Source organism: Argiope bruennichi, chromosome 5 (assembly GCF_947563725.1).
Source record: "Argiope bruennichi chromosome 5, qqArgBrue1.1, whole genome shotgun sequence".
Taxonomy (NCBI): Eukaryota; Metazoa; Arthropoda; class Arachnida; order Araneae; family Araneidae; genus Argiope; species Argiope bruennichi.
Genome location: NC_079155.1, coordinates 13,661,601 through 13,733,689, shown reverse-complemented (window position 1 = coordinate 13,733,689; position 72,089 = coordinate 13,661,601). Strand labels below are relative to the sequence as shown.

The 72,089-nt window shown below is 28.4% G+C and overlaps 4 protein-coding genes across 4 annotated transcripts; 3 read left to right on the top strand and 1 right to left on the bottom strand.

Moving 5' to 3' along the window:
* Positions 1 to 2,915: 2,915 nt before the first annotated feature.
* Positions 2,916 to 7,669, top strand: LOC129969013 (cuticle protein 10.9-like). Its single transcript, XM_056083408.1, has 3 exons — positions 2,916 to 3,068; positions 4,501 to 4,554; positions 7,089 to 7,669. The coding sequence occupies exons 1-3, from the start codon at positions 3,063 to 3,065 to the stop codon at positions 7,488 to 7,490; spliced, it is 462 nt and encodes a 153-aa protein (XP_055939383.1). The 5' UTR covers positions 2,916 to 3,062; the 3' UTR covers positions 7,491 to 7,669.
* Positions 7,670 to 26,577: 18,908 nt separating this feature from the next.
* On the top strand, positions 26,578 to 29,279 carry LOC129969388 (cuticle protein 10.9-like). The gene is made up of 3 exons (XM_056083951.1): positions 26,578 to 26,686; positions 27,600 to 27,650; positions 28,756 to 29,279. The coding sequence occupies exons 1-3, from the start codon at positions 26,681 to 26,683 to the stop codon at positions 29,140 to 29,142; spliced, it is 444 nt and encodes a 147-aa protein (XP_055939926.1). The 5' UTR covers positions 26,578 to 26,680; the 3' UTR covers positions 29,143 to 29,279.
* An 11,675-nt stretch (positions 29,280 to 40,954) lies between these two features.
* LOC129969634 (cuticle protein 10.9-like) lies at positions 40,955 to 45,453 on the top strand. The gene is made up of 3 exons (XM_056084285.1): positions 40,955 to 41,091; positions 42,527 to 42,577; positions 44,073 to 45,453. The coding sequence occupies exons 1-3, from the start codon at positions 41,086 to 41,088 to the stop codon at positions 44,472 to 44,474; spliced, it is 459 nt and encodes a 152-aa protein (XP_055940260.1). The 5' UTR covers positions 40,955 to 41,085; the 3' UTR covers positions 44,475 to 45,453.
* Positions 45,454 to 60,047: 14,594 nt separating this feature from the next.
* LOC129969709 (cuticle protein 10.9-like) lies at positions 60,048 to 64,437 on the bottom strand. The gene is made up of 3 exons (XM_056084405.1): positions 64,326 to 64,437; positions 62,814 to 62,864; positions 60,048 to 60,599 (listed from the first exon to the last, which is right to left on the bottom strand). The coding sequence occupies exons 1-3, from the start codon at positions 64,329 to 64,331 to the stop codon at positions 60,198 to 60,200; spliced, it is 459 nt and encodes a 152-aa protein (XP_055940380.1). The 5' UTR covers positions 64,332 to 64,437; the 3' UTR covers positions 60,048 to 60,197.
* Between the last annotated feature and the right edge of the window lie 7,652 nt (positions 64,438 to 72,089).

The window sequence follows — 72,089 nt, the reverse complement described above, 5'->3', positions numbered from 1 at the left end:
GTTTGTATTTTGTTTATGTTAAAAAAATTGAAGGTGAATGCTGTATTATGAATGCTTTTTTTTAATAAATATTGCACCTTTTTTGTTGCAAATAAAAATAAGTTTAATAAGAATAAATTACTAAAGAGACCACTATGCGTTATTATGAGAGATTGCTAAATATATGCGTTATTTTGTGCTTAGAATTAAAAAATGAGTTTTCTTTGTAAAAATTTACTATAGCAATATGGCGATTTTAATTGCAATTTAATATTATTTAAAAATTCATTGACGCAACATTGCTGAAACTCATTGTTAAATGATTCTTAAATTTTAATAATTTAAATTAAATAAATTAAAATTTAATAAGTTTTATAAAGTTGAAAGTTGTTAAATATCATAATATTCAATTTAGCATCTTTCATGTATAAAAGAAATCCTCTTATTTATATTTATATTTTGATTTCCATTGAATATCGCAAATCAAAATATCAATCTCTTCTGTGTGATCCTGTGTAAATTAAATAATAACCATAAAAATATTGTCTTATTATAATATATTTCATGTCAGCATAGGAATGGATTACCAAATTTGCATATATGTATATGCCTAAATGTACTAAATGAAGACAAGCTGTAAATAACTTTTCAGATTAATGCAAAAAGTTAGTAAGGCAAATTGATATGAGCAAACTCTGTTTATTTTTCTTTTATTATTGTAATGTAAAATTACGTTACGGAAATAAATGTAGATAATGTATCAGTAAAATAACGTGTTTGTTGCTTTGTATTGAAACAATTTACCCTTAGAGAAATTATTTTCTTCAAAAAATCAAAAGTATCTAAAATTCTAAATGAGATTTTGCCGAAAATTAAGAATGACGCAAAAATTTAAAAGAGCTACATAATTGGAACTTTTTTTGTTTTTATTATAACGTTAGATATTTATTATTTTTAATATTTGAATTTAAGTAATCATAAATAAAATTTTTATTCTATTCTATCAGCTTCATTTGTATTGCATAGAATAGAAAATGCAATTAATTATATCAGTGCATTTTCTGCTTTCAGATTAAAATCAATTTTACCATAAAAGCTTTGAAACACTTTGAAAGCGTGTAACTTATAAATACATATTTTATCCCAATTTCACTGCTTTTGAATGTCCATTTAAGGTTCATATTTAAATTTCTACTGAAGAGAGAGATAATTACAGAGGCGATTTTCCAACTAGGCCGGCTAGGCAGTAGGTTAGGGCAGCTAGGTTGAAATAGAGCCCCCCAAACAAGTTTATTAAAAAAATTTCTTTTCCTAATTTCCAAAAAATAAGTTTGTAAATTTATTAGTTCTATGAATGATATATTATTGGGATTCTCTGAAGGATAACATATTAGGATTCTAAGAAGAATAAAATATTAGGAATCTATGATGGATAAAATATTAGGATTCTATAAATAGAAAAATGTTAGGATTCTATCTAGAATAAAATATTAGGATTCTATCTAGAATAAAATATTAGGATTCTATGAAGAATAAAATATTAGAAATCTATGAAGGATAAAATATAGAGGATTCAATAAATGATCAAATATTAGGATTCTATGAATGATAAAATATTAGGATCACAAAGAATAATTGGTCAGATTTATTAATTTTATTATTTATTTCACAAAATTATTAACCTAAAATAAACCATTAAAATGCTAAAAAAAGTGTTGAAATTGAAAACTTAATTGACCATTTTATTAAAAAAAGGGACCCTCTAATGTGGACTATCTAAGGCCATAAAATCGCTAAATTCACCTGGTAAATTGGATCATGCAATTGGAATATTAAATATTAGATTATAACTGAAAACCAAATTTTCCATGTATTTTATTAGCATTCAGTATTATCAGAAGTCCTTTTTAATACGACATAGAACTCTAATAAAGTGAGATGAAAATTTGCATGATTTAATTTTCGTCATAAATACTAGTTTAAATGTGCAAGTGTCGGATGCAACTTCTAAAAGGAATGTTAATTCAAGTATCAAATAAAGGAATAAATTGCGTGATAGTTCTTCTCAGCTGAAATAATACAATTTCAATACATGAATAAAATTTAGTTAAATCTTAGTTAGTGATAATCACAGTCTGTTTAAAAGAAAGAGGACAACTTACAGAGAACAATTTTAATTTTTTTTTAGGAATTTTGCTGAAAAGAGTCTTTTTATAGGCTACTTTCATTTTTAAACTTAATTTACAGGGCCATAAATATCTAAAACAAACCGACTTCTCATCAGCACTTTTATCGAACTAAAATCAGCAATCGTTCGAACAAAACTTCCTTTCTTTCAATGGCCCTCTTCGCCAGATGACCCATTTGCATTTACTTAACGATGTAAAACATGTTGGAATATCTATAAATCAGCCCCAATTTTTTTTTTTTTTTTTTTTTTTTTTTTTGTCTATATCTCTTCTCAACTTCCGAAGGAACTTTCATCCAAAATAGTCCAAATGATTTAAAGATGCCATTTCTTTTCCCTTCTTGTTTGTTCTGAAGAATCTAATTCACCCCATCAAACATATTCCACCTACTGCCCATTAAGGATTCACAGAGAAAGTTAGAAATTGTATAAAAAAGAAATCCTTGTGGTGTGCGGTGTCTTGCTGTTCGACGGTTGATAATAATCCATATTGCCTGCCGCGACATGCCATGTAAATGCGAATCTAATTCCCCGCGACGCACATCTGTCATCATCAACAGCACCCGCGACGTGATCGGAAAGTGGTAAACTGACAGCACTGTCTTGAGTTTGGGGAAAAACAGAGCGTTTGGCGCATCAGTGAAAGTTTGTCTTGCGACGACCTTTTGACCTCGCCCCAAAAGGACTAAACAGAGATAGATTTTTGCGGACAAAAGGATTATTTTCATACCTCATTCGTATTCAGTTTTGCTTTTTCGTTGTTGACACAGAGACAGAACATGGGCTGGGTCGAATGGTATATATACTTAGTCAGTGGATGATACAAGCACATTGGGTCGTTTGTAGAGTCTCTTGTAGCAGCCTTAGCTAACCACATTCGCAGAAGTAAACCACCATGAAGGTAATAGTCTTCGGATTTAAGTGGCAGTTTGACTAACTTAAGGAATCCCATATTAGAACCTTATTCTTACCTCTAACTTAGAATATTCATCCTTTGTTCCATCTTAGAGAATTTAACTTTATAGTTTGAACATCATCTTCAATTCAACTGTTATTAAAAGGAGTTAATTAACTGTTTATCGTTTGTTTAATTGTTTGTGTTATTAATTCATTAAAATCAATAATTATTAATATTCGTTTATAATTTTAGATATCATAGACAAAAGCTTTGTGATGCCTTTATGGATGACTTTGTAATACGGAATTTAAAATTTCATTTTACTTTTATTATCTTCCTGATTAATTGTAAATTCAAAGTAGAAGATTGGATATAGTAAATTTTTTCATCCATTTCATTTGTAGCAATACTGAATTATCAATATTTATAGTGATTAATCTATAATATACAGTGTTCAAGTGTCTTTTATTTTGATTCAAAATATCAAACCTGTATGAGGAATAACTGACTCAAAATATTTAGCCAAACGAACTTAAAAATTCCATTCAATGTCTTTTATTTATAAATTAATTATATAACTAAATTTGTTATTTCTTATTTAATTTTTCCATTCTTCGTGCAAATTACCTTTAAATAAGAATTATAGGGTTAATAAAAATTTATTATTTTATACATTCAAGGTTTTTTTAAATATATACACCAAATTCCTTAATTAATTAACATTTTAAAAATTTACATTAGATTCAAAAATTATATGTAAATTAATTATATGTATTTACATTAGCAAAATTATATGTATAGTATTTCTAATACTATATCGTATATTATAGTATTAGAAACGTTTCCAAATTTAAATTAAGGTTTCAATGCGCAAAATAATATACGATACATAATTTGAAGTCACCAACGTTAATAATTGATTATGATTTTCTTAATTATTTCAAATGTTGATGGAGAATTTGATGCGTCATTTTTAAAAGAAGGTGCTTCTCTTGTACAATTTTTTGACAAAATATAAATTAGGGAAACCATTAATTAGGGAATTAATTAGGAAACCTTTAATTAGGGAAACCGAATGTGCTTATGCAATTTAATATTTTGATTATTCTAACTGTAATAATTTTCCCATATAATCTGACGAACAATACTATTCTGTTATGTAAAAATTATAATTTTCTGCAAATAAAAATATTCTAGTATCATTTATTAAGAAGATTAGCCTTAATTGATTGAATGAAGTAATTTTTTAATACTTAAAATAAAATCACAACCATAATTAATTAGAAATTATGCATATGATAGCTTTAAATTTAGAAATAAATAATTTGTGTTGTGGTTATTGTATCATTACTTTAAATTATTTTATCATTAATTAAAAAAAATTTCTTTTGTTACAAATTTGATATTTATAAATATTTTTTATTTATTTTTACAGTGCCTTATCCTTTTGTCTGTTCTTATTGTTGCTATCTCAGCCCAAAGAATAGTGGTAAGTAATTTACTTTAGTTAATTAACCTAAAACCCTATAGAAATATTTAAAATAAATATAAAAAATTATGTAATAATTTTTTTATTTATTTTACTTTTCAGTTTTAATAAAATTAGCATTATTTTTAAAAGAGGTTTTAGAAATTCTCTGAAGGGAATTTATTACCTAAAATTTTCTTATAATGAAAACATTTGATCCTGAAGTTATATACTTAACGCGTTCAATTAACGCACTCCTACTCGATTTTGAAATTCATTCGAGATCTTGCTGGAAAAAACTAACAATATATATTCACAGCACAGCATAAGACAATATGTATTTAGATGAAGTATATAGTTAAACATAAAGATGATTATAACATCATATGAGTTGATCTAGTTGGATATTTTCTAAGAATTAAAAAATGCTAATTTTTTTAATGGAAAAAGACGGAAACTGAAATTAATTTTCCGCTCCTATATTTATTCTTAATATTTTCATATGTGCTATAAAAAGAAATTAATGACATTATTAGTTTTTATACTGCAGTGATTAGCAAGATTTGATCACTTAGTACCAAGAATACTTATTACCATAAATGTCTTTAATATCTTAATAGTAAATAATATTTTGTTAAAGATGTGTTTATAATATAAGGATTTCATTTACAATGAATATTCAAAAAATAAAAATTGCAAAATAAACTAATTCTCCTAGAAATAAGTTTCGCCAATGTTTTTGTAATCTTTTATTAATTATAATTACAACAAATTAAAAGATAGTTTATAAATGAATCATTAAATATTTTGTCAGTATACTTTACTAAAAAGCTTTAGTTTAAAATATTAATTCATTTTAGCACTGAATAATTCATTGTAATATTAATTCTTTCAATAATCTACCTAGTATATTATCTCAGAAGTAATTTTGAATAAATCATTATAGATATTATTAAATGTTAGTTATAATAAGGGCATTTATCTTAAATAAATTAAAATATTTTTTTTAATAAGTGAACGTGTATCTGTAAATTTTCGATGCAATATTTTTTCTATTCTTTCTGTGTTTAAGAAAATAGAATGCCTCCTTTTTTTACAAAATCGTCTTATTATATTATTGAGGTGTTAAGATTTCATAGTAATATTTTATAAATAATCTTTTAAAAAAGTGACTTCCTATGGAAAAAAGAGAAAAAGTGAAAAACTTCCTATGGAATTCAAGCATAATTAAATTCTCATTTCCAAAGAAATTATTTGAAGTATCTGGAAATTTTTTAAGTAAACTGAGAAAAATATTAGATAGAAATTATACGTCTAGCAAATAAGTATAAAAGAAGTATATAATCATAGAATATAAAATCGAATTAAAAATAGTATTCCCCAAATTTCGTAAAATCTAAATAAGTATCCATATAAATATAAGTAATTTAAAAACTGTTAATTTTGCATATTATATCTAAATTCTACTTGGACTTTATTTAATTAGAAGTTATATTCATTTTTTATACATTTGTGATTATTTCAGAGTAAGGAAATATTAACTGAAAGATTTTATTAGGAAATAATGATGGACATTTTGAATGAAGTTACTATTACATAGAACTATTACATAATTGAATTTCTCTGACAAGAATGAGATTATTAAACTTAATAGCAATTAACTGTCATGCTCAAAAATAAATTTGAAGTCGAAATAGCAAATATATATTTTAATGAGATGAAAAGAAGAATAAATATTAGCTATGTACCATTTTCAATTAGTATTTTAAATTTTTTTTCATCTTCAATCCATAATCATTACACCAAAGCAAATAAAAATATTTCTATTTAGTTTTAATACATAATTTAGCAGTTACATGATCCTATTATCTTCTATTTTGATACAAATGATGACGTTACCTTAATAACATAAAGGTATATTTCCCATGATCCTTCTTGAGGGTTATTTTTAGGTTGTATGCTAGTGAGTGTCGTGTATTTTCGTGTTCGTGTTTGTTTTGTCTTTTGAAATGTGGAACTTAGAAAATAATAATTAAATAACTGTTCCTGAAACTCGCCTATTATTTTCATCTACCTCATAATGAGGTTATAAAGAGTCTCATCCCTCTATAATAATATATTGTCTTATATATAATGCGAATTAAGCCTACCTCAACACATCTCAACTATCTTATATTATCAGTTGTGACTGGAAATCACCAGCTCAAGGATTGTATTGATATACTCTAATTTAAAATGTAATCTGCAATATTATTTATAACTAAATTGTCAGTGTCATAATGGACATTATCTATTAGGATAACTAAAATTTTTAATTTCCCTCATTCTTACACTTGTATCTTTTATTAAATCTCAAAAAATTTTATGTGAAATCTAAATGCTCACATATAATTTATTTAAGACGATGGGCGCAGCAAATTGTTGGAGAGAATATAAAACAAATGAGTTCTCAGATCTTAATCCATGGTCCATTTATATTTTCGAATATATGCATAGAATGGTAATAAATTACTAATTTCAAGACACAATAACTGAAATTCTTTTTATCTGCATAGGACCAGGAGGTATATCCTCCCATCCCTTATTCCTTCAGCTATTCTGCTGACACTGAAGACGGTGGGCGCAGTGCCCACGAAGAATCTGGGGATGGTGCAGGAAGAGTCACTGGCTCCTACACTGTCCAGGGAGAGGGTGGATTCGGAAGAGTGGTGGACTACATCGCAGATGAGAACGGATTCCGAGCAACTGTTCGAACCAATGAACCAGGAACCGCCAACCAGAACCCAGCCGATGTGGTCATGGAGTCCACTGCTGACAACACCCCTCTGGCACCCGTCAGGACAGCTCCCATCGCCCCAGTTGCAAGGCCTGTTGTCCCCACTAATTCCAGGCCAGGAGTGAGGTACATCCTCGTCCCCATCACCGACCCCAGAGCACAAGGATACTACAGACGATAGTAAACTTCATCTTGAACCACATTGTTTCCCTCTATAAAATATTCTGATCTGAAATCTCTGTGTGACATGAAGATCTTTGGACTCTCCTTCATGGCACTACTGTTCTTGAACGTCTGGTTCTGCTTTCTTTTATGTTTTGTGAGTGTTTTGCTTTAATAAAAGTTAATCAATTGGTGAAATGTAGATAACTGAATTATTAGTTTCAAGGAATTTGAACGGGCATGATGGAAAATTTATTTTACTTATTTTTTTTCTCATTTAGATGTTTTTGTAATTCAAGAGACAAAATATTCACCAAAATGCAGCAAAATCTCAATGAATTTTTGGACAGTAGTAATTTCAATCGCTATTTCAAAACCAGAAACTCTTTTCACTGAGATGTAAAGAAAACAGATTGTGATTAATCTTGTCGTTTGAAAATATGAAGACATAAATATTGACAGTATTCAATTTTAAGGAAAAAACTTTAAGCATTAATATTTTTAAAATAATACCTAAGCAATTTTAATAAACAATGAACCAAGAAAGGAAAATGTCATTTCAAAAACTTTCAATTGACTAACTGAATTTCAGTGAGGCAATGTTTTTTTGTTTGTTTGTTTGTTTTAAATCAGATTGGGTGATACCACTTGAGCTAGTTGAATGAGTATTAGCATAACAAGATAAATAACATTTAATAAAAATAAGTTTTATGCATATGGATAAAAGTAAAATTTCTTCTGACTTGTTCTACTGTCACAAAAAGTTTACAAGTCGCTTTGTTAAAATTATATCTTAAAAAAATTATACAAAATGTTAAAAAAAAATTAGTTTTTTATTAAAGATTCGTGCAATAAAGCATGAAATACAAATGGATAAATATATATTCAAGAAATTCATCATTTATATAAAAAAAGATAATTTTAGAATTGATTATTTCCTTCTTTAAATGAACTAGTTCGCAAATAAATATGTTAGTGATATGTTTTAACATTTCCAGTGTCATTAGTTCTAGGCCCTGTTTTAGAATAGAATATGTGCATGTAGTTGAAGTAATAAGAAAAAAAAAAGTTGAAACAGCATAACAAATTTGAAATGTCAAGATTAAATTGAAAAGTGAATGAAATTAAATTCTTATTGAATATTTTAAATCGACATTTTATATTATTTATTAACAATTTTAAATAAAATCTAATCAATTATAAAACCTTAAATTACTTACTTAGTACATAAAACAAACACAAGAAATATGTAAAAAAATTGAATCGATTGGAAACATGACTTCTTGAAAACACATTTGCAATTTTAAAAACAAAACAAAAATTGTCTTATATCTAACTCATTGTTGAATTAGATGTGAAAAGAATTCGATAAAATTTTGTTAAATCATTATATCGAATAATGAACAAAAAGAATAGAAATATAAAGGCAATGTAATTTCATAATACTGAATTTCCAGCTGATATGTAAAATATTCGTTATTGTTTGTTTCTTATATCAAATTACGTAAAACAATGTGATCTATTTGTTTTATAAGAGAATCTTGTAAAGGTTTCAAAAAATTCCTTTGAATTTCAAAAACAACGTGCTCATTTCTCATTATTGAGTGAGATAAGAATAGAATTTGATAGATTTCTGTTAAATCATCATGTCCAATGGAAAAGAATGTCGCTGAACAAACAAAATAGAATTATAAATGTATGCATAGCAGTGTAATTTCATAATGTTGAATTTCCAGCTGATATATAAAATATTCGTTATTGGTTGCTTCTTATATCTAATTACGTGAAATAATGTGATCTGTTTGTTTTATAAGAGAATCTTATAAGGGTTTCAAAGAGATCCTTTGAATTTCAAAAAACACTTAACTTAATTTCTTAACGTGCTTTATCTAGATTCATCTACAAGTACTAACTCTGTTTACTAAAAGCTCTCATTAAGTATTTCATAACTATCTTAACTGACATGTCTCTGGAAATGACTTTGATCTTCGCCTTGACTTTGAAAAATTTCTCTGATCTAGCTCTATTTGGGGAAGTAAAAGCAAGTCTCAAAAAGAATAATACTTCCAACTGTTCACTCCAACGTGAATGTCTGCCACTACTAACACAGTTTTCGTGTCTTCTGCATACAGCTAAGAAGATCAGAGAGATAACGCCAAGGTCGATCTGAAAGGAATTTTGTACTCGACTTTCTAGAATTGAAGGCCATTTCATCAAAAAAAAGAAATGTAACATTTTACATGCAAAGCATTTCCCTTCTCAAGAATGGTGCATTTTCTTTGAATTGAGAGCACATCTCAAAACCTTGAACTTATTTTGCTGTTTTTATGCAGATTTAACCGTGAATAATATAAATAAAAATTATACTGCAGAGATGATTCTCTTAATTTATCTTTGCAAAATTCTTATTTTATAAATTACAGAAGATATCATTAGTTTATTTGTTGATATAATTAAGAAAGAGTAATACCAAGTAACTAATATGCCAAATTTGCTAATATTATTTCTATGCATTCAATAGTATTAATATTAGCATTTTATTATATATACTTTGACTTAATATTAGCATTTTTTTATATTCTACTTCATTGACTTACATGGCAAAATAATGCAAAACAGGACATATCTAACAAAGTACAATGGCTGATTGACTTTCTAATCACTGCATTTAGATGGAATTGTTTTAAGTTAATTTTTCTGTACATACATTTAAATTTATCAATAAATGAAAAATTCGTTATCATAAAAATAAATGTAAGGCAGATAATTATGAAATAATTTAATATTGCTGATGTGCAAACGAGCATTCTGTAACACTTTCATAATCACAACAACAAAGATATCATCCTCCCCGATTCGGCACACAGAGCGATCTAAATGACGGTCATAACGGCATCAGAAGATGGAAAATCGATGTCAGAGTCCTAAGAGCCTTTAACAATGATACCCCCACCAGTTGAGTATGATTTGTCATTGGAATGGTGGTAATTCGATCATATGGCATTACTATATCCATCAGCGAAATGAGAATCGGTTCTCATACACGCGCTCATGGTGCCTTCCTGGGGTTAACAATTTCATTTAGAAAAATCTATTGAAATATTTTTGAAGCATTAATAAAGTTTCCTTCGTAAAATATCTTCTATAAAACAATGCACTAAACTATTGATAGTCAATTTTTTTTCAGTCAGTGTTAAAACAGTAATTACATTTGACAAAATTGTTTCAAATAAAAAATTAGAAATTTCTAAAATTAACAATCAGACACTAAAGTTTAAGCTAAGAATCTCTAAAAATTCAATTCAAAGTAATTTTTAAAAAATAACGATCAAATGATATTTAAAAAGCTGTTTCAAATATTTGTATGCATAAAATAATTCTTTCAATTAATTTGGTGACCATCTGTGGTTCTCAATTGAAAATGTATTCTAATTTTTAAGCAAAGAACTGAGGAGGTGGAGAGAATGTGAAAATTTAGTCACCAAAAATTTTTTTAAGAAGTTCATTACAAAAATAATATTTTAAAAGCTATTTTGTTTGAAGCTAAAATAAAAGATTTGACATAATTAAAAAGGTAAGCATAGTAAAAAAAAAGATTTATTTTTAATTTTTGAGAAGGTAGGATTTTAAAATATCTTAGAATGAAGGTAAAAGTGAACACGGAAAATGGCAAGAGGCAATTATATTTGTTAACAAAATTCTATGCACAGCGCTGAAAGATGGAATAAAAAGGATAAAATAATGGAAATATATTAAAATGGAATGCAAAAAGGTAACCAAGAATATTTCGTATAAATAATTCTATATAAATATTTTTAAAACCTTTTTTCATTTTTTGAAGCATTTTGAATGGATATCTTTTTCTGCAATTTTTTAAATATTGTGCGTTGTATTTGAAATTTAAAATGTTCACAATTTATTCGTAGATAAAATATTTAATTTTCTTTCCCTCAATTTTTATAAATAGAATCCCATGCCTTCAACAATTATTCATGGTAAAAAATTTAAAATATTTTGAAATCATTATATTTTTTGTAAAGGGACTATCTAACAATTTAAAATGAAATCGAATGTTTTTAACAATTATTCATAGCAAAGATTTTTTTAATATTTTGAAACCTTTATTTTTTTATAAAAGAGCAATTTAAAATTTTCTAAAATTAAGTCATTTTGACTATTATTAATGTTAAGTAAAAATAATTTTTAGGGGGTTACATTTTCCTCTTCAAATGAATAATCTTATTTCGATATCTTGAAAACTTTCAAAAAGTCGAATGATTAGATAAAAAAAATGGGTGTAACCATTTAAATTTTTTTACATACTAGAAAAATTTGTACTGTCCCAAATTAATCCAAGTATAATCTTCAGAAAATCAGAAACTAAAGCAAACAAGATTTGTTTTTCAAAAAAAAAGAGAAGTTCTCAAACAAATGGAGGAAAGTTAAAAATTTTTTTGCTTGTTGCCAAATATCAAATGTAAGCAGAAAACGGAACTAATTTCTTAAATTTTACAATCACATAATTTTAAATTAGATATGATTATCATGACTGTAGTTTTTTTCTGTCAATAAAAGATAAAAAATATTTCAGAAACATTGAAAGGTTGACTGAAAGACAGTGATTTCTATTTATACATGCGATCTCACACATTTCTATTCACACATGTTTGCAAACGTATAATATGAAAGGATAAATACGACATTTTTGTGTTTGAATAGCTGGCATAGTTATAGATAAAATATATGGCTAAATGAGCAATTTCAGCTACTTTTTTACTTTATATATTTATTAAAAGTTCCGAATTCATCATGAAATATTATCTGCCTGCTTATTTTTGAAAAGTTATCTCATTTTGCTAAAGAATCTAGTAGTTTTTTTCGGTCTTGCTTTTAATTTTAAATGGTTGGAAAGTATATATAACTTGATGCATCCAATAGATGTTTGATTACATTTTTTTTTTTTTTTTACTCTTCAATTTTCAAAAGTATTTTAAAATATTTATTAGGAACATAAAATCATATTACCAATGAAATCTGTTTCTGGAACGTATTAAATAATTTATTATTCAGTTTATCGACAATTCTAGAACGCAAATGCTCTACAGGGGAATTTACTAATAAATGCAAAATGCATCATAATCTCTTCAACAAAATGTGCCCGCTGTTTCCTGAATAATAATTCAAATAACCAATCTCGTTTAAGATTCATTTGTAGTCTCCAAAATGATGCAAAAGATACCCACCATGGCGAGGTATTTTTAAGTGACCTTCCTACAACCAACTCGTCCATCAAAAATTCCTAAAAAGCACCAAATAGGGAGACAAAATCTCTCTCAGAAATATTCATATCTAGGTGAACAAGAATTGCAAAAAAAATCTTTTAAAAATCTTCGTCTGTGTCATCCTATCAGCTAAATCATTCTTCAAGGATATTCTAGCAGCTTTTTTTTAAATGAGGGTGATATATTTTCAACATTTGGAATTTACAAATGAATCTCATAAGTCTCAAAGAACTGGATTTTCCGTTACTTGGGAATGAAATAAAAACCAGCGATGTTCACGTGAAATACGGTTCTTTCAAGGTCTCACAGAAGGATGGGGATTATTTCCAACCCATTCAGTTCAGTATTCTATATTCATAAGCACGTCTTGAATTTTTTTCTAATAATTATTCAGATAACAGTTACAATCTTACGAATAAAACAGGAATTATGCACATTCTTATGGGAAAAATTTCAATCTATCATTCAGAGTTTACACAATATGACATTTCTCAAGTTATAAATATGAGAAGTTTTTGAAATATGTACTGAAATATGCATTTTAAAATTTTAAATTTTATCAGCATTTTCAGTACAGCATTTTCCCGCAATCAATCTATTCATAATTTTTAATGGTTTTCTGGAGTGAAATACAAATGGAAATATATGATTAGTTAATTCTTCTCAAATATGTAGCCAGAAAAACAGTAAAATTTTATTTTAAATGTATAACAAAATATTTACAGAGAATGTAATATTATCGAAGTAAATAAAAATATCAATTACATGATAAAAATATAAATAAAAATTTATTAGAACTAAAAGAAATAAAAAATAACCAAATAAAGTAAGAACAAAAATAATAATGATAGATAAATAACAAATATTGGGCTTAACATATATGCAAAGTTATTTCATTCTAGTAAAGCCTTATTTTAAATCCATGACAAAGCAGAGAATGTAATGTCCTCAAAGCTAATAAAAATATTATTTAATGATAAAAATAAAAACTTTATAAAAACAAAGTGAAATAAAAAATGAACCAAATAAAATAAGAACAAAATAATAATGATAAGTAAATAACAAATATTGAGGAACAACAAATATACAAAGTTAATTTTTTTTATTCTCATAAATATTTCTTACGTTTAAGCAACATCAATTATTTATTTGCAATAGAGTCTGAAAATTTATCTATCAATTTCTGCTGATAAAAATCTTGTACACATTCATCCAATAATTTTAAATACCCTTCCCGAGTTGATGGTAGGTATCAAATCTATATTTCTTTCGGCTAGTTGTCATCTATCAACAAATATAAAATACAATCACAATTGCCCTCCTCTTTTGCTTGAGTCTGATTACATCTCAACATACTGCAATTCTAAAAAGAATATATTTTTTATTTTGCTTTTTTTGATTAACTCCTTCTGTCTCATAATAATGATGGCAAGTTAAATTTTAAATCGGAATTATTGGTGAATGCAGAATTGATAAATGCAGCTATGAAGTATTGCGAAGCCTTCAATCAAAATTGATGTCCTTTGTTTTGGCACAACTTTCAATTTTTAGATTTAACTCATTATTATGATAAATATTTTTTCATGGCTGTATATATATTTTTCAGTTTCATCCACTGGTAGAAATCAATTGCTTTATATCAATGCATATCAACCTATTGTAAAAGTAAAATAAAAAAAAGTTTTCAACTAAAGATCGAGTTGCTGTTGTCCAGTTCTTGAAACATAAAAAGACAAAAAGCTACAGTTTCGTTGACTGCAAACACATTTAAGAGAAATAGAATTATCATATCAAGAATTCGGTAAATGCTTCAGAAAAAAAATCTCAAACTGAATTTTACGCTTATGCTGATCCTTTGGAAAAACAAAACAGCAGACGTTGATGCAAAGATCATAGAAAACTTGAAAAGCTTGAACATATACTTCTTGGTAGAAGAAGCACTATAAGATCAGTAACTTACGATATTGAAGTATCCAAATCTACGTCATTCCTAATTTTGACACCAGTAGGAATGATGTTCCTGGAATTTTTTAACATACTCCCTAACAAATGTGTTATACCAGAAAACGCCTTGCATAACATTCTAGTCCAATAGTTATGGAAGATTACTCCTTGGCTCGAATTTAACATTTTTACTTCATCTATCATGTTATCCTTGGCGATGAAACTCTGGCATGCGTTAATAGTACCCAAAAATCTAATCTGTGCTTTATACACGTTTTACGCAACTAACAGAATAAAAATTTGTTAAAAAGTTATACTTGAAGTCACAAAATCCCATACCAAATTTAATATATTTAACTCATTCAGTTTTTGAGATATCACGTTTATATGTTTCTGAAAGAAAAGACCGACAGACGGTCAATTTCTCATTGGATTTGGCTCAAAAGTTGACAGGTGCCTATATCATAGATGTTAAATGTGTGTATAATTTCGTAATTATCTGGTATATTTGAACAGCAGGACAGAAAGACTTCCTCTGAAAGGATTTTGCACAAAATTTGTTAGAAATCTACAAATATAGTTTAAAGACAGTATCCTAAATTTTATCCGTCTAGCTCAAAGCGTTATTGAGTTATCTTTGTTACAGACAGATAGACATTTTCCAAAAAATGTGTTTTTCGAACTCAGGTAGGTCTAAAACTGGGAGATGCGTCAAAATCTCGAGTTCGAATTTTTCGACAAATTCTATACTTTCTCAATACTACGCTTACGAGGAAGTAAAAAGGAAAATCCTTAAAACTTCATTGCACCATCAAACCATTTTTTACTTACAGCAAGAAAGCAAAGCTGGATAATCACTTGTACCTACCAGTTTAAAACACAATAACAAAATTATTGCAAAATTCAGAAACTATCTGAAAACTCAAAATAAAAATTAAGAATGATATTTTTAATTTATTCCTCAGTTTATTTTTATAATACATGTTACGTTCTTTTGTTTATAATAAATGTTTGTTCTTTTGTTGCAATTATTCTGGGACAAAATAAATACATCAACAGCTGCTATTATTGTAGGTAAGAAGGAGTACAATTTTTACTGACTCTCTTATGGTTGCTCGTTCTCTTTTTGATATATTGTAAATAAAAGTGCCAAATTAAATCAATTATAATACAAATTACGATTTACTTTACGCCAAGTGTTCGCTTACAGGTATCTTAATGAATGCATAACTGAAAAATAAAACAGTTATTTGTTTGGTGCCTGAATATTTTTGCCTCGCATCAACAAACATTCACTTAAATCGACATTATAAAGGAATTTATAAAATTTGATTCAGATTTTTAAAAAATTAAAAAATTCTACAAAATTGAATAAAAATTGTTATTATTTCACAAATTGTTATCATTCGATAAACATTTGATAAACAAAAAATTTCAAAATGATTAAATGAGAATTTTATCCTGGCAACAAACCATTCTGATAATCGAAAAGATCATGCCAATGCAGATTATAATATTTAACATTAATGTATCGATTAATATAGTATATAAACATGTGAAATGATCAAAATTATTTTTGCAAAATAATCTTTGCAGGCGTTCTAAAGAGGTATCGAAGCACAAGTCACTGACAAGTGTAAGTTTCCAAAAAGTGATGCATTACGTCAACAGCAAAGAGAATGTTAATTAGCTTCAAGATCATTTTTGTAAGCTAGGAAAAGCTAGAACCTACATGCTGAATGTTAATTAGCTGAGTATATATATATATATATATATATATATATATATATATATATATAGATAGATAGATAGATAGATAGATAGATAGATAGATAGATAGATATAGATATAGATATAGATATAGATATAGATATAGATATAGATATAGATATAGATATATAGATATATAAATATATAGATATAGATATATATATATATGTCTTTCAGCTAAATTCTCTAATTCATCGGAAGGGGAAAAACATAAAAATTCTCTCGTCTCTTAAAATATTACTTTCAATGAAATGTTTACTGGATTAACCGCTTTGAAATTTTTCTATGTTGAAAAAAAAAACTGAGAATCTTTAAAAAATTCATTTTATTAAAAACATTTATATAATTCAATTGTTTCATAGTCTATTTTTTATGCTTCCTTTTTTAAAAAAAAGATTTTCCAAGGAACTCAAACATTATGCCACCTTTTGACAAACATTTTTTTGATCTACAACTTTTAGTGAAAGACATTATCATTCGCAGACAATCAGATTGTCTGTAATTTGTGTACCCCTTTCTACTAGTAATTTTAATTGCATTTCATAACTAATACTTAACATACTTCATCTTAGGACCAATTAAAATATTCTGAAATTTTCGTAAGTGACAAATGGTTTATCATCATTATTTTGTTTATGGGAAAATGTTAGGATATGATACTCTATCCTATGAAAGAATGTATTACCTACTCAAAATTTTTCTATTCAGTGACTTTAGTTTAATTGCCGTGCTTATTACATCAAGTTTATTAAGTTTAATTTTAATAATATTTATGTTAACTTAAAGTCAGAAAAAGTATATTTGAGGTTTGACTACGATTCAGCACTAATAAATAAGTGCAATAACTAAAAATGAATGCAATATTTTCTAATTAAAATATAAATATGACATATTTTATTGGACGGTGATACAGCACAAGACTTAAAAGAATCCCGCTTTTTTACGACCATATTTGTAAAATTACTTCTTATCGACATAATTTATTAAATTTTTCGCACAGATATGCTATCTTGACACTAACTAGAAACCGCTGAATTTCTACTTGCAAAATCGTTGCTTTTTAGTGAATATATTTTCATAACCATAGACGGTAAAATAAATAAATTCTTTTTAAATATTATAAAAAAGTTTCATGCCGTTATATTACGGATAAGTCGTGAAATGATGAGAAATACAACGAAAAAAAGTATTTCTCATCAACGAAAAAAGTATAAAATTATCATTTCTCATTGAATTACAACATATCGATGCATTGAAAGCAGAAAAGTTATTTAGGTCTAAAAATATATCGATTTCATTTGTTTGTTTCTTTATTTACGGTAATTTATTACAAAATTAAGCTACGAAATTAGAATATATTTGTTAGCAAAGAACACAGAATTACTTTAAGAATACAGAATGTAACAAAGATTAAGAAACTTTAAAAAAATACTTTAACTGTTAAAAACATTAGTAATTGTTTTATATCTGTTCATGGCATTTTAATCCTATATTTTCTCTTACATAGCATTTCCATCATACCTGTATGATACTAGGAAATTTGTATTGTGGCAGAACTCAGATATAAAATCATTTACAAGCAACAGCGTCATTTTCCAACTGGATTCATACAAACGTTTTGCGATGTTTCTGGTTAGCTCTAAGCGTAGATTCTGAGATTTCGAACATGGTTGATCTTTAAACAATTAGACTGATCAATTCCAATAGGTCACCACACCAGAATGCTACAAAACATGTATTCAAATTTATGCAAAATACAATCTAGTGTCTTTTTATCATTAATTTTAAGATTTTTTTTTATTTTTTTTTAAAATTCATTTGTTTATCTATATTGTCCAGTTCTTTTACCGAAATTAATTTTACTCTGAAAATGCAGCTGCAAAAAGAGAAAGAAATCGAGGGAAAAAAGCACGCCGTTTTGTCAGCTCTCGTAATAATCGCTACTTAATACATAGAGGGATAGTTTTTCTTCGTTCTTGCCCCGACTCTCGGCAGCCATAAAAAATCGGAGTGCACCTTACTCTGAAGAGCTTGTGGGTTCTCATATAAAATTTATTGCCATTTTATTTATTTATTTCAGAAAAAGTGAGAGAAGTTCCAGAATTTTTTTGCTTGAACAAATTTTTGCCTTTCTCTCTCTTTTTCATTCACACACACACACACACACACACACACACACACACACACACACACACACACACACACACACACAGATATACACATTCTGTGGGGGGACGTACTATCGTATCGTACCCACTCGCTGTCAGTAAACTGGTAACTGATGTAATTCGATAATGCATTTGGTTTACAACATGTGTGGGAAAGGAGTTCGAAGCCAATAGAGCTTAATAGATCGATGTCCGAGGAATGTAGTTCAAAAACTTCTAAATCCTTATTAGACAAATATTTCAAATTATTTCCAAACTTAGGACAGCCGGTCAGAAAAAAGAATTCCCATTTCAAAATACAAAGTGTTTTAAAGCTGAAAAAGAATTCTACGCCACACTTATACAGTGACTCCTACACTAAACCTACCTTTAAAAAGGCGCATCCTTATTATTGGAATGTAATAGGATAATCTAAACATATTGAATTCTAATTCTACTTCAATTTGAATTTTACTCTGTTCCTCTTGAATCACCTATTAATATAATTTTAAAATATCGTCTGTGTAAAAGGAATTTATTTTGTATAGTTTAAAGACAAGACAACAAATTGTAATTTTTTTTTTTTTTAACTTTTGAGTTGTTTTCATTAGTTGCATGCAGCTGTATTTTGTGTCCGCATCAATCATGAATAAATAATTTTTAAGAAAATAATTCCCCTCTATACTTGCATGCTGCTCAGCGTATCTAGTAAGAAAAAAAATCTTAGTATCAGATTTTTTTTTAAATTTAAGTAAATTATTTTACTTATTCTTATAAAATTATTAAAATTTCACCAATCAATGTTATTTTATTATTTCTTTAAATTTCACAGTTTATTTACTCATTATATAAAATTTATTTAAGTTATTAAATATTATGAATGAATCAATCGTCAATTTTAATTTAAAATGAGATTAGTGAAACTGAGTGAGAATTTAATTTAAGTTTTGTGGCTGTTCCAAATGAGTGAAGTTCCGCTCGTTTCATGATTTTGTATTATTTGACTATAAAAACATGATTTGCTTTAATATATATAAGATAATTTTGTAGAAATATAAATTATCGTTATATCTCTGCAAAATTCTCTTCATTAATTATGAAAAAATAATTAAAATAGATGAGATATAATAATTTTTTTGTTTATTTGTTGAATGCCATAAACACGGTAATGATGAATGAAAAAATATTTTCAATTTCCATGCTAAAATCAAAAAGAAAAAAAAACACTTAAGGCCTTAAAAGAATATAAATAGAAATATTTTGATTTTCAATATTCTACTACAACATATATTGAAAATATGATAGAATAAATGTTATTTATCTAAATATTAATAGAATTTGAATGCAAAAAAAATGTGAAAATATGATATATTTCGAAATTAAACTCGTTAAACTAAACTTCCCCTAATTGTAATGTATATAAGTTTTAGTATTAGAAGTAAATTAAAAGAAAAATATATGAAACTAAATTATCAGTGTAATCAAAATCATAAAATGAATAAAAATTTATTTTTATATATTAAATTTCTGTTCGCAGAATTTAATTAAAATCTATTAGTAAAATAATATAAATAAACAAAAGAAAATGCAAGGTAGGCAAAATCTAATTACACTAATAAGGTACTAATAAATACAAACTGCTGAAATTGATGCATCTAGTAGGTGCTTAATCCCATAATTGTACCGAAAGATAAACAAAATTTGTTCTAAAAAGGCTAAAACATCTTCACAATTCTTTAGGATAGCACTGAAGTGGAATATTTTGATAGTAAAAATAAGAAGTCTTAACATGAACGTTTACACATGCTTAAAGTTTTTTTTTTTTGTACTAATACTTAAAAAATGTTGAATCCAACAGATCTCAGTTTTGAATACAAATGGCTGAAAGTTTACTATTTGTTTTGTTTTTTAATTAGCAGGAATTGTGTTCGTTTCCTAATTACATTACTAAGAGAAAAAAAATTAAAACTGGAAATAATCACTGAGAAAGATATGAGCATATATTAATTTTAAATTCCACTTTTTACGCCGGTCTCATTTCAAAATCAATCAAATGAATGGAGAATTTAAAAATGTTCTGTTTTCGATTGCTCTATTGCACGATTTTTTATTAACTTAAAAAAATATGTTGTACTTAAATCTATCTTTCGATCAGGCAGATAGAAAAAAAATTTAAGATTTGGGTTTGAAAATATTAAATATAGTGTTTGGTGGTGGTATAGGGTATATTGACATCATAATAGGGTTTAAAAATATCAATGTATAGTGTATGGTGGTGTTATGATGATGATAAAATGTAAATGCATGACTATGACTTCCAAATTTTCAATTCAAGGTGTTTATTGCTATGAAACACCATCACCCAAACATGGAATTCCCTAAAATTGGAATATATGTCACAACCACAAAAAAAATTAACCCTTTTGACGTGGCATGCGAAAAAGTTACGTCACATACAACCACAAATAATAAACCAGTACTGTGATTTAAGTCAAATAGCACTCACAAGCAAATCCCGCTCAGGAAAATGTATTGTATTATTAATAAACCACCATTGTTATACCTTTCTTGTCAGTGATAGTAACTGAGAACTTGCATCGTCAAGCAGTTTATCAATTCTGTGCTTGAAGTGTCTTTTAGGGAAGAATACTTTTTTTATAATCAAATGAAATCATTCCACCTTGGAGCTCTTCCGTTTGCTCAATTTTATAGCAAACCACCAGACAGTGATAGTTTCAGGATTGTCATCATTGGCCCATATATCAACTCCTCTCTCATAGGATGTATTTACTCATCAATGGGATGTAGTAAACAGAGTCACACTACCATTGCTATATCTTCCCGATTTTTCATAACAATTCACAGATCCACTTCTTTAAACTCTTCGAAAATTTTTTTTTAAAAAAAGCAAAGTGAAATCTCCTATGACAGTTTAACTCCTAATCGCAGATTAACCTATATACAGTGGTGGCCAAAAGTGTGGACATTTTTTGAAAGTTTCATGTTTTTCAACTTTGCGTGCTTGTAGAATATATTAATTTTCACTTAAATACAAATGTTTATATATCAAATTGAAGGTAATTTATTGTAAAATTTAATAACAAAAACAGTATTACAATATCTGTATTACAAAAAAAAGTTACGCTCATTTTAGTAAGATCTATCTTAGATTTGCATTTTTTTAAAGTGATACTTACACAACCAATACTTAGTAGGATAACCCTTATTTTTTAAGACAGCTTCACAGCGTCTTTTCATCGAAGGAACGAGTGTTTGGAGTTCAACTTTCGTAATCACATGGTGTCAAGAATCAATTATAGATTCAATAAGTTGTCTTTTATTGGAGGGACGTTTTTTTCGTACAAGAATTTTCAAACGTTGCCGCAAATTTTCGATTGGATTGATATTAGGACTGTTTCCTGGCAATGGTAATACATCTATGCCTTTATTTTGAAACCATGCTTTGCATACTTTTGCTGTGTGGCATGGAGCTGAATTCTGCTGAAAAATAAATGGTGATTTGTTGGGGAAGAAATCCCTGATGGAAAGTATCAACTTTGGTTCCAGGACAGTTTCGATGTATTTTTTGGCATTCAGGATGCCATCAATCACTTGAATTCGGCCCACACTATCTGCAGAAATACATGCCCAAATCATGGCATTTGTTGTAGTTTTTACAGTTGCTTCAATGCAATCAGGATGAAGTCCTTCACCTACTCTACGTCTCACATATTTTCTACCATCACTACCAAAGAGCGATATTTTAGTCTCATGGCTCCAGATTACTTGCTTTCATTGATTTTCTGACCATTTAATGTGTTCTTTTCACTTAACTCGTTTTTCGCGTTGCTTTTGATATAATTATGGTTTTTTCCTTGGAATTCTAGCTTGTAGTCTAAATCCTGATAACCTTCTACTTATTGTTCTTGAACTTACTGCAATACCCGCTGCATTCATTTAACATCTAATGGCATCTGATGAAATTTTTCTATCTTGAAGGCATAGCCGTTTAATTTTTCTATCGGCAGTAGCACTTGTGCACTTTTTTCGGCCTGATTTGGCCTTATTTTCCACTGATTTCGTTTTTTCATAACGTAAACAGAACTTTCGTGCACCAGAACAAGTCACTGAACCACCAACTTGTCTTGCAATTTCAGCATAAGAGAGGACAATTTCTCTCAATATGACAATTCGGCTTCTTTTTGTAGATGTCCAATCAGTTCTTCTTGTTGGTGACATTGTTTAAAATTAGTTTAATTAGAAAAAAGGACTTAAAATATTCAAAAACAGCAATACTCTATTTAATTGTACTTGTATGCATCATTCCGCAAAATATTTCCACAACAATAACTATTTTACATACCAAATAACCTAAACTATAATTACAGACATTTGATGGGGTCCTCAGAACAGTGTTTGTGATTGGCTAGTACGCTTTTATTGCAAAACACGTCATTATTCAAAACGATTTGTGTTTGTTTGTTCTACTAAAATGAGCGTAACTTTTTTTGTAATACAGATATTATAATACTGTTATTTTTATTAAATTCTACAATAAATTACCTTCAATTTGATATATAAACATTTGGATTTAAGTGAAAATTAATATATTCTACAAGCACGCAAAGTTGAAAAACATGAAACTTTCAAAAAATGTCCACACTTTTGGCCACCACTGTAGTTACAGGAAATTCAATTTCTTTTCACGAAGCACAGTAAATTGTAATACAAGAGGGATTTAAGCTATTCAAAAAAGAGAGAGAGAGAGAGAGTGTGAGAGTAGGAAATCATAACTCAAAACTGTCAATGCAAAAAAGGACTTTTCCTTTCTCCGGACACACGAAACGTAGTAGAACTTTTTTGAAGGTGAACTGCTCTTTATTACAGGTTACAATTAAAATCATTTTTGTACATAAAACGCTAATGTACATATCACAGAAATCGCTGTTATTATTTATTGTTGAATGGCAACAGTCAAATACAAATAAATCTCTAAATGAATGTTTCAAACTGTTTCACTGGATATTTTTACAGATGTATTTAATTCAGTCCTTTGCTAATTACTGGAACCGCAAAATGTTATTAGAAATGCTTGTAAAGGGCTGGCATTCCTTTTAGACAGAGGAAGCTAGATGCAAAAGAAATGAAGGAATAGGCACTAAACAGAAAGTTTATCAAGCGCTAACAAAATAGACTTAGCCGTCGCCAGATGGGTAATCGTTATGACTAAACTATTCCATATTAATCGTTTATAAAGTAAATAATCTGGGAGAACAAGCTGGTATCCAATAGCGGCTAGCTCGTTAATATAATACTAAAAGAAAAAGAAAGTGGTTGATCCTGAAAGAGAAGAGTTTTTTTTCCAAATAATCATAACTTATTCAAAGGAAGTCTTTTCTCTATGTATGATGTTGCATAAGAGACAAAGTCATTATAAATTGTCAGGAGATATCCAAGCCATTATTGTAGGCATCAAAAAGGGAGAGTGAAAAAGTAAAAGGACATTTGAGAAAATGTGTATTTATTCTAATGATAAAAAAACCTGAAACATACATTATTTTTCTACATAACCACCCAGGACTTCAACACAATTTTCTCAATCCGTCACAATTTTTTTTATTAAGTTGGGGTTAAGTTGGGTTGGAATTTTTCGGTTGTATCTGTAACCAATTTTGCACCACATGAATAACTTCTTCATCAGTTGCAAATCCTCTTCCCATTAGCACTTTCTTTAATGATCCAAACATGCTAAAATCGCTTAGAGCCAGGTATGGACTGTATGGTGGGTGTTCCAACACTTTAACCATAAACTCCTTTATTGTTTCGGCTGTCCGTTGAAGGTCCGTTCGTTGTGGTCAAGCTTTATATTGTAGCAAGACGATACCTTTTGGTGGTTTTCCATTACGTTTGCATCTGATTGCAGATTTCAATTTAATCTAATTTAGTTCAATTTAGTCTAATACCCTCAATGACTTTCAAACTGCCCTCAGTGGTTGACGTCGATGACCTATCCGATCTGTCGTCATCACATAAAGAAGTGCTTCCCCGTTTGAAGCACTCTATACATTCGTAGATCTTGCTAATTCTTTCCGCAAACAAAAAGGGAATTATTGCCCTTATTTCCTCCTTGGGGCAAAGTGACTATGGAGCTGCCATATCTAACGGTCTGCTATAATCCAATGACTAACGCTGGAAAAAGAGCGACACGTTGCATAGAAGAGTTCTTGACTGTACGAATTCAGTGCTGGATACGAGAAGTGTTATAAAACTCTGGAAAGAGAAATTGCAAAAGTCCCTTTATTATTATTTTGTACTTTCCCTCTTATTATTGGAAAATAATTATTAAAATTAATTGGATAATTTTAAGGAGGTTTTAACCATCAAGCCATCATTACTCAATAAGCGGAGTGTCACTATAATGTTTAATATTCCAATGTTCAGCCACGTACACAATGATTGAGTCAACAAAATCGTAATGGTATTGAAAGAGAAATTTTCGTTCTCCTTCTTTCGTTCTTCCTCCTTTGCTCTGATATCTGTATAACATATTTTCATGATAGTAAGTATTTCTATTATGAACAAGATTTAAAAACCGTATTTGATGCATGTTTTGAATCAAAACTGAAAATTCTTCCAAAGAAATATTGAAGAGCTACACGAGTTATGGGAAAATATTTAATGTAAATTAAAGATATTATATTTAACTAGTTTTGCATATCAATTAAATTTTCGATTAGAAAATGTCTATCTTAATTCTTTATAACTACTAGCTTAACACAGTATTTTTAATATGCACTTTACTTATTGAGAATCATACAAAAGCAGTTTTTTGATATTTGATTTTTATCCTAACCACAATGACAAGAAAGCAAATATTTATAAGTTAAATTGAAAGAAAACGACAATATTTACAATAAACTTGAATTCACCTTTTATGAAAGAATAACCTAGTTTTTATTTTGAATTTGATATTTCTGTCTTGTTATGAGTTGTTCGAGTATCATGATATGAAAACTTATGAAAAAATAGAAAAGGAACGAATTTAATAATAGCAAAGAAGAACTACATTTCTGGACAAGCACTTTCAAACAAAAGAATGTGTTGTTTCTGCCATTTCTGAGATTGAAATATAAATTTTATTCTATATTTTTAAAAATGAGGAGCTTCCACTTACTTATTCTAATCACTGTATGATACAATGCATTTCATTATGGTTTTTAATCGCTTCTCCATCATTTTTCACCTATTTTCGAGTACTTATTTCTTATCCAATTAAGGAATAAATATTCGAAATTAATATGCAAATTAAATAAAAATTTCTAACGAATTCTCATCAAAGATATCTGCATATTTAAAAATAATAAAGAACCAATTTAATAGTCAGACATTTTTCACTTCTGAAAATGATATTATGTGAAAAATGGAGTAACTATTAATAATGAAATATTAAACTAATAGATGTGAAAATTATGAAAAAAAAAATGGAGTAACCATCAATGCCTAAAATTAAGAATCTTAAACTTTTTCCTAAAAGTTTAAACAGTATTTTTAAAAAATTTTAATAGTAACTAGACAATTCCGAAAATAAAAATTGAATTATTTAAAAATTATTATAAATTCCTATCCTTCAGGGTGCCTTGTCAAGGTTATTACACATAAAAACCAGTAGCATGCGAAAGTCTGAATTAAAAAAATGTCTAAATTATCTGGAAGGAATATTAGAATTAATGGATATTTCCTTATATTGCAATGAAAAAGTAGTATATTAATACGTGAGAAGTATTCCGTATAGGTTTCATTAATGATAAGAACAAAGAAGAATTAATAGAAAGATACAAGGAGAATTTTTAAAAATACCAGCAGATCTGTCGGGAAGAAAATTTAAAAGAAAAACTCTCGCACCCATCTGTCCTCTCTCGTATCATAAAAAAAGGTTTAATATTCAGAAGAAGTGAAATTTTAAGTGCCTGTCATTTGGCACCCTGGTTCTATAAAAGCAGTAGGGCTTCTGTGAAAATTCACAGTTTCCATTAAGCTGTATTCAGTCAACAATTTCCACTTTCAACATGAAGGTAAACTGTTTTCATATTTTTAAATTTTTAAGGTTTCTACTACTTAAAACTGATTTTCTTCCTTAAAAAAATATTTACTCTTTGAGATAAATTAATAATAAAAAAATAAATAAAAACTGATCGATTCTGGTTACAAAAGCATTTTTAAAAAAGTTTTAAAATTTCTTAACCAAAGACGTTTTCTTTAACTTTGTATTGTTACAAGTTACAATATAAATTTCAATCGAAAAATCTGTAAAATAAAAAATAATTTAAGAGTATTGGCTGATTCAAACCGATGTAAAGACACTGTAAGTGCTAAACATGTCCTAGTTTAATAAAAGGAAACAAAATATTGTAATTAATAATTGCTAACAAAATAAATTTTGATTAAAATATTTACTATAATCTAATTATTCATTGCAATAAACGAAATTTGTATTTTTGAAGGATCATTTGCTGTTTTTAAATTTAAAAAAAAAGTATTTCCTAATTATTTAATATTTAAATATAATTTGCAATTACGTAATGTTAAGAAACTATTAATTTATCAATTACTTCGTCAAATTTATCAAATTTTATTGAAAGATGTGAATTAAAACTAATAGTTTTTAATTACTTTAATTCACATTAAAAAGTAAAAGTTTTGAAAAATGAGCATTATTCATGTATCACATTTTTAAAATATTATGCTTGAATTAAACACTTAATGTACATTAAATTAAATAAGTTTTAAGCAAATAAAATTTGAAATGTATGGCAATACTTCTAAATTTAAATTCGCTTTGCATTTCTACAGAAAATTGATTCTGTAAATAAAAGTTTTGTAAAATCTATTAGTTTTAAAATAAAGGAATTCAATAGAGAAAATATGTCATTAGTTGAATTATTTCTTTATTAATGAATATTATTTAATATTTATTTATTTTTTAAGGCTTTTATTGTTGTCGCTGCTTTAATCGCAGTTGCTGCTTCCCAAGCTGCAGTAAGTATTTCTATATCAATAAATATATTACTTTTAATTCTTCACTAACAATTTAAAGGCTGTGTTAAAATAACCTCTTTTGTGACTTAGAATAAGAAAACTTTATAATATACAAAAATTAAAATATTTGATAAAAACACCTTGAAATTTAATAATATAAATGTTTATTTTTCTTGGGCATTTTACTCTATTTCATAATTTATCCTTATTTTTATTTATTCATTTTAAGAAATTTCAAGAAATCTAAAAAAAATTGCTCTAAATAGAATATTTTAAAAGTATAGTAAATTATTTATTATAACATAAAGTTATGTTTCTTTTAATTTTAGAATAAAAATACATATTCCAGTTGTGTCAAACATTTCTCAGAAAATATCAAATGTATATCAATAAATGTTAATAGATACAAATGATTGTTAAAAATAGCATTATAGTTTTTAAACATTTCTTTTTATAAGAAACATTTTAACATATTTAACTATAAAAAGTCTTTATGTCTTATAATATTACGAAAATCAGGATTCCTTTATCCTTTTCTTTCCTTCAAAATTTTTGAGTGTGATATTCGAGGAAAAATTATAGAAAATTGATAAAAATTATTCAAAATTTGCTAACTATTCATATGGCAATATTTATGATAATAGGAAACGCATTATAGTAACATCTCTCAGTTTAATATTGGTGATATAATTTTTATGATAATACTACTATAAAAACTTCTGAGATAATTTTCATATGTCTTAGTAAAACTATTTTATTATTGAATTTTTTTCTTGAACTCGAGAAAAAATTTTCTTATCTAAATTCTTAACCAAGATGTTTCTTATCTAAATTCTTAACCAAGACGTTTCTTATCTAAATTCTTAACCTTATGAAACAAAAAAGTTTAAAACTTTTTTGTTTCCTAAGGTTTAGACTAAATCTCTTATTTCAACTGAGACGGTTACGGTTACTCAGATGATTGTTCTTAAACTGAAACATTATAACGTCGCTTGTAGCATCACGAAGGTTTAATTTAATTGAATCACTCATAGGTTATTAATTCTGTATCTTTTCTTTAAGAATTATAATTCTTCCTTTACTAAAATTTCTTTTATAATTACAGCAACCTGCTGTACCCATCCCCTACTCCTTTAACTACAACTCCGAAACCGAAGATGGAGGTCGAAGTTCTCACCAAGAATCCAGCGATGGATCTGGCCGAGTCTCCGGATCTTACACCGTCAACAACATCGAAGGCCACACTAGGGTTGTCGAATACATCGCTGATGAGAATGGGTTCAGAGCTGTCGTCAAATCCAACGAGCCTGGAACCACCAACTTGAACCCAGCTGATGTCACCGTTGAATCATCTGCCGCCTCTTCAGGCCCAGTCTTCAACAGTGCCCCTGTACCAGCACCCAAGCCTGTTGCAGCTGCAGTAGAGAGGAAGCCAGGTGTCCGATACGTCTTGGTACCAGTCACTGACCCTAGAGCTACCGGATATTATTAAAGGTTTTAAGGACTATTATATTAAATTAGCGGAAAATAGATTTTATGATAATGGAACCGAAAATGTGACAATCTTCTAGTGATTTCTGTTTTGTTTTTTATAGTGTATCAAATTTATTAAAAAAATGTTTTGTTTTATTGCTGTTCAGTGTGCTGATTTAGTTTAATATTCATTTTTTAATAAATATTTATCAGATTGTTTCGCAGGCGAAAAAAATTTAAAATTGTATTTGAGTTTTTAAAGTAATAATTAACAGAACAGGTAATTGATACTTATTGCAATTGTTTAGTTTGTTTGAAGCTTAGGCATGCGAAGTTCTTAGAATTTTAAGTGATGGCCTCTTTTAAACTCTTCATCAAGTTTTCTATTAAGTCTAAAAAGTAAATTGATTATAATTAATGCAAACTTACCTAAAGTTTTTTAAATTCAATTAAATTTATATACGAATTAATTAATATATTTTAAACTAGTTACACTTATGTAAAGTAATAATATTAGTTACGCTTGTATAATTTATAAAAATCAACAGTAAAATATAAAGTTAATTATTGAACAAAATAAATTTTTAAAGTAAAATGTAAAACATAAAAAATAACATAAATTAATTTTTCCAAAAAAAAAAAAGTTAAAGGCTACAAAAAGAAGCAATGGAATACTAATTGCTATCAAAAAAACAAATTTAAATTATCTAATCTATGGGCTAGAATTCAATGAAAAATGTATAAATCATTCCATGCTAGATGTATTATTGCGCTCTGTTCTTTAAATATTTCTAGATCAAATTGTTTAAATTGATAAAGTCTTTTTATTAAGTATAAATCATCACTTCTAATACTTATTCTTTAAAGAAAAAAACTAAATAATGTAAAAATTAGTAAAAAATTAATAGAAATGAAAAAATGAAACTAGTCCGAAAACCTTATCAAAGCAAAAAATTATTAAAAAATGAACGCGGCCCAAATAATTTATCAGATTTTTATTTGTTTATTTTTTTATTTTATAATCTTCAGACCTTTACTTCTAGGAATAGTATGCAATCTTTTTTCTAATCATTTGGGTAATTTTAATAGTGTTGCTTCTTTTTAATTTTTGCTTTATTTATTTTTGGATTTTCTTCTAATATTTAATTAATTTTCGATACAATGTTTTCAAACAATATAAATAGTACTCATCATTGCGCAAATATAAATCTCTAAAGATATTGATTTTTCATACTTTGTTGTTATATCCAGAAGAAAAGTACATATAGATATTGAATTGCCTTATCATCATTTCAAGGATTTCAATAAAAAAATAGATTAATTTACTTCGTTAAAATCCGGTAAATAACAGTAATGAAGTATTAATTCAAAAACGTGCAAAATAACTAATTTATTGTTAAAGGGAAACTTGCTAAACAATTTATGCTGAAGTGTGAAAGTTAAATAATCTCATATTATCTTTAAAGCAAAAATATTGATAGCAAAATCATCTTTTGTTTACTCAAAAATTAGTCTTAGAAAACTTTCTAAAATCCTTCCTTCTTAAATGCTCCAAATACATAATTTTTAAAGATTTGCTATTAATAGGTATATATTCCTTATCGCTGAATTCTAAATAAGTTCCTGTATAAACGGCTGTATTTCTTTAAGAAAAATAGGATATCAAAAGGCTTTAGGGCTGCATAATTTTTCTGTCAACGACGTTCTCCGATTAAATCTGTACTGACAGACAATCTATCTCTTTCTAATTAAGGCATTCTTCTATGTTGTTTACTTTAAATATTTTAAAATACATTGCTGAAAATGCTTTAATCGAATTTCAACTTCGTTGCATAAATCCTGCTGATATTTTTTATTAATATTCCGAAAAATGAATTGTTTATGTTTATAGGCACATTGTTTTTATGATTTTAAAATTAATTATAACTTATTTTATTTTGAACTAGTCGCCTTTGGCTACCATCTGGTTCGTCAGGAATATTATTTTTATTTAATTTCAGTTAAATCCTTTAAATATAACGTCACCACCATGATTCCGTCAAATTTTCAAATATTAGAACCGTCTTATAGTAGTTGCTTGACATGCGCTCTGATCATTGAGTATATGAACCTGTCTGATTGAGATCAGTCCCCTGACGTCATTATTAAAAGAGTTAATGTACACTTCATGTATCTTCTAAATTTCATGATATTGCAATTTCACTTTTTTATTTGCCTTGTAATCTAATTACTGTGACTCAAACAATTGAGAGTACACCTTACTTTTACTTGATAAATCCGACATTCATCATAAATAATATATTACCGAGAAGTGCAAACAAGATTTTCGTTTTACACTCAACAAATGCTTTCAATTAAAGTAAAAATAAATAACAATCAACGAAAAACTTCTAAATTGAAAAGTTTCAGAAGCAATTTAAATTAATATATGCAGATTTTTACTTCAACAAATTGAGAATATACAATGAAATTTTTGTAATATTTCGCATACAAAGAAAGTGTCAATATTTAGTTGCATGTCCTTTGGCTTTTATAATGACCTCTAAACGTCGTGGTACTGATTCGAGCAACGTTTTGGTGGTATCTCAAGATATTTTACCCCATTCTTCCCGCAACACTTGTTTTAAATGAGTTTTGTATCTAATTTTGCGTTTTTGAACCGTTGTTTCAAGTGTGGCCCACAGATTTTCAATGACATTGATGTTGGGGAATTGTGATGGTGTGTGAAACTATTGTTTACAATGAAAACCACACAGCATTTTGACATTACGTACGGTGTGTTGAGGTTTATTATCTTGCTAGAAAATGAAATTTTCATCCAAACCCAAATTTTTAGCACTTTCCTTTAGATTTTTGTGAAGTTTATCTAAATAAACCATATGGTTCATAATGTCATCTATAAAAACTAAATTTCCGACCCCGAATGAAGCCATACAATACTGAACCATGATGGATTCCCCACTATGTTTAACTGTAGGGTGTCATTTTTTTGGATCCAAAGCGGTACTTGGCTTTCTCCATGCGGTGCGACGAGCGTCGCTGCCAAAAATATTGAATTTACTTTGATCATTAAATATAACTTTCTTTCAAAAGTTATTGGTCTTCAATTGATAAATTTTTGTTAACTCCAAACCCTTTTTCTGATTTTGAAAGTTGATGAAGGTTTATTTCTAACAACTGAATTTTTATAACCAGCTTGTCTAATTATATTTCGCACAGTTTTGGCACTTACACTTCTTCCTATGATTGGAGATGATTCTTCAGCAAGTTTGACTACATTTACTTCAAAATCAATCTTGATTTCTTTCCAAATTTTCCTTTTTGTTACATCACTCAGAATACCTTTCCTTCCTGTTCCGCACTTATTTTCAATCAATCCATCATTTAAAAATCTTAAAAATATTTTCTTGACACACGCGTGACTTCTACCAACAATTTCAGCTATTTCACAATAAGTTTTTTCTTTTTAAAATAACTTTAGTACGAATTTCCTTACATTAGTACTGGTTTCTCTTCTAGGAGCCATTTTCTAATTAAATGTTTGGCTTTAAGTTTATCTAAAAAACTTAATCACACAAAAATGATCATTGAAAAGGTTTAAGATAAGATTACACAAAATTATATTTAAGTAGCACTCACATTAAACCATTTGTTATGAGTAAAAATAAAAACATGTATGCACATCTAGGTAATGTGTTATTTATATTGAAATTCGGATTTATCAAGTAAAAGTAAAGTGTACTCTCAATTGGTTGAGGCTCTGTGGGTTTATTCTTCTTCTTTAGCTTTCAACAAAATGAAAACACGCGATTCAGCGTTTGAGGAAACAATGAAAACATTTTGACTTTCAGTTTAAGGAAAGAATATAATCGATTGTTGTAAAGTGAGGAAAGAACCATTTTTAAAAAATCGCTCAAAAAAATTTTTTTGTAAAAAAAAAAGTTGCATAGTTTTCAGATTAGAATAGTTAAAAATCCAATTTTTTTAAATATTAATATGATATAAATATCATTTTTGTGCTGTAATATCTTCGGAAATTTTAGTAAATAAACGTTAAACTTTTGTTTAATTTCTAATCAATTAAAATTCTAATCAAACTTTCAAAGAAAAATCGCTCTAAGGCACTCATTTTCATTCTCCAAAGTATATATTTTCAGATTTGGTAGCTTTAGGTCAAGCAGTTAGCCTGTAGGTAGTTAGCACACACACACATTCACCTTTATAATTAGTAGAGATTATTCATTTTTTTAATAAACATTGTTTCAAATATTGGTTCAGTTTTATATAATTCCATATCGAAATAGCATCCATAATTTTGATCAGCTATTAAAGGATTAGAACGATACCTTGGCATCCAAATCTTTTCTAAACACAGATTGATCTTAAATATATTCAAACCATAGATGCCGGAATTTTTAACGATTACATTGCTTTCTCTTTATGTTATGTTTACATTAATGTAATAAATCGATCCCGTTGCTTACTTTAGCAAGAAAAATAATATCAAACGCAGAAAGATCTTTTGGCAGTCAGGAATTAAAAATTATTGAAGATTTTTGGAAGGAACATTGTCTCAAATATTATTTAGTTTAATTTTGTATAATTCCACATTGAAATAACATCAGAAGTATTATAGGAAGAACCCTTCATTTTAATCCATTACCAAATGATAAGAATAGCTCCTAGGCATCCGAACATTTTCTGAACACGAACTAAACTTCAAACAATTCAAACTGTAAATGTTCGAAATTTGTAACAATACATTATTTCCTATTTATGTTCCAATCTCCTATTTATGTTCCAATTACAAGAAAATAATAGATCTGTTCCATTGCTTATACTTTAGCTAGGAGAAATAAAATAAATCTTAGCAACGTCTATTACCCGCCAGGGATTCAAATTTGCGCCTCTTCTCATGATAAGTAGCTTTTCCTTTCTCCTTATCTCTTTCTCAACGTAAACAACGACCGAAAGTTCCAGCCTTTCGAAATACAAATGCTAAGAGTTCCTTTTATTTTTGCACTTGGAACTTCCTGCTTATCTGTTGCCAAACCTGAAAGGATAAAAGAAAAAGGAAATTCATCTTCTCTGGAGGCTTATTATTATTGGTGAGCATTATCTTTTGATGTGAGCTTTGACTCGCAGGTCAGATAACGCTAGTATACAGAACGCGGAAATATTTTCAAAACAGACAGTCCTACTCTAAATCCGTCAAAGCAGATGAATAAAAATTCAATGAACAGATTTCATTTTACTTATTAGAATGTTTGTATGCGAAAATAATTCTCAGGAAAATATCGTATAACGACTTTTTACTAAAATATGCAACTAAATATTTCGTCACTGACTGGACTGTGGCCAACAATACAAGAGTCAATATCAAGGCAGTCTTTCGTCAATAGAAGCCATTTAGTGTTATTGGACAGATATGAGTTTATTGATAAAATTGAAGTCAGTTTATATAATACAAGACAAATTTGACACCCTTCGTTGTTGAAAGCCCATGTTGGCACACAAGAAACGAGGTCCAATATCACACCCAAATAGCTACATATATTAGCGATAAATTCAACCTTTTACATAAAATGCCTTATTTATATCAAAATAAAACCTTCTTTCAGAAAATACACAGTTCTAAAGATGATCATAAAGAGCTGGCTTTGATATTGGAATGAATATAGCTTTAAATCGAGAACTTGGGCCAGAGAATAATTGAATTTGTAGATACAAAGTTTTTAATCTCTTACAATAACAATAACTTAAACCTAATAATAATAACAATATCTGGTGTACTTCTTGTAACCAGACTCTTATTTTCTTATTTTTTGCTCACAATATATGGTCATGAAACTTTTTTTAATTATTTATAAGGATTTAAAAGTTTAAACTTTCATTTACATCTGACGAGCGAAGGACAGGTAGGTTACTTAGAATTCTCCTAAGCCCAACTTATCATCTTAGAAAGCTTTCAGAAGCCTTTAAAAAATTGTTGATTTGAAACATAAGTAAAATGAATTGCCTTGTTTTTATATGTAGAGGTATGTTTAACTGCTGCATTTTAAATATATAATAACAATCTTTTAAACTGATGTCTAAATAAAATGACATTACAATCTTATTTTAAGAATAGAGCCTGGAGATTTTTAGAACTTTAAATTTCAATCAGTAAATATATTTTGATACTTTAATTAATTTTAAATATATTTTAATAGTTTTTTCCCTTCATTGTCTTTATCAGATTCGCATCTGTTTAAGGCAGAGTTATATAATAAATACTCTAAATTATTTGAAAAGCTCATCTTCCTTATTGGAAGTGATCTCAATACGCCTGGCGACAGAACTTTTTCGACACAGAAATTTGATTTGGAGTTCGAATGTTCCCCCTGTTATGTTAGATCTTACCAAGTCTAAGAGTTAAAGAAAAAAGGAAATGTGCCATCTTTTGCATCAGCAATATACTCATGATTTTTAAACTTACATATGGAGTAACCTGTACATTTTCAAAACACATAAAATATATGGAATATCATGGTTATTAATACATTATACGGAATCATTTTTATGATAAAAGCCAAAATATTTTGCTTCGCAAAGAAACATAATCCATTTTTACATTATAAATCTTTTTTTAGTTGATTCGTAGTAAAGTTCCCACTTTCCCGAGTATGTCCAACTACTACTCCCAAAATGGCTGGTGCCACCTTTTCGCCTAGGCCAGAGCGGCCGTTTTAGTTAAATGATTTGGGTCAATCGTGATCATTTTGCAGAAATAATTCAACAACCAATCCAATTCTATATTGTTGTATTCTTCACATAAATTTACAGATTTACATATACGAATTAAAATGATAAGCATGAAAATAAAATTCAGTTTCTTTCGTCCATGGCGAATGACGCCGGTCCTCGCTCTCTTGCTCTTCCCTGTCATTCTTTTCCCTCCGGTCAATGCTCTCCGGGGCAACCTTGAACCCCCAGGACACAAACTTTGGCCGAATATCGCCCTGTGGATAAGTGAACCATAGCCGATCCTTAGTTTTGTTGGCAAGCATCTAAATGAGATATTAATATATATATATATATATATATATATATATATATATATATATATATATATATATATATATATATATATATATATATATATATATATATATATATATATATATAATATGAATGATCTAAACCATTTATATGCTATAAAACATTTACGACGTATGATAAAAGAGAAATGAGTATCTGTGACGTTTTTTTACAATATCTAAATAAATAAAAGATTTTTGAATGACTCTACTTTAAAAAATTGAAATATCTCGTAAAAAATAATTGTGCATAGATACATTCTTTCATAGGTATTCAGATTAAACGTATTAATGAATTTTATTATCTCTAAAAATACAAAAGTACCAATTTCCAAGATTTCTTTCTAACAATTTGTCATGCAAAGTTACATTACAGTTTTACAACCCCTAAATGGTGAGTGATGGACTTTTTCCCCTGCTCGCCAAAGTTCGATATTTTTATCCCTGCCTCCGGACAACAAGAGCAAAAGGAAACAAACTGTTTTAAAAGTTTCTGAATTAAAAACCTCATTTCGAAGTGAAAAAAAATATATTTTAGAATTAGTTGAAATTCTGGTGAAATATGATCATAATTTTGCTTTTTTCTGTACGAATGAAAAATTAAAGCATGAAGTTATAATATTTTAAACAAATTAAATAAAAACTTTCCTCAAACCATTAAAAATATTTGCTCATATAATATTTCATGTTGTTTAATTTTTACTAACAGCATCTTTAAAAGCAATACTTTTAATGTTGCCTAGATTCTAATTCCAACTCTTGATTTCGCTCTGAACAATGATACATTCAGTCGAACATGTGAAAATATTGCACTTTCAACATTAATAATCGGACCACCCTTGTAAAACTCTGATTTTGTGACTTATTGATGATCATGGAGGAAGCTTGTCTCATTCGAAATTGCAACTTTTTCAATATAAATTGTATTTCTGCGTCATTTTTAAAGCAGTAATAATACGTTATATATGAGCAATTGTACCTTTGTTGTTACCTGTCAACACTGCAACATGTCAAATGAGGGCCGGGATAGCCTGGTTGGTGGGGCGTTGGATTCGCATCTCTTGGGTTGTGCGCTCAAACCCTGCTGGCCGAAGATTCTCCGTGTATATAGTGGCTGGTGCACGTATAAATCTGTAGTAGCCACAAAGTCTTCCAAGTCGAGACAACACTACTGTGGGTACTGGATCAGTAGGTGATTGTTCTCTTATTCAGGTCTAGATTACGATCTCTGAATGAAATGTATGAATGAAGTCCTCCCCATGAAAAGGGCTGTGACGCCTGAGTAGCTAAGACGTACTCTTGGCCCTAGATAGCGCTACTGAAACAAGAGACGCTAAATCGCGGCTTAAAATGTCTGACTTCGCAGCGATGGCTTTAAATCTCTGACTTCACAGCGATTTTAAGCCGCTTCGCTTGTCTATGACAAGTTCCATAAGCAACACCAACACAACATGTAAAATGTAGCACTCAGTCTTTCTGACCATAAACCTGTCATTCATGTATAAATTTCTTAGCAACATTACAATGCAGCCTAATTTTATGCATAGCTCTCCAGGTGGAAAAACGGAAGGAGTTGAAAGAAATGATAGCAACATCCATTTGATGATCGGCCTACTTCCGATTCAAAACTCAAAACCCCACAATAAGAATATTCTTTCTCGTATCTCTAAAATCTAAATATTAATTCAATTTTTTCAAGTTCTGCCGCCAACGTAGCAACTTCACAATCAGCTTTTCTTTTCAAATTGGCAGATTCCCGCTCGATCCATCTTCTCATTTTTCCTTCATCTGACATCGTTGGACATCTCATTGCCATTTTATAAAAACACTGCAGGGTCAACACGTGTACTGCTTCGGTGTTCAAAGGATTGCTAACCGAGTGGCAAAGCATTACTTGAAAAAGGTAAACAAACCAAAAAATCTATTCATTAGTGTGACCACAAACGCTGTGTCTAAAACTAGAATTGGCAAATAATGTTGTTTTAAATTTATTTGGTCTTAAATAAAGCTTTATTTTTCCTTTTTTTTATCACCATTTCACTGTCAAGTGCAATATAAATATCCCCAACGTAAGATAATTTTCAATAAATATTTCAAAGATACTGGCAAAACAAACCCCAAATGCCATGGATCAGGTGATTTGTTATTTACCAATCACAAACTGAATAAAACGCAATGTCTCAAAAAGAAATTTATATTATAGAAATATATAAAAATTTTGTGTAAGCTTTGCATTTTATTCGCTTTGTTATAGGTAGTTAGCGAGTTACCTGACCCACGACATTTGAGGTATGTTTTGGCAGTATTATTTCAAATATTTAATAAAAATAATCATCATCGTTGTAAGAATTTATATTGAATGTGTAGGTGAAATAGTGACACAAAAAGAAAAATAAAGCTTTAATTAAAAAATATTATTTGTTTATTCCACTTTTAAACGCACCGATTCTGGAAACATTAATGAATAATTTTTTGAGTTTATTTATCTTTTGGTAGTCTATTTTTATTCTAATTTTTAAAATGTAATTTTAATTATATAGCAAGACCACATGCAGACAAAAATATATTGAATATCGTCACAATACGTGTGAACAGGAATCTAAAAACAAAACAATGAAAAAATAATATTTTAAAATGCATTTAAAATATATTCAATGTATATTAAAATAGCAGGAGAAAAAAATTGTGTGGTTTTCAAATTAATATAATCAAAAATATTTTTTTAATTTTAAAGTGATGTAAAAATATTTTTTGCGCAATAGTTATATAATACTATTGAGTAATAATAATGTTATTGAGGAAAGATAATGAGAAACGATTAATATTTAAAATTTGATTAAATTTTGTAAAGCTCATTTTTAGCATTAATTTATTATTTAATGCATGACTATGCGTCAAAATTGGCTTCTCTAGGACTAAAACTGTACCCGGCACTGCGCTTTGATTAATTTTTTGCATCACAAATTTTGCAGATAGTATGTCAGCCTATAAGCATTATACAATTAAAATTATTTGCTCTAGTTCACTTGAAATTTTTAAATTAAGTTGAAAAGATACACTGAATACAAATTCTCATAAAAAAAGTGAATTTGAATACTTTTCAGAAATTTTATTCTTTCTAATTTTACTGATTGAGACAAATTAAAAAATAATATTGTGTCAATGTGTTACGTAATAAGTGACATCTACTGTTGCATAAATGTATATAAATGATATCTTTCTGCATCAGCATGCCATGAAATAAAGGACAATATTCTTCACACTTTTTTATATGCTTAGGTAAATAATAGAAAGTAAACTTTCCAGAGTTAGTGATATTGCATCTTTTTATGCAGTGATGTTTCTAGTGGGCCTATTATGAAAATTCCAAAAAAGCATTATATAAAAAAGCACAATAAATATTATTTCCTGTTTCTCTTAGAGCCTACAATGTTATTAATAGACTATCAAAGAATAGAAGTTCAAATAATCAGGAAGATACACGATATCATATTTTGAATTCTGAGCAAATAGACAAAAAAAAATTTGCATTATTAAGAAAAGGTCATATTTTCGTTTTAGAGAAGTAAACAAAAATACTCTCAGTAACATTAAAAATATTTTTTTTAAGTTTTTCATTATATCCTTAAAAATTCTACTATTTGAAAAGATTAGATTTGTTTTTACAGTATAATTTAAAGTAACTATTTTTGAAGTATAATCTATGCTAATCCAAACGCTGATTACACAGTTTGCACTCATAAATATTATTTTAAACTTCATTAATTATTAAAGTTTAATATTTCAATTTTACAGATGCTTCAAGGGTATAGATATCCTATATTTTTAAAAATCAATTTGTAACTCTAAAAAAACGTGGTTCATGTTTAAAATACCTCATACTTTTAATCAGGAGTGGAAAAAAAAAATATCGACGTAAAATTTTGAAAAATTTTCTTTCTATATGTTTCATATTACAGATCAATTTAGGGATTATTTTCAAAAAATGTTCATAAAAGTTTGTTAATCTTTTCTTTTTCTTTATAAAATAAAAAAAATATATCATTTTAATAATGTAGACTAGCTTTTTAGTTAAGAAAGTCTTTTGTGTTCATTCAAAATTTACGTTATAAGATATTATCCTCCTACAAATAAATTTTTAACTTAGATTAAATCATAAACTATTGGGAACAGTCATGCACAAAATGTTGAAAAAAAACACAAATCTCTTTAAATTATATTTTAGTAGTATCTTATTCCATTTTTTTTTCTTGTCTTTCCACTTTTTAACTTAAATACCGAAAAATTTCTCCGAGAAAATTCACAAGTAACAGTAATTCATTCTAGTTTGAATTCCCCATTCTCAGCAAGAACTTTTCCTATTCATCAGTCTCTACAATTTATTCGGACGGGTCATCATATTCATAAACATCCTCACGGCCTTACCGTGGTTCGAATAGCCAACAAATCGCCTTTCGACACAAAAGGAGAGGCCGCGCTCATTAACAAAAAAGACTGTTACCTTCACTTTATCACCGGATTCATAATAAGAAGACACCACTTACGTGATCGGGATTCATCAGCCCGATGAACCAGATATGCCAAGGGGTAGGAGACCAGAAAGAAAAAAAAAAAACAAGGAGAAGAAGAAAGGGAAGGAGCAGTCCTCAAGGAGATGTGACAGCACTGCCGGAAGGTATGCAAAAAAGTGGACTTAGCGACCTCATCTGGGCACTTCCGATGGTCATCAGCATGCGAATCGTGTAAATTTGGAATCAGGCGAGTGTAGAAAGCCTGTGGGATTTGTATATATAAGTGCCGATGACAATTCCATAGGCACTCTCAGCCACAGTTGTCTTTAGTATTGTAGGCTTTCCAGCTCTCCCATCCACTCCAGCCCAACAATGAAGGTATGTATACTTGGTAAAGCTGGCATTGGTTGAATACACTTAAAAGATTCAAAGTATAATGTTTCTCTATATAAAAATATAACTTTTACTCAAAGAAACGGTAAATGTAGATATTAAGTTTCATTTTTTTCTCCAAACTCTGAAATCTTTTAAAGTTTAAACTTTCAATTGCTATCAAATTCAATAAAATAATAAGAATTTGATTTTTTTTTTAATTTTGTGCGAGTCTAAGAGTAATTGGAATTGGAATCCTTCCATGTAGTTTTTTACGAACTTCAAATGAGCAAAAGATTTCACTAATCACGAGCGAAATTATTTAAAACAAATAAAATAAATAATCAGCCAATAATCCTATCATCAGTTATTTGTTAATGTACAAGTATTTAATTCTCTAAACATCATATTTTAAGAAATTTATATATATGGCAAAATTAATTTTAATATTAGTTTTGGAAAAGAAAATTTTTTGTTTAACTTTTTGGATATCTTTACCAATTTAAGGAAGAGTTTAAGATCAAAAACACCAAAAGCTTTTTTTTAAAGTCTAATGGAGGATTTTCTTTTCAGTAAACAGCATTTGATTATTTAATTTTAAAAAATTTATAATCCGTATTTTAATAAACTTTTAAAGGTTTCCTTAAAAGTTTTGGGATTTGCTAAAATTAAGAATCAGTTAATAAAATATTAAAAATTTTAGACAAACCATTGAAAAATTACCCTGGTAAAAACCATAAAATAATATTCTTTTATCTTTTAAAGCTTTGATACCGAAAACCAGAAAGGATTTAAAAAAAAATAACATAAACTAATTGAGAGAACTTTCATCTTTTTAGACAATACGATTTGAATAATTTCATGAAAAAAATTAATTTAACTATTTGAAATTATTGTAATTTTTTCTATTCATATTTCATGTAATAAAAGTATACAAACATCCTTTTTTTATTTCGAAGGAATAGTCTTTAGAAAAAAAAATATGACTTTATGTTTAAAAAATTTTTAAATAACGTTTCAAAATAAACTTTTAAATCTCATTTACAGAATCAGGCCCTTACAATAAAAGAGCCCATTCTTTTATTTATATGCTTAGAAGATTCTTCGTATATACTTTATACTTCGTATAAAGTATATACGTATAAAGTATATACGTATACGTATAAAGTATATTCGTATAAAGTATATACGTATATACTTCGTATATACGTATACTTTGAACACTAAGTTATTTTTTTCATCAAATATCCTTTTTGAAACCACACGAATCATAAATTTTTATGAGCAAACATAAAATAATATAACGTCACATTTTTTTTTCTCCATATAGGGATCACTAAAGCATAGTTTAATTTAGAAATAAAATAATTTGAACATGTTACTTGTTTTTTTCAGCATAAATGGTTTTTTTGCTTAAATTGTCTTTTCTGTTCTCGTGTAGGTCTTCGTCGTCCTCGCTGTTTTGGTGGCAGTTGCCTCAGCTCAATTTAATGTAAGTATTTTTAAATCTGTTAAAACTGCACATAAATATTTAAGTAGAAAATTGTCCCTGAAAATAAAAATTCATCTCAATGAAAAAAAAACATCTCTTTAAGCTGAAATTCTGAATAGACTAACTATACAATCCATTAAAAAATTTATATCACGATTTATAATGGTGAAATTTTAAGATCATATTTAAAGGAATCAAATTAAAAATTATAATTTCTTTTAAAGACTTTTATTTTTTATTAAAATCTTGTAAAATATGCAATAATGCGGTAAAAACAGACAAGTTAACGAAAAGATTTTAAAAGCAATAAGCAGAAAAGAATTACTCATTTTTTATTCAATTTTTTAAAAAATGCAATATTTTAACGCGGCCAAATACGTACACACTACAGCAAGCTATATAAAATTCTTCATTTGTTATAAATTAAAAATGTTAAAAAAAGTGCTACTTTTAGCATAAAAACATGATGTAGCAGATCCAAAATAACATATGCCTGCAATGCATGTAACTTTCTTCTTTGACAAGAGCGATTTCTTGTTTTTATTAAAGCTGCGTTTAAAACCTACTTTTGCAACGAAAATATTGTTAAAAAAATTAATATTAAAAAATATTTAATAAAACTGCAAGTAAACATCGTAAAGATTAAATTTCAGCACGATGACAAAAGTTAATAAAATCATTTTAAATTGAAATGAGTCTTACTTCCTAGCCCAATTTTATTTCCTTTTATTTCCAGTCAAGTTAGGCATTTGAATGTTTAAAGCTATTTAACGAAAAGAGTGGTTTTTCTGTTGTTCTTGATCGTCGAAAGTATTTTATAAAAAAATAATTAATAAAAAATTATAATATGTCAGCCCTTTAGATAAAACAAATTGGATTGTATGTAATGAAATAATTTTAAGAATGATATTTTCGAATTTGCCATGCATAAAGAAAAGCAGCTTAAAGTTAAGGAAACATCGTCACTACTTTTAAGTACAAATTTTAACCTTCTAACTCTAAAATCTTCTTTAATAAAGTTGCCTCTAAAATCTTTTTAAATAGTTTATATATTAAAAAGTTTTAAGCAAATTTATAAAGTGCAAAATTTTATATAATGTAATAAAAAAATTTTTTATAAAATAGTTACTTATGTCATGTAGGTAACGAGCATCCTGAAAGTCATAGTTTCCTTTAAACATTTCATTAAAACTTGAAATGTTTTCATTTTTTATGGGTTTTTTTATATTAATTGAATCGTTCTAAAAATTTATCAGGTGATCAAAGGGCAAATAAAAATAGCCGCTTTATCTGTTTATTTTGAATTATTTACACGAGAAAAGTTATGAACTTATTTGTTCGTAATCATTATACAAACTATCTCTTAAAACTTTATCAGAATAATTGCTATATTAAATAAAATACAAAAAAATCTCGAAACCCTCACTAATAAGTTCATAATACTAGCTAATACTAAACAAAATTCTATGTTATCTAAGAATTCGTTTCATCTCAGGATCCTCTGGCCCAGCCAACCCCCTATTCCTTCAGCTACACTTCCAACACTGAAGATGGTGGCAGCAGTGGTCATCAGGAAAATGGCGATGGATCTGGACGAGTGACTGGATCTTACACCGTGACCGATCTTGAAGGACACAGCCGAGTTGTCGACTACATTGCTGACGAAAACGGATTCAGAGCTACCGTCAGGACCAATGAACCAGGCACTGCCAACCTCAATTCTGCTGATGTGTCCATGGAATCCACTGGTGATGATGGTGGTATTGCTGCTGCCTATGCTGGTACCCTCCCTGCCGCCGCCCCTGCACCAGCAGTTGCCCCTGTTGCCTCTGGACGACCTGGAGTCCGATACGTCCTAGTTCCAGTCACTGACCCTAGAGCACGAGGATATTATTAAATTAATTAATTAGTGTTTTTACGGTCATATAGCTTTATTAAAGACAAACACGGCTCGGAGTAGGCTATCGTAAAGAATTTATTAATCCTCCCCGTTTTATGCGCCATGAACTGTCCATTTTCTGTGACAGAAAATTGCTTTGAATTTCGGGTGTTTCGCTAAAAAACTATGGGTGGGTGATGTAATTGTTACTATTTGTATGTCGAGTCGCTTATTTCTTAGTTACTGAGTGTAATTTATTCTGAAACTTATTGGTAATGAACTGGTAAAATTGAGAGAAATCGGATTCATATTTCATTACACGCGAATTAGTAAGAAAATGGTTTAAAGGATTTTAATCAATACGATATACTAGATACCGATACATCATCAGAAAAATACTTAGTCATGAGCCTCAGTAGATTTTTCATAAAGTTCCTTCATTCAAAGTTTTTCACTTTATTAGAGCAAAATATATTGTATGCCTCTAAGTCATAAATATTAAAAGTTATCTCATAGTGTCAGTCCGCTAATATTTCTGGTTTTATTGTCTTTTCTCTCTTTCTTGTAGGTGAGCATTTTCTTCTTGCCTCTTATTATTTCTCGTGGCATTATCGCATTTCTCTTCAAAAGAACCCCCAACTAATGCAAATATTTAATCAATATTATTCTTTGTTCTCAAATACTAGCAATTCCTAGATGCTTAATATTTTTGTCTAAATAAATAAAAATACATAAGAAGTTAAAGAATAACCTTAGCTGTTTCCATTCAACAAAAATGGAAATTTCTGTTGTCATTCTTGCAGATTTCTGGTGCTATTCCTGTCAGAAATTTTCCATTACTGAGCTTCTATACGAATAATGAGCATTTTAATACAGCCATGGAACTGTAAATACAAAATTTTGAGAGTTTTGTGATAAAAGACGGCAAACATAGATATGCTTGTTTGATATTACAACTTTATTTGTTGATTGAATAAAAATATTTGTTGCAATTTAATTTGTTGTTAATTCTTGTAGTACGAAACAAACACATTTCTATCCAAAAGCTCTTCCACAAAATTTAAAAAATATTATATTTTTTCAGGTACAATATTTTCATCTAACTATTTGACTTAATGTATATTGACATACCCAGAAGTCACTTCACCTTAAATATTCTTGGATTTTACTCAGAAACTTAGACAATCCCTTTAAATTATTTCATACCGCCCTCAGGTTTAATCTTCGAAGAAAAGGATTTCGAAACTTTGAAATTTAAGTTTGAAACTTTTACTACATATTTCACTGATGTCAGTTAATGTAACTATTCTTGAACTTCATCAACTTACATTTGGCCCAGAAGATTCAAATAATGATACTTAAAGCACAAACGCGAAGACAGGCCAAAACTTTAAAGTTATTGAAAAGTCCCAAAAAAGAGAATTGTATTATGATTTAAGACAAAAATATGCTATCAGAAATTAAATATCAACCAAATGTTCGGTAATATATTTGTATTTTTTCATATAAATATGTTTCTAAAATTTAGAAATAATGATGAAATATGAATAAACACTTTTAATATTTCTTAAATACTGAAGTAATTTCAACTGACTTTTTTTATGCAAATCTTAAAACTGGATTTTATTTAAATAATATCATTTTAATAATCGTGATTGCAAATTAGAAGTATAAAACCAAATGATTTTTATAAAAGCATAAAAATAATAATTAAAATATTGCTAATTGCAAAAAATACTATAAAATAAATAAATATTCATATAATTTAATAGATGGAAATGTACTTGTTTATTAGAGCTTGAAAATGTCTACTTTAACAACATCACAAAACATAAATTGTACAAACTTTATACCTTTTTCTAAATGTATCAATTAATAAACAGCAAAATTAAATCAAAGTAATCAATGGAATTTTAAAAGTTTGATTTGATATCTATTCATTTTTATGCAGAAAAAAAAGGATACTTATAATTTTAACAAAGCTATTAATTGCTTCAAAATTTCTAAAACTATTTACTTGATAACAGAGAGAATAAATTTTAAACTATTTTTATATATTTTCTTTATATGGTTAAAATATTTGTATATCTTGTGACCAAAAACAAAATTTATAATAATCTAATGTTAAAATATAGAACTTTAAGCTGATTATAACACAACATTTATAATTTTGACTCACACAGTTTCAGAATGACAGAAGTCTCTTCCCGTTTATGCCTTCAAACAATTTGAATTTTGAAGAATTTGAAGATTCAGTTTCAGTTAGTTTCAGTTATATTAACGTCCCGTTTTAAAGCAACACTAGGGCTATTTTGCGACGGGAAGAATTTGAAGAAGAATGGAACATTTTAATCCAGTTAGAATTTTGTTATTCTTTCGAAAGATTGCTCGTTAGAGTTTGAGGATTCAAAAGACTGCTTTCCGTTGTCAATGCTCTTTAGGAAACTATTACTTTTTTTAATTACTGTGCTTCTATTTGAAGAACTGTTTCATTTACACAGACTAAATAACAAAAAAAATTGAAAAATTTCTTCTATGTAATCAAGATTTGTAATTTTTTTAAAGTGGTTACAGGCATAAGATCAACATAAATGCCGAAATCAAGACACAAACAGTTATAAGATAATATTATCTAAAGCAAAAAATAACATATAATCTAGAAATCGAAATGTATTAATTCGGCATGAAAAAATGATATTCAACCAGTGTGAATGATCACCCCGAAACTTTCTTGCAGATGCACGTATAAATATACTTATGTGTTAATAACTGCAAGCTACTGACGAACAACGTTACAAAAAAAGCTTATTAGTATGCGAATCTTTGTGGATTTTTTAAAATAATTTATTGATGAGATGCAGTTAATATACCAGAGAGAGTGGTCTTCCAGAAATTTTCTTGCATACTCTCCAATGAAGGTCACCCCCCCCCCCTCCGCTTAAAATTATGGATCTCAAATATGCCCACGAAAGCCTTGACATTGATGACAATAATTAGGAAGGATTGATCTTGGACTTGCTGGTCTTCGAATCTTTTGTGCAAACAAGAGTTTTAAACGTCTAATTTTCGACGGGTTGAAACCAAAATTTGAAGCGGAACTACAATTATAATCACCAAATCATTTGCCGAATTTTATTGATTTAAAACATTGCGTCCATGAGTTATTACATTTAAATAAATGTGAAAATACAGATGGTCAGCCTCTTGATAGATTTCATTGAAAATTTGAAATGAATCCACATTTCAGAGGCTAAACCTGTGTACTAATTTTATCCATCTAGCTCTTTTGTTGCTACCGAGTTCACTTGCATCTTGACAACCAGACATCTCTAAATGGATTTCGGTCAATATTTAGTCTATGTAACTAATTTGGTACACAGACCTTATACAAAATGCCATGGGTCATTATAAAAGACTTTTGTATCGTATTCACAGGCAAACAGATAAATGTCAAAAAAATATTTTTCGCAATGAGAAAGATTTGAAACACGTGAAGATATATCAAAATATCAAGATCGAATTTTTTGGCGATCATAATACTTTCTTTATAATTCCTACATGAGAATGAAAAAAAATCATTTCGTCCCTTTTTAAAGCTACAAATTTGGATCTTTATTATTTTAATTAAATTCTGTTTCAGGCCATTCTGTAATTTTTCTCAATCTTTTTTATATTCGAAGACTAATTTTCATCATCAATTTAAAACATCCACCATTGAATTATTTTTGTGAAAGTTTGCACTTTTAATAAATTTTGGAATTTTAAATGAATATTTTTGAAGTATAATACAAGCACATATGTATTATTTTAGAGAAATACTAACCGCATTTGGAGACCATCTTGGTTGCGAATTTGACTATTAAATAATTTGCATAAAATGCATATATATATATATATTGTTACGAATCTGTAATGCTGCTTCCCAGCATAGTTGGTTCCATCATCAGAAAGATTGTTTTACAGTCATCTGTATTGATGGAGTCCGGGTGTCGCGTCGGAGGTCCCAGAGCTTGGCGACAAATTTGGCGACCATTTAGCAACTTGGAGACGAATTTGGCGACTTTGGCGCCAAAATAGATTATACCCGAAACATCAAGAATTTTCCCGATCCGTCCATCAGGAACCGAGATACGCATCGAACGTTCCTGATTGGTTGAGAGGCTTCTAGCCCCGCCTCCTGAGACCTATAAAAGGAGGCAGTCTGCAGCTGCCGGGAGTAGTCGAGAGTAGTCGGAATCGACGTTAAAGAACTGGCCTTCCAGAGATTAGCGGAGCAGCGACGGAGTCAAGCTAGTGCTGAACTAAGGTGTGCGCTACTGTCTGCAGTAGAGTCTCGTTGTATGCTGCTGTGTGCACGTCTCGGCTAGAAGATAATTGCCTTCTCTATGCTGTAAATAGTTGTCGTCTTTGTGCTGTCCTGTCCTATCTTCGTGTAAATAAACGTCATTGTTCTATTTTCTACTGCCGCCTGCTGATTGAACGTTCTCCACACCATATAACTTCCACTATCCAAACGCACCCGGAAATTTCGTAACAATATATGGATTGATAGTTTCTTATATATATATATATATATATATATATATATATATATATATATATATATATATATACAAAAGTATTAGAATCAAGTTAATAGGAAAAACAAAAATCAAATAAAAATTAAACCAAAAAAATTATTAAAAAATATTAAAAAAGAATCCGGCCTGAAGACTTTTTCAAGGGTCACCCTCAGGCAGGGATTCAAATAAAGGGATTTTTTCTGTGAGGACATACAGACATTAAGTCTAATAATGATTCCTCGTGACCCGAAAATCCCCCGAAATTATGCTCAAGAGATATACCATTTTAACAGAAAGGAAATACAAAATAACAAATTAGAAAAAAACCACAAAGTAAAAATACAATGAAAACAATAACAATAAAAACAAAAACAGCATTAAAATTAAAATTAAAATTAAAAACGAAAAGGCCAGAACATACCTTCCAACAGTGAATGAAACTTTAAACAATCGATTGTGATTTCCTGTTTTTGAATGTTAACGGTAAATTATGTAAACAGAGGTAGGCACCCAGCGCCATCTATTGAGTGATCCAATATGCAAGTAAATTTCTATTTTTATTTAAGCCAAAAGATTAATCCCAAACCATACCTTGTTTAATTATAAAATTGACATTACAGTAATTTCTAGGAAAATCATTTTTAATTAAATTTTTAAGGAGGATATTTGATGCTTCAATATAAGAATTTTTATTATTGCAAACCCTTTTGATCCTGTTAACTTGTGAGAAAATTAGATTTTTGAAAATTTTAGAGTTTAGATTGGAATGGTAGTTACATAGTTTTGTTATTTTAAAGTTGAAATCATCCCTTTTATCGTATATACCAACTATTGTTTTATCATTAGCAATTTCGATTTTTAAATCCAGAAAGGTAGCCTCAAGTTGATTTCTATTTGTATCTTTTAGAATTAAATCTTTTGGATAGCAATTAGTAATAATATTAGTATTGTCGAAGTTAATCAAAAGTAGGTCATCAATATATCTCCACCCGTTTATTAAATTATATTTAATTATTTTTTTCTCATAGTAATGCAGGAAAATATTAGCTAAAGCACTTGAGAAAGCTGTCCCCATTGGAATGCCCTTGACTTGTTTGGAGATATATTGATGACCTACTTTTGATTAACTTCGACAATACTAATATTATTACTAATTGCTATCCAAAAGATTTAATTCTAAAAGATACAAATAGAAATCAACTTGAGGCTACCTTTCTGGATTTAAAAATCGAAATTGCTAATGATAAAACAATAGTTGGTATATACGATAAAAGGGATGATTTCAACTTTAAAATAACAAAACTATGTAACTACCATTCCAATCTAAACTCTAAAATTTTCAAAAATCTAATTTTCTCACAAGTTAACAGGATCAAAAGGGTTTGCAATAATAAAAATTCTTATATTGAAGCATCAAATATCCTCCTTAAAAATTTAATTAAAAATGATTTTCCTAGAAATTACTGTAATGTCAATTTTATAATTAAACAAGGTATGGTTTGGGATTAATCTTTTGGCTTAAATAAAAATAGAAATTTACTTGCATATTGGATCACTCAATAGATGGCGCTGGGTGCCTACCTCTGTTTACATAATTTACCGTTAACATTCAAAAACAGGAAATCACAATCGATTGTTTAAAGTTTCATTCACTGTTGGAAGGTATGTTCTGGCCTTTTCGTTTTTAATTTTAATTTTAATTTTAATGCTGTTTTTGTTTTTATTGTTATTGTTTTCATTGTATTTTTACTTTGTGGTTTTTTTCTAATTTGTTATTTTGTATTTCCTTTCTGTTAAAATGGTATATCTCTTGAGCATAATTTCGGGGGATTTTCGGGTCACGAGGAATCATTATTAGACTTAATGTCTGTATGTCCTCACAGAAAAAATCCCTTTATTTGAATCCCTGCCTGAGGGTGACCCTTGAAAAAGTCTTCAGGCCGGATTCTTTTTTAATATTTTTTAATAATTTTTTTGGTTTAATTTTTATTTGATTTTTGTTTTTCCTATTAACTTGATTCTAATACTTTTGTATAAATTCATCTGTGTTTTAGAAGTAGCTGCAATTGCGCTCTCTAAATACTATGAAGTTCCTTTTTGGTTTTAGTTTAAATAGGTAATAAATTTTAGTTGCGATTTCGAAACTGTTTTGTTTCGTTTTCATTTTAGTTTCGTTTTCAAAAAGATTTTTTCTTACTTTAGATTGGATATATATATATATATATATATATATATATATATATATATATATATATATATATATATATATATATATATATATATATATATATATATATATATATATATATATATATATATATATATATATATATATATATATATATATATATATATATATATATATATATATATATATATATATATATATATATAAGAGACTATCAATCCATAAATAAACAATGTGCAAAATTACCTATATAAAATTTCTTTAATCTATATAATCTATACTTATAATAAAGCTCAATGTGTGTGTGTGTGTGTGTGTGTGTGTGTGTGTGTGTGTGTGTGTTGGCGCTCTGCAGGCCAGGTCATTTGACATACAGCTATCAAATTTGGTACATGTATACCTTAGAGGTCGGGAATGTGCACCTGGGGTCCCTTTTTTTGAAATTTTAATTATTAATTAAAAACTAACTTTCCCGCCAAAAAAATCTTCCATTTTCCCCACCGCCAACTTTTCCGCCAAAATAATCTTCCGTTTTCCCCAACGCCAAATCATTTAGGCTTTAGTTCTTTTTTTCTCCCAACAGTAATGAGGCTAGGGTTAAGATTTTTCGGCGGATTATTTCAAACGATTCTGTTTATTTTCTTAATGTTTGCTGCATTTAAAATTAAACATTGTTAATTAATCCATGTTTCAGATTCATTCTGAAGTACTTTTGAATTAAAATAAAACAGAATAAAGGAAATTAAAAATGTCTAATCTGCATAGCGTTACCCCAACTGGCGTAGAAAAATTCACGCATGCGCATTGTTCTGATTGTTGTCATGACAACCACTATCAACGGATGATTTAAATTATTTTTAGGTTAGTTGCATGCTTTTTTAATTAAATTGTATTTATGTTAGTTATATATATTTTTTGTATATGCTTATAGTTTAAAGTACATCGTTTTTTAAGTAGTTTTTTTAAACCTGTTTTAGACCGATTATTTTAAACGATTCATTTTATTTTCTTAGTGTTTGATGCATTTAAAATGAAACATTGTTAATGAATCGATCTGTTCATGATGAATCTGAGAAATTTTTGTTGACAAATTCTTGAGATATTACATAAATTAAGAAAGATATTCTTTAGTGACCATAAAGTTTAAACGCTTAGTGACTCTATTATCAGTAATCATATTATTAAAAAAAAATGCTTTGTTTCAGTAAAAAATATTATTATATTAATTGCAGATTCATCATTTACACTTTAATTTAAAGCATAAATTCTACGGGAGCTAACAGAAAATGAGAGAGATACATATCACGCTATGACTGAAGGCCTTTATAATATTATGAGTGAATTATATGACTATCAAAATTTGAAGTTTTAAAATATTTTGCTGAAGAATAAATTAAAGTTGGAATTGCATAAAATATTTAATTATTAAAATTTTAACGAACATTAAGATTGGCGAACCGGCTGGTCGCCAAAGGCGGCTAGTAAAATATAAAATATACCTTGTATTTAGAGAGCGCTAATGCTCTAACAACTAAAACCCAAATGAACTTAACCAAATTAAAATTAGAAATAAATATTAATTTTACAGCCAAAGAATCAAAAAGAAAGATTAAATGAATCCGGCCCGAAGACTTTCTCAAGAGTCACCCTCAGGCAAGGATTCAAACCAGGGATTTTTTCTGTGAGGGGTCTGACTTTCGTCCAACAAAATGATCCCTCGTGACCCGAAAATCCCAGAAAAATACTTAAAAATTGTCCTTACTTTAAATACTTACAAAATTGTCCTAAATAAAATTAAAGATGAAGATAACTTTATTCTCAATAGTAACAAAGATATTTTGAACTTTCTAAAAGATAACAATATTAATAAGCTTAATACTTATGATTTTGAAAATTTGTACAATAATCTGAATCATTAAAAGTTAATAGATGTCTGTACTATTATATCTGACGAATATTTAAATAGAGATATTATTACAAAAAGTAATTGGTTAGAGTTATGTAAATTTAATATTAAAGAAAACTATGTTTTTAACGGAATAAATTTTTATAAACAAGTAAAAGGAATTCCAATGGGAACAGCTTTTTCAAGTGCGTTAGCCAATATTTTCCTACATTATTATGAAAAAGAAATAATTAAACTTAACTTAATAATAGGCTGGAGATATATTGATGACTTAATTTTGTTAAATGTGGATAATCCTAATAATTTTTTAAATTGTTACCCAAAAGATTTAGTTTTAACTCAAACAAACGAAAATCAACTTAAAGCTAATTATTTAGATTTAAATATAGAAAGTGATAATGGAAAAACTTTGATAGGTATTTATGATAAAAGGGATGAATTTAACTTTAAAATAATTAAACTTAGTAACTACCATTCTAATTTAAACTCTAAAATTTTCAAAAATTTGATATTTTTACAATTTAACAGGATTAAAAAAATTTGCAATAATAAAAGTTCTTATATTTTAGCAGCAAACAATCTCATTAAAAACTTAACTACTAACGAATTTCCCAAAAACTTTTGCAATATAGAAGTTTTGATAAGAGAGGATCTGTTTAATTTCTGACTTCCTCCAGTTTGTTAGCTTTGAATTTTAACTCAATAGATGGCGCTTCAATTTTGATGACGATGCGTTATGACGAAACGTAGTAGGCGTATATAGTTTTAAACGCGGAAAAATTAAATGTCGTTTAATTTAACGAAGTGCATTTGCAATAGCAAGTTTTTACCTTTTCGGAATTGTACTTTCAATTTGTAAGTATTTTGCTTTTTGTTTAAATTATTTTGGTTCTATTTACATGGTATTTTGTGGTTTGATTTGCTGTGGTCTTATTTGGAATGTTTTTTTTTTGTTTGTTTTTTTGCAAATGTTTTTACTTGTTTGAGTATAATTATCTTTAATCTTGTAATACTAATTTTATCTCCAAAACATGTATTTACTGGGATTTTCGGGTCACGAGGGATCATTTTGTTGGACGAAAATCAGACCTCTCACAGAAAAAAATCCCTGGTTTGAATCCTTGCCTGAGGGTGACCCTTGAGAAAGTTTTCGGGTCGGATTCATTTAATCTTTCTTTTTGATTCTTTGGCTGTAAACTTAATATTTATTTCTAATTTTAATTTGGTTATATATATATATATATATATATATATATATATATATATATATATATATATATATATATATATATATATATATAACCAAATTTTTTACAGATTTGAGCATTTATTTAAGCAGGCGAATCACAACAATTGCTTATTTGAAGAGTGTTAAGTCCACTTTTTCACTCAAATAAATGTTCTGTTTGAAGCCTGTTTCTTAATATCTTTTTCCGCTGACTGAAAAGGATTTCCCTGACTTGGCGAACATTCTTCAGAACATTTCTAGAAATAATTATTATTGCACTTCCATTAATTATCCAAACGAAGCATTGCAGCTATAAAAACACTCAACGAAGCAATCTAAAATTTGTATGATGTTTTGTTTACATTTGACTATTGTCATTCGATGATAAGTAATAAGTCCATGACAGTAAGTAATAGTCTATGACACGTACGTTATATATATATATATACAGGATGATCAGGAAATAACAGGAGGTGTTCGGAGTCCTGTAGCGTGTTATGTACTGCACGAAATATAACAAAATTTGGCCACCATACACATTAAAGTATGCGGTTTCAATTTTTCAAGAAAAAAAATAAGTACCTAGAAACTCGGATAGGAGAAATTCCGCCCTGCTATGAAAACTTTATTATGTAATTTGCTTATACGAGTACTTTGTGACATGACATCGAATATAAAAGGAAGGGTTGCGGGAATTTATGTCATTCTTCAAGAATTCGCCCGTCGATGGCGTTGTCACTACGTGAACGCGCCTTATTAGTCAAGCTGTTTTATCAGTAGGATGAAGGTGTCAATACTGCTCTTCGTGAATACCGGCGTTTAAAACAGTTCGTAGAGGATCGATGACCATCACTAACTTACAAAGAATGGTTGAAAGATTTAAAACAACAGGAATTCTTGGTGTGGAACCAGGCCGAGGATGTAAAGTTATCATCAGGAACAAGTTGAAGAAGTTACAACTGCCGTTATGGATCAGGCGATTACTAAGAAACAGGTTATCAGCCGTGCACGTTCAACATCACGACAAACAGATATCCGTTCTCGACGATGCAGAAGATATTGCGTAAGAACCTGAAATTTTATCCGTACAAGATACCACCCATTAATTGATGACACTGACCTGAATCTTGGCAATTTCTGGTTGTGAGGCGTGTCTGGTTCTCTTGAAAGGCGTTGTGTATCAAGGTGATGTTCCTTACATTCCTACTTTAAAATATCAAATAACGTTACATGCCAGACAAATAAATGCCGATATGAGGCGAACCACCGTCGAAAACCTCTTGTACTACATACAATTATTGGAGCATCAAGTTAGTGGTCACCTTGAGCCAAATTTGTAAATTGCTATAATAAACGTTTTTCATTGGTATTTGGTGTGTTGCTATTTACTGTTTCCATTGACATTTATGTATTCTTTTTTCAATATTTTGCGCTTGCAACGTCAGGATTTACCCTATAGGCGTTTTTCGATACTAATTTTTTTTCTTGATAAATCGAAACCGCATATTTTAATGTATATCGTGGCCAAATGTTGTTATATTTCGTCCAATACATAACACGTTACAGGGCTCCGAATACCTCCTGCTATTTCTTGATCACCCTGTAGTCTTATATAGAGAGAGAATATAAAGGCATCTCCATTTTCTGGATATATTCAATCTCAAGATGTCCTCACTCTTCGCCACATGGGAATCACAATGGGGTGTCATCCATTAAAATGATGCCATTGCTATTTATACCTTTTAGTAAATGAGAATCAACAAAGTCGCACTTGTGTATTTCACCGTTCATATGTTCACTAGTAAAACTGTAAATATTGTTTCGTAGGTTCTTTAGTGTGGAACTCAATGATACACACAAAAAGCAGAGCTAAACCAATTTATTAACATAACTCTGAACTGAGATTTTAACTTCTGCTTCTATACTATATTCTGCTTTTATACTAGCAGGGAAAGTTGCAGAATACTTTTCTGGAGACAGTAAGAAAAGTCCAAAACACTTGTCTGGTAAACTGAAGAAATGTCCAGAATCTTCTGGAACATGAAATAAAAGAAAACATAAAATCAAGGAATTAAACATTTACACAGACTGTGAATCGCATTGTCTCTAGCGGGATTCGAACTTACAATCTCTTGATTATGAGATCAGTGCTCTGATCATTCGGCCATGGAAAGTCGACTGCCGCTTTTCAATGCGGCAATATCAATGGCACCGTTCAAAATGACACTTGCTATTTGTTTACTTTAGATATTTTCGGGCATCTTTCATGATTTCACTCTGTCTGTATTGAAATCCCTCTCTAGACAGACACTCATTAGGGAATTAACATCTAGATTCGTGTATTTCTATCATGATTATCTCTATATCACTTCACTTTTCTGTAATCGTTGATACTCTGTTCCATTAACTCAGATAGAAAAGTGCGCCCAAATTATTGAAGAAAAAAACTATGGGCTTTTGGGCCAGTAGCCCATACTAATATAGTATGATATTCAAGAAATACCCAGACAGTCAAGTCCTTGTAACCACAATGAACTTTCAATTAATATAGTATATAGACAATTTCCTCTTTTTTCGTCAATCGCTGTTAAATATCGTACCTCAGAACTAAAGTGGTATTTTCTTGATTTTATCTTCTTATATTACTATTGCCATTTCTAAATGTAATGTTTTTCGATAGTTTTAGAGGGGTTTTTTTTCAAATCTGCGTCTGTTTTGCTTCCATTCATCCAACTGGCGACATTTCTTGCAAGTGCTTTCTTAGATCGATTTCTTAGGGGCGCATTTTATCATGAAATCAATAAGAGTTTTTCTTACAATATGTCTACTGTTCTTTAAATGATTCAAATACAATTTTAAACATCTGTTTACACTGATTTTCCTTAAGATCAAAAGAACATGAACAACAATTTGAATGTTTTATTGTAGCGAAAGTGCATTCAATTAAAATATATAGCAATACTAACCTTGAGCTACAAACCAAATTTCTTTGGATTTTATTCAATGCAATTAATAGAAATCTCCCTTTTATAGTTGTTTGTTAAATTTTCCTCGCGAGTACATTTATTTAAACTCTAAATTTTAATGGAAAAGGACAAATTTCAGAAAAATAGTTGAGTATGAGTGATTAAAACTTGTATCGTAAGTTGGATTTCAAATGAAAAAGACTAGCGGGAGAAGCGTTTTTGAGTTACGTGCTCACAGGCAGACGGACAGACATAATTCCAAAACTGTATTTTTGGACAGATGAAGGTCTGAATTGGGAAGATTCAGAGAAATTACGAGTTTGAATTTTTTGACGATTCTAATATTTTCTCTTTGTATACGAGGACGCTAGACACTTTCTACACGAGAAAGTAAAAACTGAGAGTCCCTTTAAGCCCAAAAATGCTTGAACATATTATTTAATTAAGATAATAAAAGGCTCTTTTTCAGCTCTAACACTGGACAATTTGAGAATTTCTTCTAATAATATTCTGGAATAATTAGTTAATATTACATGTCCGGATTTTTTAAGACCGTTTTTGTACATATTTATATTGTAAATAAAATTTCTGATTTGTGACTTTGTAAAATTTATTTACTAGTTGTTTGAACATCCAATGCTACATTTTTATCTAAAAACCTTATTTGCATACATAAAGACTTTTAATTTTTTCCCCTATTAATTCGTCAATGTTAAAGAAAGAAATATTTTATTTAAAAAGTTAATAATTTTCACAGCATTTTTCTTTGTGTTCTCGAAAGTTTTCATAAAAATAATTTTATTAAAAAAAATTTAATGAAATCTATGATCGCAAATTTCAAGTTATCATGTGAGAACATTATTATTTTTAAGTCAATAATTAAATTAAGTCATTAACCAGTTTAAACCGGTTTGAAAGAATCACGAGACTTTTCTATCCCTCCCTCCCTCCCTCTCTCTCTCTCTCTCTCTCTCTCTCTCTCTCTCTCTATATATATATATATATATATATATATATATATATATATATATATATATATATATATATATATATATATATATAAGCAATACTGGTAAAAGCACGCAAAAAATATATGCGATTAAAAGATGATGATGAAAATTTTCATTTAGGCTTTATTCATTGCCTACGCAATTTTGAGTTTCACTATTCAATGCCTAGGCTATTTCGAGCTTCAAAACCCCATAACCAGAACAACATCATGTTCTCACATGATACTAAATTAAACTGCAAACTACTCTTTCACTTTTCAAAGTTTAAAGGATAAAGTTATATGGTATCATATTTCTTTTCCAACTCAATATTTTACAACTATAAACCTGATTTATTTTCCCAAATATATATTTATTACAAGCATGCATAATTTAAAAAAATGATTGTGAACATATTATCACACATTTTAAGCTATTTTAAACATTTTTTGTCGTCAAACAGAATGGACAAAGCAAAGAAAATTTTAAATTTTAATAACATGATATCCTTTTTATTAAATTTTGCAAATAGTTTCAAATTCCTTAAAAATTATAAAATTTTTGAATTCCACATTTAGTGATAGAATTGAAAGGAAAATTGTATCCTCCATCTGGTATTTCATTTCCTATCTTATGTATTCAAATATTTATTTTTATTATTTTGTTATCTGTAATTGTCAACATTTTAATTATTTCTTTTACTTTTCTTTAAAATTCATTCGATTTTATTCTTTTTTCAATTTCATGTGCTAAATTAATTTAAAATTTCTATTGCTATACCGATGTGATTTAAATAAAGCTGGGTTTTAAAATTTGAAATAAAAACGTATTGATATTGTATTTAATTTTTAAAATTACGATTTTTTAAATAATATCATTATTCCTAAATTTTATCAAATTATTTATATGAAAAGAACAACATTTGGTACATATTTAATTTTCTTTAAATCTTTTTGCCTTACATCCCATTTCAAGTTGACTTTTTAGGGTTCCTAGCAATTCTAAAACTTTGGCCTGTTTAGAGTGAATATTGTGTCTTTATTTGATGCTTTTTTGCCAATTGTAAATGCATAAAATTCAAGAATGATACTATAAACAGGTATCAATAAAATGGATGAAAACAGTTTCAAAATTTCGAAATTCTTCTCTTGAAATGTTAAAATTAAATGATGAGTATTATAATTCAAAGAAATCATCAAAATTTCGGAATAAAATCCAAGTACGTTTTAGAATTTAGAAAAGGTTAATATGAGAAAGGTTACTCGTCCACTGTAGCCAACCTATATAACCGAGTTAAAATGCCTTGATAAAAATATTATGTTGGAAGAAGGGTGAGATGTTTCAAACTTTGCAGCAAATTTGGTACAGCAGAGCCTTATTTTGTACTTAATGAATGGTCAATGTCTTAATTGCAACAAATATTTTTATTTATTTATCAACAAACAATATGGTAAACAAATACATCTATGCTGGTTGGGTTTTATCACAAAATTCACAATATAAGATATTTTTATTATTTGTGACTTAGAAGAAATAATATATTACATATGTGTTTGAAAATTAAAAATAAAACTTTTTCAAAAGAGCATTATGAAAACATTTACTAAATGTTTTCTCATGAAAATGTAATGTTTCTATATCGGTTATCTATTAACATGATTTAAGCTTTACTTAATCGACATTTAAATAATTATATTTTCTAATTTTATCGCTTTTATTAATTTTGACTTTCAATAATATTTATAATATTGTAAAGCAAGCGACTCTACATGCACAAATAATAACAACTACTGACAGGTACATGGCACATAAAATGGATATATTCTTTATAATAATCTACTCCGAGATATATTTGTCTTCAATAAAGCTATTATGACCGTAAAAAAACATTAATTAATTAATTTAATAATATCCTCGTGCTCTAGGGTCAGTGACTGGAACTAAGACGTATCGGACTCCAGGTCGTCCAGAGGTGACTGGGGCGACTGCTGGTGCAGGGGCGGCAGCAGGGAGAGTTCCGGCATAGGCAGCAGCGATTCCATTATCGTCACCAGTGGATTCCATTTTCACATCAGCAGAGTTGAGGTTGGCAGTACCTGGTTCGTTGGTCCTGACGGTAGCTCTGAAACCATTTTCGTCAGCAATGTACTCGATAACTCTGTTGTGTCCTTCAAGATCGGTCACGGTGTAAGATCCGGTCACTCGTCCAGCTCCATCGCCATTTTCCTGGTGACCACTACTGCCCCCATCTTCAGTGTTGGAAGTGTAGCTGAAGGAATAGGGGATGGGCTTGGCCAAGGGATCCTGAAATTAAAGGTATTCGTATAGACATGGGATGTAATGCTTCTGAAGATAGAATTCTCCTGTGAAACATACACAGCTTTGCCAGGATTTGTTAACATTTCTTGTCATTACATTCTGCAATAGTCTAACTGTTTTTAATTAGAGATAAGCTGAAAACTAATGCTACATAAGCTCATTTTTGATAGCTTGAATATTGTTCTTTTAATACTTAAGGCCTTCAAGTTTGCTGAAAAAAGGCACTGAATAAATAATGATATAATAGAAAAATATTAACTTCACAAATAAACGATACGATCTTATGGATATGCAAATAAACAAAAACATAAAAATATCAAATGCTAAAAAAACTGAGTGGGACAAAAAAAATGGTGACGAATTCCTTGCAAAATAAGAAATGTTTCTAAATCGTGAAGAATTTTTTTACGATTTAACATCTGGCCAATCTCAACCTCTGCAAATGTAATTATATAAAAGAGTAAAAATTATACTTTACGTGCATCGTTTAAATTAACATGTGAAAGTTTTTATGTGCAAAATGCAGATACATATCTAATTAGAAGGTGCCTCTTTTTGACTTGAGAAACTTAGAAATAAACGAATGTCTTATGAAATAGGTACGATCTTTTATATTGCATACAATCACTTTGATTTTTTCTTAAGTGGTAGTGGATTTTGCTTGTTTTGTAGAAAATCGGAGTATTTAGTGTGCAAGATCAAAGGAAAATTTCTCTTTTTGTTTACTTTGCTCTTTCAAATGTCCAGCTTGATTTGAAATAATAAGAAATATTTTAGCTTAATATGACAATGGTACCTTAATCTAGTCATTTTTGACTTTAAAAATAATACATTTTACAATAATTTCATTTTTATGTCGTTACTTCTGTTCTTATCGCTTTAAAGTTCTTTTTAAGCATTCATATTCCAGCTTACTAACATAGTAAAATCAATTTCGTTGATAACATATAATTTTTTTTATAAAAGGAAACTACGAATTATTTGAAAAATTTTATAATTTTCCTTTATATTAAACTAATTATTTTCGATGATCGATTGATACGCCAGGAATATTAGTTGTAATTTCAATTAAATCTCTTATGCATAGCTTTATGTTCATGATTTCATCAAAAATTGATTTTATATACAAATTACGACAGATTTTAATACCTTACTTTAATAGTTTTATACTATTATCATGTTCTTAATGTTATAATCATGTTATTAATCCTGTTCTTGAGTCTACGGAATCAAGCTCCATTATATTACAATATTATCAGAAATATAATTCAGCATGTAATCTTTCTTCTAATTGCACTTTGTTTTTTTGTTTTTTCAGTTTTATAATTTCACTTTTTTTTTTCTAATAAAAACCAAATTGACAATAAACAGGATCTTGAATCAATGTCAAAAAAAAATCATGCGATAAATGTTTAAAAATTATCTGCAATTTTACTACAATAATAAAAATTATATGAAAGAAACATTTTAAAGAATCGTCAAAATTCAAAAAAACATCGACCAACTAAATTGGTATCATAAAAAAGACAATTAAAAAAAGATTTTACTAATGTAAAAATCATTTTATGTAGTAACATTTATGAATTTTATTCTAGAAAAACTGTTAAATCTCGCTTAAATTTTATTAATTAAAATTTCAAAAAATTGCCCATTCTGCGAAATTTTTTTGTACCTAATTTGATTACTATGTATTAAATCGGCTGGCCTGCACATCATCGACATTTTAGTATTAGGCACATATATCGAAATGCCTTTTGTTAATGAAAGAGAAGAAGCAGTTTTAACATTAACTGAAATAACAAATTTTGCTTGATTGATTTAATCTCAATGTATTTTGTCAGATTAAAACACTGAATTTTACAAAAAAATGGAATAAAAACAAAAATTTATAATATTTGCCTATGGATTTCTTATATATATTCATGAAAATTGTTTAATTTATTTGTATATTTGTATAGTTAGAGAAGCCTTTTTGAATTATTATATATTTTGCAGCAGCTTAATTCGAATATTTTAAAGCAAATTCCATCGTTTTAAATCTTGATGCAAGTTTATGCTTAAAAATTGCCGTTCTATGATTTGATAGCGAATCATTGAATGATATTTTTTAATTAAAATAAAAAAAAGAAAACTTTTTTTCTAGAAAAATAGTTCAGTTAAGAATTCGTGTTCAGTTCAAGGAGACCCTAATATACTTACAACACTTTGAGATGAGACAACTGCCACCAAAACGGCGAGGACGATAAAAACCTATATAAAAATAGAAAAGAACGAGTTTAGCTAAAAGATTTTTAATGATCGAAAGTAAAATTTTTATTTCGTTTTTAAACGCAAATAATTCTAATAATATCATGTATCTCGAAAAAAAAAGTTTGCAGTATTATATTCCATTTGATGATTTACTAAGCCTTAATTAATAATACATTTTATTGTCAAAGGAATTAAAAAAATAGCGTATAATGAATTGGTGGTCGACTGAAGTTCAATGAATTTATATATACATATAATGGTAAAATTTATTCTAAGATATAAATCATTGAATTTAATATATCATTTGATTAATATGAACATAGTTTTGCATAGTTTTTAATAAAATGATTGTTGCGCTTAGTTTTACCATCCTTTTTTCAAATATAAGAATAAGGTCCTAACATTTAAATTATTATTTCATCATGAGTTTAAATGCCATTATAAATATGCGGGGGTAAAATTTCATATTTGTATCCAAATAAGTATTTGTAAATAATATTTAAAGATGCATTTACAATTCTAATTTGGAAATTCGTTTGACGACTTTATAAAAAGAAATTTTGAATAAATGTCTTTAAAATAATGCGAGGTATCTATATATTTTTATTGCTTCACTGACATAAAAAATGAATAGATGCAACAATTTCAGTTTTCTAATTCTATAAACGCATTTGCTACATTTTAACTATAAAAAAATTTAAATATTTACTATTTCATGGAAAATTTACTTTAATAATGTTTTTCTTAATTATTAATGTAGTAAAGTGATGAAAAAATATCAGTTTTGCAAGAATATATTTTCGGCTCTTAATTTAAAATTACAGATTTTAATTATTTTTAATTTGTATAAAGCCAAAATTCTATTTAATTTTCAATAAAAAGTAAAATGTTTTTGATGATCAGATTAATCTCAAATGTCTTTTTTAAACAGTTGAAATTATTTGTTATGAATTTTAGCTGACCTGCTGAATTTTGGCTGAATTGGAATTCATAAATAAGTTGAATTTTGAGGGGGTTTGATTTTGAGAGATTAGAACATTTATTTATTTAAAAATACTAAATATTAACTATCACATTTTAAACCCTTGATTGCTAGATAATTGAAAAATTATATACTTCAAATATTACTCCTACATTTTTAACAATTTCAATTATTATTGATAGAATTTCCTATTATTGTTATGAGTATTTAAATGATTTCAGTAAAGATTGTAGAATTGCATCCATTTTTATTTATGATCTAATGGTCTAGCATAAAAATTAGAATTAACTAAATTTTAAAAATATATACATTTAAATTCATATTATCAAAGAATGAATTGAAAAATATTGAAATCTAACTTTTATAGTAATAATTCTTATTAATATATATAAAATAATTTTATATAGAGAAATCATATACTTAGAGTTTTTAAATATAATTAATTAAGTGCAAAGTCTTAAAATACCCGGTATACATACCTTCATTTTTGAGCTGGAGGAGTATGGGAGAGCTGGAAAGCCTACAATGTTAAAGACAACAGCGTCTGAAAGTGCCTATAGGTATGTTACCAAGGCCTATATATACACAAATCCCCCGGGCTTCTACCACTCGCCTGCTCCAAAATTTACACGAGCCGCATGCTGATTATCGACGGAAATGCCCAGATGAAAACTGGTTTCCGTTCAAGTGCTAATAATTTCTTGAAGAAATGCGATGACTGGACAGAAATATGCTATAATTCATTTTTTTATAAAAACTCACATTCATAGCACAGACACAAGTAACATATGTGATAATAAAATCAAGTATTTTAGTCAGGAAAATTCTTCATGCTTTAATCCATAAATTTCATGTTTTTACCATATTAATTGGAGTTTCATATCGACATATCCAGGATGTTAAGAAGAGAAATTTAAAAAAACTACATAGGATGAAATTGTGGAATTAATTCATATCTTAGGCAACTCCTGATGATTAAGAGTTTCGAAGATTAAATTGATCTAGCATAAATTTAAATTCTTTACGCGGAAAAATTTAGGAAAAAAAAGGATCATTTTTCGTATTTTAATCCACAAAACCTAATAATTGGAGTTTCATATCGACATATTCAGGACGTTAAGTAGCAAAAGACTACATGAGATGAAATTGTAGAAAATTTAATTCAAACCCTAGGCAATTTCTGATAGTTAAAAGTTTCGAAGATTAAATTGATATAACATAAGTTTAAATGTTTTACAAAGAAAATTTTTTTAAAAAATATGATTTTAGAGGATGAAGTGAGATAGATTTAGACCAAGCATAATAAACACAGGAAGTGATGACCAATGTCAAAATTTATTTGAAAATGATACTGCTTTTACGATAAAAAACAATTTCAGGAAGTTGATACAATCATATTCCATCCTTCCTTCATATCTCCATCTATAAAACTAAAAACTCTTCTGAGCTGTAGAAAATCCTGGATAAACAATATATATATATATATATATATACCAGGTTCAAATTTTTTTAAACATTCTTTTCTGACTTTTGGAACTTTCTTTTTAATAATAATGACAATGAAACACCATTTACAAGTATTCATGTAAATATTTTGAAAATCAATTTTTCTCCTTTATCTGAATATAAGACGTAAAAACACATGCCACTCCTATTTGCAGCAGATGTTGCTCCCATTAACAGTCATGAATAAATTAAAGAAAAATATAAAACTATGACAGAGTGAAGAGTTTCTTGAGAAATTAGTGCTTTCTTTCCTTTCGAAGATGCGAAATTCTACCAAAAATGTTCATATCAGTGTCAATGCTATGTTCATATTGCCATTAGTGTCACTAACATCATTCAGTTGTCAGTGATATTTCTTTTTCTTCCCTTATTAATAATCAAAACTCTGTACTGGATTATCATTTATTTAAATTTTTACAACTTTCTTTCACAAAAAAATTGTGCAGCCGATAGTAAATTAGATTTTACGGGTGCTTCAACTTAACTTTTAAATATGCATTAAATAATGTTTGTAAATGGGCTTGGTTTTGTTAATCTGTTAGTACAAAGAAAGAAGCAACGTATGTGTTTATGAAAAATATTTTTTATCTCTGAAAAAATTAATTCAAACTTTGATATGGATTTGAAATTTCGATATTTATTTTTTAAACACTAAATTCCACTGATCTACCTTTTCTTTTATATTCAGACAAAATTATATAAATTAATGCACATAAGCTTCACATTTTTTGAATATATGAAGGGTTTTAATCTCGAAAGTCTTAAAATATTTGACGATTATTATAATTTTTCCTCAATATTCTTTGTTGAGAAAAAAGTAGAAAAAGTATTCTTCGCGCTCATTTATTTAAATTTTTACAACTTTCTTTCACAAAAAAATTGTGCAGCCGATAGTAAATTAGATTTTACGGGTGCTTTAATTTTATCCTCGCTTTCTTCAATTTCCCAGTAACTGAGACCTAAATGAGTCCCTTTAATGGCCTCTTTATGTTAAAAATCCAAAAAGCAAAGGAAATTTAAAGGTAATTAACAAGCATATCTTTTATTTAAACATGCATAAGGATATCAGTAACAATAAGCTTCCATATTTAAAAAGCCTAAGTTTGAATGCAAAATCTTCGATAAACTTTATTTATTTGAAGAATTAGAAGTCGTAAATGCCGATCCTATATAAACTTAAGCAAGAATTATATACATCCATAAGATCTTAATCATGAGTGGTCCCTCCAAATTGCATATTCTATTCTCTTCCCTCTTGACACCCGCATAAAATTTTGCGCGTTCGGTAAAGCCTTGCACATTATGAGTGCTCAATTTTTTTTTTGGAGTCCCGTATATGAGATTTGTATGCTTCACAGCATATTAAAGAACGCCTCAACTTAGTTACCAATAGTTACCAAAAAGTATTACAACGTGAGGTATTTGGCGACTTTTCTTATTATCAATTACAGAGTTGCCATTAATACACAAGTATCAGAAACCGGATTTTATCTAAATGGGTTTTCCTGAAAATTTGATAAAAGTCTACAAATGTGGTGTAAAACCATACATCAAATCGTATGCCAAACTGTTTTGAGTTATCGTGTTCGCAGTGAGAGTGACAGACAAACATATATCCAAAAATGTATTTTTCAGACACAGAGAGGGCTGAAACGTGGCGATTTATCAAAATGGGCGTTCGAATTTCTTGATGGTTACAATACTTTCGCTTTGAAAACAGGGAAGTAAAACTCAAAAAGTTTCATAATGTCTTAAATACAAATCAAAGTTTCATAAAATAGGAATTACTCTAAATTCTATTTATTTTACTGAAATTACATGTCTCATTATATCATTTGTATACTTGAGAACTTACAAAAATATTTTGAATACATTATTCAAAATTACATCTTGCTTACTTGCTATCAGTTCCTTTTTAAATGATTGTATATTTAGTATTTAGCCTTTTGACTTTTTTGTTCTTTCTTCAATTCAAGTTTTTACTTCAGTTCAGCGTAATGATCATTTCGCTTAGTTGAGCAATTCACTGGAAAATATAAAAAAGAGTTTTGAGTTTAAATGAGTTCAAAAGCAGATTAACGGAATGTCTTTTTATTAGCAATAAGTATCAACTTCAAAATATTACAAGATTTTTTTTTCATCTATATCATTAAAAATTGGAGCTTTCTTTTATCCAAAAAACTGTAATAGAGTCCCTACTGACTGAAGTATCTCCATGTCATTAGAAACTTCGATGTAAAGAAATTCATGATAAAGAAATTTTTAAATTTAGGAATGAAAACAAGGGAACAAAAGTCAAAAGAGTGGAAATAATCTTTATTGGCTTTAACATATATCCTAAACTATAAAAAGTATGTAATCCTCCTTTATGAAGGTTTATTATAAAAAGCACGTTCTTCAGAGTATTGAAGCACTTTATACGTAAATTAATCGTATCGCTACCCCATTCCTTACACACATACAAATAAATATATGTGTCCACAAAATGTACTATACACCATAAGACATTGAGAATCACAATATCTTCCTTGAAATGAAAAAAATGAAACAGTTCTTAACTTCAACATTTTTCTTGCCTTTCAGATGCTGCTATTTTTATGGCAATTGATTTAGCTGTGTTCGTTGGTATTTATACACATGAGAAATCTCAAACCGTTGTAATTAAACCAAAAAAAATTGGCGAGAAAACTTCATTCATTCTACAGAAATTATGTTTCATAATATAGATAGAAAACAATGTGTGAATGCCTTTTAAGATCAAAATTACATAGAGAGTTTTGTTAAATGGAAGTTTTACTGAAGGTACTACAGTCTGAGTATTTTATATTGATATGTATAGTGGTTATATTCTTTCAATTTGGCAAGAATCTTGGAATCATGAAATTGAAAACAAACTGCACTTTATCAAGCCGACAATTGGAGTGTGGCCTGCTGCTTCGGTTCGATGGGCTGATGTAAAATTAACTAGATTACGAATTGGTCACACCCGCCTAACTCACAAACATCTTTTGTTTGGCGAGAGGATACCAATGTGTTCGGATTGTAACGTTAATCTTACAGTTTTACATATTTTAATTGAATGTCCCAAATTTAATTTTTATCGTGCGCATTTCTTTAATTCATCATCATTGGATTTGCGTGAACTGGTTGGAGAACAGCCTCACCGTAATATTTTTGACTTTTTAAGAGCTACTAACTTTATTCATTTTATATAAATATCATTGTTTATTTAAAAAAAAAAACATTTGTTTTAACAATAGACTTTTCTTATTTAAAGTTTCGTACCTTTTTATAAATACTTTTAACAAAATGTTTTTATCAATTTTTAGCCTGGAGGAAACAAGATTTTTAATCGTATGGTAATATATTCATACCATGTGTCTTGGCGCAGCATAGCCAATTCTGGCTCTTGTGCCATAAAAATATAAACCTCAACCTCAACCTCAACCTGAGTATTTTATATCGATATCATAGTCTGCATCATGTATCATTGTATATGGATTTATATCGAGAACACAAGGGATTTGATTCTGAAATCTGAAAGTATTTGCTTCATAAGAAGGCTGTTCGTTATCTTTCACAACATTCAAAGAGGTCATGGTATGGACTATTCGTAAGGAAACTCCTTCGTGATAAAAGGATTTAGAATTCTTGGCCCGATTTCTCCGTAAATGCGCCATGTAGGAGGGCAAATGCATGCCAAATCTGTCATCTTTCTGTCAGTGTGACATGTGTCCTCATCAACTGACTACCGTTCAAAATCACGAGGTCTGTCAACAAAACCCTCTTATAACATAAGGTTACATTTTAATCCAACTAAATTAATTCATCATTTTACATTGAATGTTTAAACCCAAGAGTATAAACCCTCACTCATTCTGGAGTAACTTCACGCGTTTCTCCATTATAATATGAATGAAAGTTCGAATAGTCAGGCGTCCAAAAGAGTGTTAACAGGTCATTTAAATGAAGAAGATTAAATATCTCACACCAACTTTATCCTCTTCCTGCATAGTTTGGAACAAAGACGTTGCCAGTTGTACTCTATAAAAAGGAAAAGTTTGCTTCATCTTCTCTCTCAAGTTTAGTTTTCATTTTTTTATTCTTGTTGCTTTTATCCAAGACATGGTTGTTATCAACAAGATAAATGGATTTCAATTCTTTAAAGAGGGAAAAAGGAAAAAAATTGTTATTCATCGTAGTAGGAATTTCCTGGAATTACTCCTGACATCATAATCAGAGCTAAATGCCATTATCAAATAATTTAGACTCTTGCCATCATTTTTTGTGTTTATTATGCTAGATTTTTTCAGGGTTTTTTTCGGTCTTTTCCGTTAGATTTTAAAGATGACTTTTTCATTCTCTAAAAATCATTAATCATTCAAAATTTCACTATGTGTGAATTTTTTTAATGGTCGATTCAGTTCATTTCTCGAAACTATAAATCCTGGAAATGAACAGCTGCTTTAGGTGTGAAATGTTTAAAAATTTCATTCTAAGTAATCTTTAAGGGTCCTCTACTCACAGTGATTAAATGGTAGATACGACTGTCCAATTAATAATTTTTCATAATAAAATATGAAGCATTATTTGAGCATCCCAATATTAAGCAGTATTTGAGTTATTCCCTCTTTTATTCACTTTATTTTTTAATAAAATTAAGCTATTAAGCATATCTGCCAAGTCATTGCGTCCTTTCATGTTGTTATTAGGATATTTTAAACTGAAACAAATTTATAGTGTTTTCTGGAAATTCGTTATTTTTCTATTTTTATTGCTTTATAAGGTATTGCTTTAGTAGGTGTAATGATTAGCTAGGGAGAAACTGCATTTTTATACAGACAAAAAAAAACCTTTCTGTGACTTATATTCTATCACATCATGGGAAAATGTGCATATTGTTTTAAACATTAATAAAGAATATTTATAAGCCATTTACTTACAATAATATCGTAATCTACATAAGACGTCGCTTCGATAATTGCAGAACTAAGAATGAGATAGTTTGCTAAAGGATTCTAAAACCTTTTGCGCTTTTGCGCATGCCTTAGGATGGGTTTAATTCGACAAAATAGGGGTGAGAGTAGGGATTGCAATACCGGACCAAAATTTCAATACCAGTATTCGGTATTTTTTAAATCTTAATACCGGGATACCGGTATTAGAAATTTTGGAAAAAGAAAGAAAACACAGGTGTTTCTTTTTTTTATTTGCCAGTTTTGTTATAGAGTGTAAATATCACAAAAATAATTTGTAACTTATAAATTATAACAGTATACAATCACACAAAATTAAAGAAACATCTTATTTATTTAAATCACAAAAAAGTGTAAATATCACTATTCAGTTTGTGGTACAATTACAAATTTTGAAATGTGATCTAAAAAAACCTAATGCATCAATTATACTGTCATTTAGCCTGAAAAGTAATTTTGTGTAAAAATGACCAGCTGTCGAAAACGCTCTTTCGGCATCTACGCTAGTTGTGGTACTGTTAGCAATGCACGATATACTTTTTCCAAGTATTTACCTCTAAATCCCTCATCTTCAAATAAATCGATTTCTCGTCGAATGGTTTTGGATATAGCTGATTTCTGTATTGTATTTTGATTCGTTGAAATTTTTTTTCTTTATCGCTAAGTCTAATTTTTGTTCAAGAGACAATTCCTTTTCACTGTCGACATTAGCAACATCATAATCTTCGATAATTGAACCGAATTCTGAATGTGGATAGGTTTGTGGGAAAAAAATTTTAAGAGACTTTATTCTAACTTTATCAGATTTGAATTGGTTATTTTCTTTTCTTCTTTTCATTTTCATTTTTAAAATCATTAGAATTATGTAAATACCATAAGACATTTTCTATTTCGGTATGCCTTTTTTCTGTGCGATTTTTCAATGTAATATATAATTCTCCAGATATTAATGTGTGATGTTCTTTCAGTAACTGCAACATGAAATTTATTGTTGCATTAGCTGTTAATAAATTAGAATCTCTCAGACATAATGCTTGAATAGTCAGTTCTATTGGAAGTAGAGCTGATATAGTTCTGGATATTAAGTCGAATTCACTATCTGAAAAATTAATTTACAGGTTTAAGTCGATTATTGCTTTTTGGATTGGATTTCTCATTTTCAAAAATCGTTCCATCTTTAGGAGTAAACTGTTCCAAAGTGTTTTAGAATCTAATATTAACATTATTCTGTTTTATTTTCAGTTAGTATATATTTTAGTAATATATCCTTTTTGTAGGGGAACATTTAAATATTTTAACAATTTTTCGAACTTTGTAAATTATAGGAAGCAATTCTTGATAGGCTAATATTTCATCCTCATTAGCAATATATTCTTCAACAATTACATTGTCATTATCTTCATTGTCAATATCACTCTCACTCTTACTGTTTCCAAAGTTGGAATCCGAAGTTTCTATATCCGCAGTATTTGGATTCTTCTGTTCTTTATATATTTGGTATAATACATCTATTACTCCTAATTGAATTCCATGTGCATAGCACAACTGCTGATTTGCTCCAATCAACTTTCCAACTTTTTTCATAACTGTTGCTCCATCAGTCGTTATGGATACAATATTTTCTTTCAGGGATAATCCATGTTTCGCTAATTTAGATTTAAGCAATTAATTAAGCCATTAATTAGCTAATTGATTTCGCCCGTTAGGGAGACATAAAAATAAAAACGTATACTAAATTGCTATGTTCGCGATACCTGAACA

Excerpts from the sequence above, each read along its gene's own strand:
- LOC129969634 (XM_056084285.1), top strand. Across the intron at positions 42,578-44,072 it reads TTGCCTCAGCTCAATTTAAT|GATCCTCTGGCCCAGCCAAC; the intron begins GTAAGTATTTTT and ends GTTTCATCTCAG.
- LOC129969388 (XM_056083951.1), top strand. Across the intron at positions 27,651-28,755 it reads TTGCTGCTTCCCAAGCTGCA|CAACCTGCTGTACCCATCCC; the intron begins GTAAGTATTTCT and ends TTATAATTACAG.
- LOC129969013 (XM_056083408.1), top strand. Across the intron at positions 4,555-7,088 it reads TCTCAGCCCAAAGAATAGTG|GACCAGGAGGTATATCCTCC; the intron begins GTAAGTAATTTA and ends TTATCTGCATAG.
- LOC129969709 (XM_056084405.1), bottom strand. Across the intron at positions 60,600-62,813 it reads TTGTCTCATCTCAAAGTGTT|GATCCCTTGGCCAAGCCCAT; the intron begins GTAAGTATATTA and ends CTTTAATTTCAG.